The following is a 70690-nucleotide window of genomic DNA, read 5'->3' as shown; positions in this document are numbered from 1 at the left end:
CATTGTTTACATGTCTTTGTTCCGTTCAACCACGACAGACTGCGTGTGGAAGAATGACTACTGTCGACGCACACGGGCCAATCTATTCGACACCGCTCGGGGGAAGGAGATGGTCAGCGAGGGCGATGTGATGGGACGCATTCGTATGTATCTTGCAAAAGAGCGATGAGCGTAGTGCCATATCGTTATAAGAGGCGCGCCTCCATCACACGACCACGGCCTTGTTCATGTCAAAGCGAGGCGGCGACGCACATGAATCCACGATGGCTATGATTGGAGATGCTGCGCGCAACTTGCATAAAAGTGGACATCGTCATCCTCCCGATAATTATGAGTGGCCACTTCCATGTCGATCGTCCTTGACAATGAAAAAAACAAGAATATGGGGCATTATTCTTCATGCCAAAGCGAAGAATCATCGATAAAAACGCGCTAGAAATGGTAAGTGCTTTAATAATTTGTGTTTGTGTAATAGTGTTCGGTAAATAATCGGCATTCTAATATGAACTTGTATATCTCGACAGTGGAACCTATTCGACCTACTGTATCGACATGGAGTTAGGGCGAGTCGGCGACCGCATAAAGTACCCAGCTTGTTCACGACACTGAAGCCCCAGCGACGGAAAAAAAGGAAGTGTCGATTGCAGCGTCTATGTCATGCGGTTTATCGAGCGATTACTCGCGGTGAGAAGCTACGGGTACTGCAGACCGGCGTCCCTTATCTGCGATTAAGGTATGTTTCCGCATACTTAGGGAGGGGAGGGCGACGCATCACGAGCGGAGGAGTCTTCATAGCGGGTTCTTAGTCATTCTTTCTATATTTGTATACACGATTCTTTCTTTAATAATCCAGATTCATTGTTTTAACATACACTTTCGGTGTTTAAGTATATAGTTCATTGTGTAAATATCAATGTAATTGTTTAAACTCATTTCTTTACTGTAAAACGAACCGAGAGGGAGTGTCATAAGCGGGGTCATAGTCATTGTATAGGTGTAATAGTTTCAAATGTAAACCGAGTTTTAAATTCAATTCATTTTTTTCCGAAGAACATGACAAATTTTGTCAATGTAAATGTACATGTATCTAAATTCAATTAAATTCATTACTGTTTCGTTTTGAGGTTACGTTCTTGTTGGATGATATTGTAGTCCTGAGGGTACATTATCGGGTAGGGTTCCGTTTCATTTTTCATTTTCATTATTGGCTAATATCAACATTCATTTTAAGCGTATAATGATAACTTTTGCCCTTTTAACTTTCGTTTTCTCTGTTTAAGTTTAGGTTTCTCTGTTTAAATTTAATATTTTTCCGTTTAAAATATCCTTATTATTTAATAATATCAATGTAATTACAACAAAAAAATATACTTAATATTTTTCTGTTTAAAAATATCCTTATTACTTAATAATCTCTTATAGAGTGTAATGTAATGTTCCGATTTTTTTATGTGCGACGGGAGTGGAAACGCTTGGGGGAACCGGGCGTGTATTAGTGCAGCTAGGGGAACCGCTAGCACCATCCCGTTGTACATTTTAAGCGGATACAAATTTATTTTTAAACGATAAAAAAATAACGATTAAAGCAGAGAATAAAAATATTTAAAAGCGTAAGAGATATATTTAAATATAAAGTTCAATATTTAAACAATAATAAGAAGTATATACACAATGCCTAGTAGGCAACAGATTCATTCCACGATCTGCGATTGTGACCTGAAACGTGGCAATGGCTACAACACAACTTGCGGACCTCGGGACGCTCACGACTCGATCCTCTTTCGTCCCAGGGACACCCAGGTTGCCTTCTCGTCACAGCGGTCGCATAACGCAGTTCGCGATTTTTCATCCATCGACTCGTCATTGTCCGGGTATGGGGAATATAGCTTCCTTATACGCCATTTTTGAAGTCGAAGCTTCCTTCCACGATCACCCGGTGTTTCTCGTTCTTCGATAATTTGAAGTCAAAAATTCCTTTTGATTGCAAAAATTCCTAAGTGCGTCTCGAAATGTTCAACGCCTTCAAAACATTGTCCAATATCCAACGACAACACTTCGACTTGATCGGATGAGGAAGGAAGGCATGCCGCACCCTCAGGCTCGCCATGATGTGGAACAGAAGCGATGCCAGATTCTGAATTCCTGCCAACATTTTAGTTTAAAGCGAACACGATCAATATTTAAACGAGACACAAAATATTTAAACGATAAACATAAATCTTAAACGTTAAAAACAAAAAAAGTTAAATAATAAGTTAATAAGTTAATCGGAGACAATAGTGTTTAAATGGAAACTTGATAAATGTAAAGCAGTGATGGGGATAATAAACAATAATTAATTTCTACAACTATATAAACATAAACGAGAAGAAACTTACAACGAGAAGAACTCGTTTTCAGTAGGATACGATGCCACATCATCCGTCTCAACAACAAGATCAACAACGGAACATTTGAAGATGGAGTGCACGTGACACATGCTGCTGGAAAGTCAACCTCGTTTTATATGAGACATACTGTTTTTATGTCCATCGAGTGTGATAAACTTCACCCTGACACGGGAAATATCAAGACCCCATCGCTCACATATTTCAGCTAACACTGATTCCCAAGAAGTCAGCGCCGTGAACATTAGCACTCGTCCCTCCCCGTTGTATCTAGCAATAGCACAAAAACTCTCCATAATTTAATCGGAAGAGCTAAAATTGAATACACCAAATGAGAAGAAGAAAAAGAAGAAGAACAAGAACAAGAACAAGAACAAGAAGAACAAGATATGAGCCTTCTAAACTTTGTTTGAGAAAAAAAGCAAGCGGGAGGCAAAATTGAAAAAAACTATACATAAAGAAAGTTATGATTGTGCGCCATTTTTCCCACCTTTTGCAAGGGCAAAAAAAGAATTTTATATCGTGGACCCACTTCAACTTACCGGCGGGGGGTTAAAAGGAATGTAAAATATAACGGAGGGCTGTCCGGGGTGTGCAAAAGTTGGAGGGGGTTTTTGGGAAGTTTTGAAAATTACGAGGGGTGAACAGTAATTTTCCCTTTATTAAATGATATACAATATTAAAAAAATATATACACGGTAGTGATGAGATTTTGTTCCAACCCAATCTTAAAAGACTGATTGAGAGTTTTTTTTTTTTTGGATAAGCCACAGAGTTAAGTGCGTGCATAGGATGGGGGAGCGAACATCAAACCCTACACCCTCATTTTTAGTATTGGGGCTCAAGTTGCTTGTTTGGATCCCACATCAGGACTCATTATCACCACTTTGCTATCGAGAGGATTTGAATTCGGAGCAATAAAAGTCCACTGCCTCGATCTTAAGCAAGTGGGGTCGTACCATTGAGCTATGACCTCTTTGGCAAGTGCTTACTTTGCATAGAGTTTTTTTTTTCTTTAATTTCGATAAATATATATAAATCACATTAATTTCATTGAAATAGACCTTCTCTCTGAAAAATTGATTGCCCCAGGGAATTCATTCCTTATTGAAAATGACACTTATGCTGGTATGTTGGTTGAGACGATCCCTGACACTTCACAATCTATTAAGCAACCTGCCATCACTATCGCACAAAATCAGGTTCAGAAGCAAATCAGAAGAAGTGATCGACCTAAGAAACCTTACGGTCGATGGAATGAAAGATCTTTGGGTTTATTCCTCACCACTCAAGATCGTCCCAAGAAAAAAAGCACTGTTGATCCTCGGGGACTGATGCGTCTAATTCCTTTAATTCAGATGTATTTTCTTCTTGGACTGATACTCAATTCTTTAATTATAGCAATGCATGCGGTGTTAAATTCCAAGGTTCCCCCAATCATAAGTTCAAATGCTTAGAAAAAGTTCGTAGACTTGAATCTGCTAGAGTCGGAACTTCATTTTTTTCCCGTCTGGATCTCATTCGAGATCTAACACCTAGAGCTCCTTCAGTTGTTTAATGATTGTTTTCTGTTGGAACGTTCGTGGTCTTGGCAGACCCTCTAAACGCCACTTAGTTAAAGACATTATCTCTTCTTCACGTGCTGATATTGTTTGTTTACAAGAAACCAAACTTCATGATTGTCATTGTTCTATTTGGAGATCTATTGGTGGGTCGAGACTGAACTCTTTTGAGTTTCTCCCTGCCATAGGTACTGCTGGTGGTATCATTATTGCCTGGGATGGCTCCTAAGTAATTGGTACCCTTATATTCAAAGGACAATTCTCCATTACTTTGGAATTCACAAATCTTTTTAATAACATTAAATGGGTTTGCACTAGTGTTTATGGACCTAATGCAGCTCCCATCAGAGTTGAATTCTGGAATGAGATCCGCACAGTTAAAAACTTACATGATTTACCCTAGTTAATCTGTGGTGATTTCAATACTTTATTTACACTGCACGATAAAAATAAAGGAGACTCTAACCTTAGGGATATTGCTAATTCACAAAAGCACCTAAGTGATCTCAATCTTATTGATCCTCCTTTATCTGGCCGTAAATTCACTTGGACTAATGGTCAATCAGATCCAATTTGGGTCAGATTGGATAGATTCATTTATTCACATGACTGGCCACTGCTTTTTCCTAATACCTACCAAAGTACTTTACCTAGATTTGGCTCTGATCATTCTCCTATATACCTTGAATTTGGTAATCATTCACCTAGAGCCAGAATCTTCAGGTTAGAAAAATCTTGGTACACCAACGATCAATTAGAAAATTTAATTCATAATTGGTGGTCTGAACATAACTTTGAGGGTTGCGGAGCTTACATTATTTCTAAAAAACTTGCATTCCTGAAATTGAAGCTACGTCTGTGGGCCAAAGAAAACTTTGGAGCCTCCAATATTCTCAAAAAATGTTTGCTCTCTGAACTTAATACACTTGATTCCTTACATGAAAGAGGACCTCTCTCTGAGGAAGATTCCAATCGTTTATCTCTTATTCGTAATGATCTACACATCTTAATAAAACAAGAAGAGATTTATTGGAAACAACGTTCCCGTATTACTTGGCTCAAAGAGGGTGATGCAAACACAAAAGTTTTTCACCTTCTGGCTAATGGAAGAAGGAATAGAAACTTTATTCCACGCATCAGTAGTAATGGGAGTTGGATTGAAGGGAACCAAGAAATTGGGGAAGTTTTTACTGAACATTTTCAAACCCTACTTGGCACCCCAATGACTCATCACTTCATGTTCGATTGGTATTATCTATTCGATTACAAAGATAGTGTTGATCTTTCTTCTCTTGAAGTTCCGTTCTCCTCTGATGAGATTAAAAAGGCCGTGTTTGAGTTAAATGCAGATAAGTCCCCAGGCCCATATGGTTTCCCAATATTCTTTTTTCAAAAACACTGGAGCCTAATTCAGGAGGATCTCATCAAATTTTGTAGTGATTTTTATATTGGTTCCATTAACTTTGAACGTATTAATTGGGTACACATAGCTCTCATTGCTAAAACAAATGCCCCTTTTGAGGTCACAGATTTTAGACCCATCAGTCTCATCAATTCCATTTGCAAAATCATTTCCAAAATTCTTGCTTCAAGATTGAGTCAGAAAATTGGGGAATTAGTTGACATATCACAGTCCGGATTCATTAAGGGTAGATGCATTGCTGATAACATCATTGCTGCCCAGGAAGTGATCTTTAATCTTCAAAAAAAGAAATTACTTGCCTTTGCTTTAAAGGTTGATTTTGCTAAAGCTTTTGATTCATTAGACTGGAACTTTCTTCTTGATATTCTCAAAGCTAGAGGTTTTGGCAACCGTTGAATTTCTTGGATACACACCATTCTCAATACTGCCAAAACACAAATTCTCATTAATGGAACACCTCAGGGGTATATCCGATGCAAAAGAGGATTAAGACAAGGTGACCCTCTTTCTCCCCTCCTATTCGCCTTAGCGGCTGATACCCTCAGTGCTATGTTCTACCATGCTATTAATTCTAAAGTCTTGGTTGGAGTTCAGCTCGACCACTCTAACAGCATCTGTAAATTACAATATGCAGATGATTTAATTGTTTTTTCTGCTGGTGGACATGATGATCTCAAAATCATTAAATTATTACTTTATCTCTTTGAAGGTTGTTCTGGCCTTTCAATTAATTTTTCAAAGAGCTGTCTTTACTCCACAAATTTTGGTTACCAACCTCACTCATCTTCAGCTAGAATTCTCAATTGCAATAGGGATTGTCTACCCATTACATACCTGGGTGTTCCCCTCTCTGGTAGACGTCCTAGGCGACAAGATTGGACAAGATTAATTGATTCCGTCCGCGATAGACTTTCACACTGGAAAGCAATTTACCTTTCCCTGGGGGGTCGACTTACCCTTATCAATTTTGTACTTTCATCACTCCCAGTGTACTGGATGTCAGTATTCAAACTTCTTGCTTGGGTTATTCATGAAATTGATAAAATCAGAAGAGACTTCCTTTGGAAGGGCCCGGATCTTGGATCTAAGGGAATTAGATTAATTGCTTGGAAAAGAATCTGTCGACCTCGTAACATGGGTGGTTGGGGTATTTTGGATTTACAGGTCTTCAACAACGCGTTGCTGGGTAAGTGGTGGTGGAAAATTACAACAAAGCCAGTTTCCTGTTGGACCAAGATAATCAATGCCAACTACGCGATTAGAGAAACGCCTGGCATTTTATACCATCAACCACCTAGAAATAAGTCTTTCTTCTGGTCGGGAATTAATGCCATTCTACCCTCATTTCGATCATGTATTATCAAATCAATTGGGAGTGGTAACGATACACTTTTCTGGTTTGATAGATGGTTAGAGGATATATATATCTCCAAAAGATCGTTGGCCTTTACTCTTTTTGGACTGTTCTTTACCTTGGATTACAGTCAGACAATTTTTTCATATTCTTAATTCCCGTGGTAATACTTTCACAACAACCTCCACAGACGATTTTGACATAATTCAAAATTATATTCTGAATTATTCCAATGATCAAGAGGATTCCTTTCTCTGGTCATTGAATAGTAATGGAGCCTTCTCTGTCAAATCATACTACAACTTTCTTATTGATGGAGGAATCCGCAGTCAACTTCACTCCAAATTCTGGAAGATAAAATCACCTAGTAAAATAACAATATTCCATTTGGCTTGCATGGGACAATAAAAATTCGACTCTTGAGAATCTTTTTAAAAAAGGTTGTAATCCAAATGCCATTGACACATGTATACTATGTCATAACAACTCAGAATCAGTGGACCACCTTTTCATAAATTGTATTTTCTCAGAAAGAATCTGGTCTTACTTTAAATGTTTATTAGATATTGATACTCTTCATTCCTCTGTCTCTAATATCTGGACCACCTGGATCCCTTCTTTGAATCCTACTTCCAGGATTATCTAGGATCTCTGCTCTAGAGCCATCTTCTGGAATATCTGGCTGGAACGCAACAACCGTTTTTTTAATCAAATTCAGTCTCCCATTTTTTCTACTCTTTTACAAAAGCAGACTAATTTGCTTCTTTCTTGGATTTCTGCAGACGCGGAGGCCCATCGCCAGGAACCCTCGGGATCTTTGTTCGAGAGGATTAAAAGATCCCTTAATTTGCTGAGCTCTAGATCAACCGATCCCGCTGGGGATTTCGTGCATACCTCTAGTCAGGAGTAATCCGCTCTGGTTGTTGCTGGACAGGCCTGTGTCTCCTGATGGTTGACTTCGCCGGCCCGGCTTGTTTTCGTTTCTCTCCTTGTCTTTTCTGTTTTTTTTTCTTTATCTTCAGTTCTGATTTGTTTTCCTCATTCCTGGTGAGGAAAACAGTCTTTTATTTTATCTTTTGTCTGGTACTTTAATTTTTTTTTGTACTTGTTGTTCACTGTTACCTTCTTTCTTTTCTAATAAATCTGTGGTTTATCCACTTTATTTAAAAAAAGTGGTACATAACAAAAGAGATCGGATGAACATAAACTAATATAAAAACGATAACAACAACAACAAAACATGACAAATTAAGAAAATAAGCTTCCTCAAGGGGTGGAAGAGATAACAACAATAAAGACTAACACAAAGACAGATAAAAACTCTAAAATATAATCAAACATATATATATATACTTGTATAGCTGTATATGATAAGTATATATACTTTTGCACATCTCTTGCAAAAGTATAATCAAACATAAACTTTTTTTCCTTTTTGGTTTCATATCTCTTGCAAAAAATGTAATATGTACGTGATACTCTTATTGCACTCAAATATATGTATATATATACTTATATGTCAACATTAGTGTGACCTCTAACAAAGTGTAGATTAAGGACAACATATCTCCTGGGCCTTCTCCAAGTCCAACCATACCCGCGATTAAGTTCACATGAAGATGGCCGTTGTCCTTTGGATCAAGCCCACTAATCATACACGCAAGCAAGTTGAATCAAGATGGGCATTGTACTATGGATCAAATCCACCAACCATACCGACTAGTAAGTTGAAATCCATATGGGCCTTAATCCTTTGGATCAAGCCCACTAACCACACCACAGGCTTCTGTCAATTCAAATGGGTAATCTAATATCAGTTAGTTCACATGGCCTCAAAAGGACCAAAATTGTATTTATATAATATATGTACTATTTTAATACACTATGTTTCTTTATATTAGCGTTTTCCCTATCTCATATATATATATATATATACTGTTGCATATAATATATTACTGAAATGGTTTTTTTCTTGAATGGTTGGACTTGCAATCAAACTCATGTTAACCTTGAAGCCTACCAGAGAATTAAACATTCCCACAGCTTCATAAGTGCAAGACTTGCAGATCACTTCAGCAATACAATGCACATTTTAGATTGGGAGTAGTCATCTTTTTTTTTTTTGTAGCTTGGGCATGTCTGTGTCTCCAGTAGGTAGCTTTAGCCGCTCCAGCTTCTATCTTCTCCGTGTTGTCCTTTTTTTTAAACTTTGTATACCTCACCCTTGTGAGGTTTTTAGTCTATTTACTTTCTTTTGTGTGTTTTTTTCATATTTTTTTAAGTTTTTTTTCCAATAAAATTATGATTTATTCATTTTATTTTAAAAAAATAATAACTTTCAATGACACTAAAAATTTGGCTACTTATTTATTTTGCCTCTTTTATGTAGGACTCATGCAAATATGTCATGTATATGGCCAGAGCACCTGTTATATTATATTAAAAAAAACAACATTTAAGTTTATAAAGCTCAACAATCAAAATAAATATACTTTAATTTTTAAATAATAAAATTAATATATATATATATATATATCGGAAAAGTGGACAAGATATGTTACAAACGTACATGTATAGAAATAGAGTTAATATTTCAATATGTCTATATTCTCACTCTGCATGAGCTGAGGTTGAAAACGTTTTTTTAGCAAAAACACAAACACTCTACACACAAGATTCGGTGGCAAGTGTCAACTAATAATTAACCAAATACTTATATGTATATATGTATAATTCTAAAATTAGATAAAGCACTTGATGTCTAAATACCAATTAATGTTATATATATATGTATATAAATATTAAAAAAAAAAATCAAACAATAAACAGTACAACAAATCTTTGGATACCTCAATACCATTCACAACCCCCCAAAGTGTACATCTTGATAAGAAACTCATTTAAATCAAAGAGTCCAAATCACTTCAAATCACAGATCACACACACACATATATATATACATATGACAACACTATCTAGCTAGCTAGCTCTTTACCACACAAGTTGTTCTCTACGTAGATACAAACACACACAAAATAAAAATATAAAGAATTTAAAAATTAAAAATAAAAAGAACAAGTCATCTGACTTATGATTGTAATTTATGTCGGCATGTCATTCAAGATCATTTCCTGTGATTAAAATGTACCACCCGACAATACACTGTTTAAGCACATAACGTCAAACTTTGGATTTCCCTTTTTAAGATAATCTTACTTTGTGGTCAAGATCATGAGATCCATATCAAGAAAAGCATCCATGATTTAAGACATTCTTAATTATTATTGTTATTAAACTAATAAGATGTGTGTTTTTATTCTCAAGGCACTAAGCACTTGTATTGATCAGTGTGCATGGAATGGAAATTTAAAGCTTTTAATCACAATTAGATTAGTAGTGATGTCACTATAATTAAGTATTTAATTAATTAATGAAAAATGTTATTCACTAATGCAAGCCTTAATGAAGGTGTTTAACAGTGAAATGCAACACTAATTAGCATTAACCCTTTTGAATTAATATATATGGCTCTTTCCTTCAATTTATCATACTTAATTGCATCACCACCTCTTGAAAAGAAAGTCTTATAATTAAGTCATTGTGTGTTGATTAGTGAAACTATGACATTGAGACATTTGCCACTTGCAGTTGTACCAATATATATACTTCCTTACTTAATAAAGTAATACTATGAATACTATATATATCTAATGCTAATGAAATATATATATATATAGTTCATTGAGTTTACGTTTCATCAAGTAGAACAGATTTTGTGTATATGTATCTCATTTGATTTCATATATATATATATATATATTAAAAAGGTGGATAAACCACTTGCATTAACGAAAAGAACCAAAACGAGTATAGACTCCCTTCCACTAGATGTGGAAAAAGCAAAATAAGATAAAATAAAGGAGGAACAAAGGGTCTCCTCTTAACCCAAAGAACAAACACAGACTACTCCTCACTGGCCTCCTTGATCACCTCGACCGTGGAAGCATCTTCCATCCCCTCAGTCCGAGGTCCAATAAACTCTAAGTTGCGCCTGATAGAGGGGATAGAATCCTATAACTTCACTTTCGAACCCTCAAAAGCTGTAGAGAACCAAGAAAGGATCAAATGACCAGTCTTCACCACAACAGAAAGAGGAGTCACACATTTAGCAGTAAAGATATAATCATTTCTCGTAAGCCAAATAGATCACACAAAAGCTTTAATCATCCCATCCACAGAAACACGTTTCGAAGGGCCTAAAGCCGACCTCCAACCACCCCACAAGAGGGACATAGATAGGGGAAGCGCCGATAACTGCATGAACCTACCGAGATGTTCCCACACCTCCTGAGAGAACCGACATCGAAGGAATAGATGATCAACCGATTCGACATCAGAGTGGCATAGCACACATGTGTCAGTCGGAAGCTTATTACACCGATGCCTAGCCAGATTCTCAAGGGAAAGAATCTTGTTCTTCCAAGCTAGCCAGTTGAAAATGTTGAATTTCCACGGACAGGGACCTTTCTAGAAGACGTTAGCAAGAGGGCAGCGCAACCCTCCTTCATTCAGTAGACAGTACAAAGATTTGACAGAGAAAACCCCATTAGTGGTCAGACTCCAAGCCTTTACATCCTTGTCACTCCCAATAGTCGAAGTCAGCCTAGCAAGTACCTATGCCGCCACGGGATCAATAACAAACGGTAGTCTCACAAGAAGATGTGCCAGCTCTCTAACAGTATTATTCGGTCTGGAGGAGACCAACAATTCCTCTGGCCAGAGGTTCATAGGCGCAAGCTCCTTAAACCATCTATCCTTCCAAAAAAGTGACTTCGACCCAGATTTGACCTTAACCGAAACACATCCTCCAAAAGCCAAGAGACAGTGAGAGACCCTCGACCAGAAAAAGGAGACTTTACCTTTCGGCTGCTGAAACAAATCCCAACTAGGAACCTGGTAGTTGAAACTCAAGATCTTCGCTCCTTCCCGGTTCGAGTCAGTAAGAAATTTCCATCTCCATTTCCCCAATAAAGCCAGATTGAAAGCATGCAAGTCCAAGATGCCCCAACCACCCTGCTCCTTCGATCGACAAATGTTCTTCCAAGCCACAAGTCTACAGCCGGGGTGATCTATATCAGGTCCCGACCATAAAAAGTCCCTACGAATCCGGTCTATATCTTTAATGACCCATTTAGGGAGCCGGTACAACGACATCTAGTACGTCGGGACAGCCGATAAAACGGAGTTGACCAAGGTGAGCCGACCACCGATAGAAAGATAAGAAGATTTCCAAGAAGTCAGGCGCCCTCGAACTTTGGCAATCAACCTCTCCCAATCCAATTTATGAGGACGTCTACCCGAAACTGGGATACCCAGATAAGTAACCGAGAGAAGACCCACCTCACAATTAACAGTTTTAGCCGCCCTAATGTCAGGAAAATGGTTCAGATTGGTGGAGTAAAGACAAGTTTTGGCAAAATTTGCTTTCAAGCCAGAAAGTCCTTCAAATAGCAACAGAATTAGCTTAATCACTTGAAGATCTTCCGCCACACCCACCGTCAGCACCAGCAGATCATCTGCATAGTGCAAGTTACAAATGCTGCCATACTTCCCCAACGGCACACCAAATAGTACTTGGGAGAAATAAGAAAAAAACAAGACATATACTTAATGATAATAAGAAAAAAATAAAGTTAGAGAAATTAACAATTAATAAAAACATGCATGAGAAGGAAGAAATGAGCAAGATATTGTACTTGTTCAGTTGTTTGATTTGATGATAACACAAGCATTAATATTAATCATTTTCATTAAACCCTAAATCAACATACATCAAGATATGAATATATATCTGAATATATGTTTGATGTTGAATGCTTGATGCTCTTGGGACATAGCTTACATCATTATTCTCTTGGTTCCACTTGCATCATCGTCAAACCCTTCCCTACCAAATTAAACCCTTCTGATCTCTATTGTAAAACAAGTCACCATCTAGATAAAAAAGAAGAAATAAAAACTTTTTAAAAAGAAAACAAGACATATATGCATCAACTTAAGTTTACAATCTTTCATCTGTCATGCATGGAAGACCAACTTAGTACAATATCTTTTCCTTTTTAGTGACTACAGGGACAAGAATAAGCAATGGCTCTGACCTTGTCCTTAAAAAAGGATCCATACTTGAAACAATTCAGGCTAGGATCTATAAAAAAGTGAACCTGGCCAGACATAACCCTACCAAAATAATTCAAAAATGCCAGATCTCTATGTCGACAATAATATGTATAATTATCATCAATCTCAAGGCCAACCTAACAGAATTTCATATTCATATTCATCTAAATTCATGTTCATGTATATTGTGATATTTATTGAACATTTTAAGAATTGAATTGGTCTTCTCTAAACTTAATTCTTCTTCTGTTTAATGGTCTTTTGAAAAGCAACTTAACTAGTAGTGGATTACAGTCAATGGTGTTGGTGGAAAGGAATGCATGAAAACTACATCTCTTTTTTCTCTCTCTCTTTTTAACCTTTTTCTCTCTACTTTATCTCTTGTGTGTTCAAATCCTTAACTTTAATATATCCAACCTAAACTTCTAGACTTGAGAAAAAAAAAATCATGTTGCATTTCTGACCTTGAAAAAGAAGTGAACAACTAATTAATTAAGACTAGATGCATGGCATGGCAATTCGTGAATGGTTAAATGAATCTTTACATGAACAAGGATCAAGTCAAAAATGGTGAACAACTAGCATGCAAAACTCCTCTTTCTCCACTTAAATAATTTTCAGTGATTTGATTTTGTTCAAATGACTTTTTATAATGGTAATCATATCAAAAAAAGCCAACACACACACACACAATAGTCTTTGTTTGTGAAATTTCCTAGAAACTACTCTTTATATATATATACTTGATATATTTTCTACTAATGGTTTGCATGGATACATAAATATATTTTTTTCTGAAAGAGAAAACAAAAGAAAGGGAAATGGAATTATATTTGCATGACTTGAGAAGGAGGGCAATATCATGATAGACCTCAAAGCAAGACAAGTAATTCTTACTCTACCTAATTAATAAGAAGTATATAAGCTCTAATTAAATATATAAGAAGAAAAGTGCCCTTCATTTCCTTTTCCTTATCTTACTATTTCATTTCATTCAGTGTCTGGCTTGTAAGGTGAGCCAGCATGATGCTCTTTTTCCATAGAGACATATGTCAAGCTGATCACTTGGACAAATACAAGACCTTCATAGCCAAAAATTATTATTATTTTATTTTATTTTTGGAAAAAGGACTAGTACTCCTATAAAAGTTTTAGCTAATTTTAACCATGCATGCACAAGATCAAGTGGTCCAAATCAATGCAAGCATTGACATGAAAGCTTATATTATTCCAGATATGAGAAATTTGGCACTGAGCTATACTAAGTCAAGTGGATGGGGCATGATATGTTATCAAGTCATTCTCAAGTTTTATCATTTGAGAAGTTTATCTACTGTTTGGAGATCAGCAAAGAGTGTGACTTTTCTAGAGCTCTCTGGAATTAATAGTATATATATATGGTCATTTTTATTATATATATATTTTTCATATCAATGATTTTTTTCCTCTTTATCAAGTTCTTTACTTCATTGACTATTTCAGTGGGAAAACAAATAAAAATTTCAAGAGGTTAATGGTTTCTTGGATGTTTAAGGAGCTTAGAATGGTGGCAATGAAAGTTGGCAGATATGGACTTCCTACTAGCTCTTTTTTTGTTTTCTAATTAATTTTCTTTCTTTGAATGTTCATTGAAAAATCGGTCTCGTCTTCTTTTTTTTAAATCCTTAGTGTACATGCACCACAAACCCGCACTCTCTTTAGTTTGCTCTCTCGCTCTCTTTGAAAAAAAAATTAAATAAATCATAATTTATTAAAATTAAAAATAAAATAAAAATAAGAATATATATATATATAATTATATATAAGACAAAGAAAAAACGATAACCCACGGTAAGTGAAGAAAAAAACAATAGTAACACAAAAACAAGACAAGTTATGAAAAAAGTCAAATAGCGTTAAGATTGTGTAACTTGTGAGAATAAAAATTGTGCCACCCTAGCTACATTGGAGAATTGACCATCTTCTTCCACTATAGGGTTGAGAAGCTAGCCCATAAAATTGAGGCTATGTTTGATGTTTAAGATTGAGTTCTCCAGTTTGGCTCTTTTCGAATATGAAATTGTAAGAATCTTGGTAAAAATTAAATATGTGATTGATTTTAACAATTAACAGAAAAGTAAGCGCAACATTATCACTACAACTCTCTCTCTTCTCGCTTATTATAAATAATTACAAATATCAAATACCCACACCAAATTCTTCTCTTTTAAACCAGAATTATAATAAATAAATAAATAAATAAAATCTTGGTATTCTCTTCGAATGATATTTATCATTCTCAAAATTTTTTTAATTTTTTTAATTATTTTATCAGAATGAGTAAATCATATTAATTTAAATAAATTATGAATTTCTGTACATACGCAACAACAAAAAGTAAAATTGAAAAAATAAAATAAAATCAAGAGATCATATAACTATAAAATTCAAATAAGCAAAATTTCTTTGTTTTAAATAAAAATATAATAACATTTCTCCAGCAGTATTCATGTCATAGTTACGTTAATTTTATTCCCCTTTTTAATCAGAAGTAAGATATTTCACTTGTGACGTACGTCCATATTTTTGTAAAAAAATAAACCAATTACTCCAACACTCTCTTCCCCAAGTGATTATGTAAAGTTTTATGGAAAGAAAGGGTGAAGAGATTGTAGTAGTAGTAGTAAAAAAAGAAGAAGAAGGAGATGAAGATGATGATGATGATGAAGAAGAAGAAGAAGGAAGAGTGTGTTTAGTGATATAAAAATCATTGAACAACAACCAATAATGGGTTATCACATGGACGGAACCATTCCATCCAAGACATAAGTACAAATCTCTTGGAAACATTAACAAAATAAAGTAGACTTGTTGTTCAATGGCGAACTCACACATTCACTTCTTTTATAATTAAACTCATCTTATAAATTGCATGTTCTCCAACCATCAAGCATCATATCACAAATAGACAATTTGATGTTTCCTCTGGATGATTACTCCAGTCTAATCTATTCAAACACCAGAGAAAATAAAATTTAGAAACAACAAGGGAAAAGACTTCGCTTCTTTGTGTTCTATCTATTTTTATTTTCATTGTTCTAATTGCTTTAATTTTTTAATAAAATTAAATAATATATCAAGAATAATTTTTTTTTTGAAATAAATGGGGATAAACCACAACTTTATTTAAAAAAGAAAGACAGGGAACATAAGATAAAAGCTCTCACCAGAAGTGAGGAGAATAACTAAGAACGACAGGAAAATAAAATACAAGGAGAAAAGAAGCTGGGAAGGCGGAAGACACCGTCTGGTCCCTCAGGCCTGCCCAAACCATCGAAAGGAGCAACTACTCCTGCGCAAGATCAGGGTCCGATTCTCCAGCAAGATTTGAGGTTCTAGCGCTAAAGAAATTAAGGGAACGCTTAATTTTCTGAGAAGCTTCAGTAATAGCTGGCTGCTGACAATCAGCTGCAGTTGAGAACCAAGAGAGAAGCATATTAGCAGTTTTAATAAAAATATTGTAAAGCGGTAAAGCAGTCAAATGGAAAATACGAGTGTTTCGTTCAATCCAGATATTCCACAAGATTGCACGGGAGATTAGATCCCAGAGGATTCGGTGTTGAGGGGTAAGGGATGGAATCCAAGAAGTCCAAAGTGTGGGAATTGAATGTGGAAACAGATTGAACCCAAGGACCTGTGAAAAAAACCCCAAAGACGATTGGAGAATTCACATTCAAGAAAAAGATGGTTAAGCTTTTCAGAGGCTTTGTGACATAGGACACATGTATCTGTGGAGCTTTGAATGTTGCACCCTCTCTTGAAGAGATTTGTGAGAGTGAGGATTTTATCTTCCCCAGCGAGCCAGCAAAAAAGAGTTATTTTGCTAGGGCAGCGGATTTTCCAGAATTAGGAGTAATGTGGACTGCGCATTCCACCATCATTAAGGAAATTATAAAATGATTTGACTGTGAATTTCCCACTTTTTTTCAGTGTCCAGGAGTAGATATCATCCTGACTATGAGAGCAATCAGGTATGATCTCTAACAGATGGTTTAACATGGCCGAGGAAGTAGAGTGAAAGAGAATCTCTGGGCTATTAATAAGTTGGATGAATTGTCTAATATTTATCCAAGGAGATGTACAATCAGAGAAAAGTGTTGGCCAGAGATCTTTGAGCAATTGTCCAGCGTGCCAAAGGTCAAACCAAAGGGCAACTTATTTATCCCTTGGAAAGCAAAGCTCATCGGAATGGTTCGATCTAGGCTCAGTCCTTGGAAAGCAAATTATTTATCCCTTGGAGGCCGCCTAACTCTCATTAATTCCGTGCTTTCAACTGTCCCAGTTTATTGGATGTCGGTCTTCAAACTCCCCGCCTTGGTAATCAAAGATATTGATCAAATTCGCAGAGATTTTCTTTGGAAAGGTCCTGACATGGGCTCCAAAAGAATCAGATTGGTTGCATGGAATAGAATCACCAAGCCCCGCGAAATGGGAGGTTGGGGAATTCTCAACCTTCAGGAATTTAATAAAGCTTTACTTGGGAAGTGGTGGTGGAAATTATCTTGTAAACCAGACAGTGGTTGTGCTAAAATCATTCACTCTAATTACTCAATCTGTAGCCCAAACGGAATCCTTTTCCACAACCCACCTAGAAACAAATCTTTTTTTTGGGCATGAGTGAACTTTACTTCCCTTCCGATCTTGTATAATCAAGAATATTTGCATAAATTTTTTTTTTCTTTTGTTGAAATAAACTTGGTAATTCAAATACTGGAAAATGACTAAAAATATACTAAGAATATTAAATAAAAAGAGAAAAGGGCATTTTATAATATTGTTAATTAATTGTGGTATAGTCTAGCACACACAGTCAAAAAATAATAATAATAAAATTAATATATTCAATCGGCTCTAATATTAATTAGGATATTTCATTTATTTGAATGGTAAATTTTAATAAATATATGATCAATTTATGTCATAGTTTTAATCTTGACTTTAAAGTTAGAAACTCTAAAACACTTATGAAATAAAAGGTTGCATTGTTGTATTCTATAACGATATATATGACTCAATTCATACAACCAAATATCTATTTGATACACCCATGTAAATATATATTGTTTAGAATAAACCAAATATATTATATCAACTCAATTTTTTTTAAAAAATTAATTGATAAAATAAAACATGAAACTACTATTTACATAATCATATCTATTAACATGTAAATAACACACAATCCTCTCAAGTATATGCACACAATTCTATATATCAGACATATAATTCATGCTGCAACAACTCAACTCTCAAATTATGAAGCGGAAGTATTGTTATTTATTTATTTATTAACAAAGTCTGCAAGCTACGACTATCAGAACATATATAAAATATGGAGTTAATATCTTAACTTGTTTTATACCCTTATTTTGTAAGAATTAATTTTTGAACTAATTTCTTAGGTAAAAACGTAAACACTTTATATAAAAAAACTAGTGCCACTAAACTAAAAATGTGGTTGATGCGTATATATATATTATTTTTGTAATTTTTTATTTTCCTTGATACTATGCAAGTAGTGTGGCGTTTTGCTAAAAACGCTTGTAATTAATATATATATATATATATATTGATATACCACAACTTCATTAATGTTATAATTAATAAACACGTACGTACCTTGTTGGGAAAAAAAAGAGAAAAAAAAAAATTAGGAGGGAGAGAGGGAGTGGCCCCATGATAACATAGAGTTGGGCCGGCGGCACAACGAGATACATCGCATATATGTCGCCCAACGTGGATCTTGTCACCGTCATCTCCATATCTTTCATCCCACCCAATCATTGGCCTCCCATTAATTTTCGATCAACGTACCTTCCAATCTCCAATCCCAACCATTCAATCCCCATCCAACGGCCTTGATGTTCTCGGTCCGTACTATGGTTCCTTCATTCTTGTAACCTCCGGTGCACTTACCTCTCCCTTAGCCTACCATTTGAGTGGCGTCTACGATTTCCTTCATTCTTATATATTTACTTTTTTTTTCTTTTTTTTCTTTTCCTTTTTTTTGGTAACCATGAAAACAGAGACCCATATTTAATAATGCTAATCACTAAATACTACTAGTTTTTTTTAAATAAAGAAAAAAAATACTTAAATCTAATTGATTAAGTAGAGTGATTAAGATAAGTATAATTAAAAACGTGAAGTCATAGCTAGCTAGGCAGCAAATTAAAACAAGTTATAAACAAGTAGTGTTATATATATATATATGTTCTGGTACATTGGATTTAGTTTAAGTATGTATATATATAGAGAGAGAGGAGAGTATAATTATTGAGCTAATAATGATAATAATAATAATAATGTAAAGAAGAATCTTGAGCTTCTATTCTAAGTGTCATTTCTCCAACCAACCCATAAAGCATATGTCACTCCTCCCCTCTCTATTAGTTGTTAGCACACCCCTCTTTTTCCCTTAATTTTTCTATTCACTTTTCTCCTTATATTTGTTGAAGATATCTTAGAAATCAATCCATTATATTGCAAGAACATCAAGCTTAACACTTGCTTAAATCCCACTTAATTGCCTCACCCTCTTTCACTCTCTCTCTCTCTCTGTGAATACATCTCCTCTGCTTCTCTTATTCTATCTTCAAACTCAAGCATAATAATATTTGTATCTATCTAGCAAACTCCCTTTCAGTTTCAGTCAGTAGCCATATTTTCTTTTTCTTAAAGTCCTGTTCGACTTATACATATCAGAATAACAGAACTATTGCGTAATTCTCGGCAGTTTTCGTGTTCGAGAATGGGACGGCATTCTTGCTGTGTGAAGCAGAAGCTGAGAAAAGGTCTTTGGTCACCCGAAGAAGATGAGAAGCTCTTCAACCATATTATTAGATTTGGTGTTGGCTGCTGGAGTTCTGTTCCTAAACAAGCAGGCATGCATGCATTTTTTATTTTTTATTTTTTTCTCTCTATTAAATTTTAGTTCTTTGCTTCATTAAATTGCTAGCATTACTTATATATACTCTACATAGTATAACTTAATTAATTGCCAAGTGTTTTAATTTTGAGTTTCCCAAATTTGTTTTCTTTCAGGATTGCAGAGATGTGGCAAGAGTTGTAGATTGAGGTGGATTAATTACTTGAGGCCAGACCTCAAGAGAGGAACATTCTCTCAAGAAGAAGAGGATTTGATTGTTGGTCTGCATGAAATTCTAGGCAACAGGTATAATTTCCACTGATCATATATATATATATATATATATATGATCAGTGATCAATTATATTGGTTCATATGTATTAATTGCTAAGAATGAACCTTTTGCTGTTTTGGCATTTTGTAGATGGTCTCAGATTGCAGCTCAGTTGCCAGGAAGAACAGATAATGAGATCAAGAACTTCTGGAACTCAAGTCTGAAGAAGAAGCTCAAACAGAAGGGTATAGACCCAAGCACACACAAACCATTGAATGAGATTGAAGCACAACAAACAGAGAAATCGAATTCAACTCAGACTGTGGACCATTTTCCTGCAAACAAACCAGTCTTCAATCCATTCCCTTTGTTTGAATTCCAAACAGCAGCTATAGATTCTTTGGAAACTAACATGAACCTCTACAGCCAACTCCAGCACAACTTCAGGCCTTTGGAACAGAACCATGGATTGGCGACAAACACAGATTTCTTCGATCTTATTCAGCTGCCGAATTCTGGGTTTTGTGACTATAACAATGTTTTTGATGTCTCGGAGAGTTATGGCACTGGAGAAAGTTCAAGCAACAGCAGTAACTGGAATTGCAATGCAGGTGGAATCAATACTGAGGCACTGAATTGGGCTTCTGAGAGTAAACTTGAATCATTCATTCAGATGCAAATTGGAGGACATGAACATCATCATCATCAACATCAGCAGCAGCAGCAGCAACAACAACAACAACAACAACAGCAACAGCACCGGAATTCAGAACTCTCTGACGGATGTTTCGGTGTCGGTCGCAGAGAATTCAACACGGATTATCTTTGAGTTCATGACACTCAGCTTGCTTAATTCCTTCCTCTCTTTCTCTCCACCTCAGACATAGCCTTTGTTTGTTCATTTGTGGGAATATTAGATAGAGGCGGCTGTTTTGTCTCTATTTCTCTTCTTATATGATCATTAGGATTTCTTTTGAGGTATAGAGGAAGGCATGCATGAATAATGTTTTCAATGAGGTGTGTGCTTGTGATTACTGATTACAATACATTTCTGAATCTGAGTGGGTTTGCTCAAATTGCATCATCTCTTTCTTTGTTTTCAATGTCTTGTTCTTTTGCTGAAGTGAAGTAAAAGGCTGGATGGGAATGTGTATTATAATGTCATTGTTAGCATTATTGTGATGATAGCATAACATATTAATTTATATTTATATCTTTTTGTGGTGCAGTGTCATTTGGTTAGAAAACAGTAATCTCTATCCAAAAAATATATATAAACAATATGTATGTATAAGATATATGAACTATGTATATAAAACATATGAGAGACAAACTAAGAGTTTGGAGCTTCCTCTTTATTTTGATTTTTCTTTTGTTTGCTTTTTGCATGAGCACATGCAGTGGTAGATGAGTGGTTGAGGATGTATTCATTTATTGTTTATCCAAACAAGAAATTAAATCAATCAATCTCTTGTATATATATAAATCAAACTATTAATTAAGTTCAATGTAACATATAGATATATCTTCAGCGTCAATTAATTCGTTTTGTTACCATTTCACTGTCAATCTTTTTACTTCAATATTGTAACTTGTAAGTAACTATGTTATGGTCTCACTTTACAGTATATATACATATATATATCTCCATCAACATCAAAGTACATTTGTATTTATGTATGTTAATCATGTCTTAGTGTCGGCATTGAAAAGACATGCAGTGTTTCAACGGTGCTTCTTGTGAAGACTTTGTTATGATGTATTTGAGAATATGTTAAACTACAAAGATTCCAGGCCACTTGTCACTCACTATAAACAGCCTGTCATTCCACTCCCCTTGTCAAGCCACCACAATTGATTAACCATTTCCATAAATTAAAAAAATAAAGAAATTAGAAAACATAGTGATCATTTAAGTTATTAATTATATTTATTTATTTAATTATGTGGACACAAGCAGCAGCATATGCACCATTAAGTGGACATATTAATTTTTAATTGTTAATCTTCCTGCAATGCTTCCTAATCTCTCCCTTGGTTCCAGTGAGAGGAGTAATATTCCCCATCTTCACCATTGACTTTGAGAACTGCTTGAAAAAAGAGTCAACACTCTTAGCATACTTGTTGACCAGTTCCATGGTGGCTTTACTCTTGGTGAACAAGATCTCATCAGAGCTCAGCAAGCCCTTTCCAGCCACAATGTTCTTGAAGTACTGGTTATCAAACTTGGTTGGGCTAGCCAAGTCCAGAGGAAAGAGGTTCTGGTCTCCACCTGACCTTGGGCACCTGGACTTTAGCTGGTTAGCATAGACCATGTTCAGTGTGGTGTCTGGGAACCCTTTCCCAGTTTGGTTGTACAGCCTTTGTCTGAAACTAGTGCACCTTGCTTGCCCAATGGTGTGACTACCTGCATGCATGCAAGTACATACATATACATACACACGTAAGTACGTATAACTAGGAGTATGTCATGCAAATGTATTGTTTGTATAATAAACACACCTGAAAGAGTAACAAGATCAACAAGGTTGAGGCCCTTGAGCTTGAACTTGGTGATAATGGTGGGGAGGGTGTCATTGGGTGCTGGGATGTTGTGATTGGAGCCACTAATGCTTGCACCAAGAGAGTCTCTCCTTCCTAAGGGCACCTCCCAGCTTGGTCCACCGGCCTGTTCATATATATATTAATATATATTACAAGATCAGAGAACTCATCTTCTTGTCTATATTAAATATGTATTTATATATATGTATGCATGAAGGGAATATATTCATGGAGTTTAATTACAAGAACAGTGGAATCACGTGCAGCAATGGCAAGGATATCAGCACATGAAACAGTGTTAGGGCATTCCTTTTCCAAGGCTGATTTGATCTTGTCTATGACTTCAAAACCCCTGGCAGAGTTCCTGTTAGGGTTTGATCTCTTCTCACTAATGATTGTTCCACTGCTGTCTAGTAACACTGATGCATCACAGCCCTGACAACATTAATGCATTTTACAACCATTAATTAATATTTAGATTAGTGCAATTGCAAATATATGTACATATATGCATGAGAAGTATGGGTATAATATTATATGGAAATGTTGTATGAATGCATGTATGGACCTTGACAAAGCAGTCATGGAAATGAAGCCTGAGAAGAGAAGCAGCCATCCTAGCTTCCTTGGTGACTGCTTCTGCAACGATGGATTTGATGATCTTCTTTGCTTTCGGGCATGAGTGAACGTAAAACTTTGGGTCGAGCTTTCCGATGGTCGCTGCAATGCAGACTAGAGGACTAAGAAGGAGAGTTGTAAGAACAAAAAAAAAGGTGACTGAGAGAGCCATCTATGCTTTTCTGACAGGCAGTGTGGAGATAAAGAGAAGATGAACTTTGGTGGTTATTTATAGATTGAAGATAACCATTAGGATACTATTTTGGTAGTTTTCATATGATTAATTTTGTGAGCAAGTATATATTATGATCCTTTGCTTCATGTTCATGCATGCCAATACACAAGCAATTAATTAATTAAAAAAAAAAAAAAACTATTTCTTTCGCCTTCTCTAGTTAAACCAAGGAGGGAGAGAACAGGAATACTGCTAAGCTAATTAGGTTCACTAGCTAGGTCTTGTTACTAGGATTGGACTCTAAGCACGCAAAGCATGATTGTCTTAGGCTTCACTATATCTTAGCATACAAATAGGGTTAGAGTCTAAGAAGGTAAGGTATTTGTCTTTTGATTAGATTTGGACTCTTGAGGAATAGATGGATATGGCTTATATATATAAATATATCAGAACCAATAAAATGATTAATTAGTGGTAGTAGTTTCAACTTTTTCTCTAATACACACTGTATGCTTAACAAATATTCCTAGGATGTTAACACATCATCCAAAACTTTATCAAAAGACAAGATTCCTCAGAGTTTATATATTTAGTCTAGTAGTGTTTAGGATAAAAACAAATCATTAGAATTACTTTTATTAATTCAACTTTACATGGACACCTATGTGATAAGGCAAAGAGCAAATACATTCAATAATATGATATACTAGGTAGAACAAATGAAAGATATACTTAGGAGTGCAGTTTCATGAAAAGACTGGAAAGAGGTGACCAAAAGTGGAGCAGAAGTACCTGGTTATTGACTATGAAAAAACTCATCATTCTTATCTTTGCCTGCCATTTGTTGTTTCTTTAATTTCTTTCTCTTTTGCTTTTATATATATATATATATTCAACATGCATGAAAGGATATTGATGGGTCCTGGGACAAATAATAGAGAGAAAGAATGGGCGTTGAAGTAGCCATGCATGACTAGTCCCTATCTTTGATCTTTACTTTGAAGCCAGGTTGCAGGCTTATATACATATCAATCAGTGCTCATCTTTATGCCTGCATGTTACTATTGCAATGCATGACTTCAATGTTGAGGGCCATGCCTTCTTATATTGTCTAGGCTGTGTTAATTAACTAGCTTTATGTTGCTAACTGATCAATAATGGAGGTTAATTATTTTCTTCTTTACTTCGACATCAATCTTTTGGCATATATATATGTCACTGTTCTGATTACCTGATCCCTCATGAGTATTATAATGAGAACTAACTGATATCATTTGCATTCACATCTGATTAGCTAGTGTTTGGATCGAGTGCTATGCTTTGTAGGTCTGTCTGAAAAAAAAAATCACTTTCTAAGAGTCAGCAATCAGACGGGTTACACTCTCTCTCTCTCTCTCTCACACACACACACACATAAAAGAAATAAGATGAAAAGATTAAATGGATGAGAAATTGATATTGAAGGACCAGGAGAACCATATACATTTATGTGTGTATGCATATATATATATATATATATATGCATATGTAAAGCATGCCTCACATATTAGAAGGAAGCCTAACAAATCCGAAGAAAATTAAAGGTTGGCTAAAAGGTAACTAAATTATTAGAAGAATTAGCAAGGGTAGTCTCAATAATTAATGAGATGATCTTGTTTCTTTCTTTTCTTTTTCCCCCTTCTTTCTATAAAAAATATCATCTATTTCATGCAGAGTTTTGATACTAACATACGCTTGTTTTAAACTGAGTTTTTGAGGGTAACAGCTGCTAGTGAAACTTGACATAACTTTGAGAAAGGATGAGTTTCACATTGAGTTTTTCTTAAGGTAATGTTTGGCAGCGGTGGTAAGGTAATTAAGAATACGCGATTATTCTGATGAACAACTGCCAAAGGGTGAAGAATATGAGAGAATAGAATAAATTATGTTATTTTTGGAAGAAAAGACTTTATTCTTTTAAAATAACCTATCTATATATCTCTAAAAGAGCATTAGTTTATTTCCAGTACAAAAAATAATTTTTTCTACGTTGATAATAATATTTCTAACTTAACATAAATTTTGCTATATTCGGGTTCTTATCTATAATTTCGTAAATTTTTTTTTTTTAAAAGATGGATAAACCACCTCGATTGAAATAAAAGCATGAAACACGGACACTAAGAAAAGACCAACAAAAACGCTCTCACGACCAAAAATGATACAAAAGCTGAGGCACGAACACGGACACCAATAAAAGGCCAACACAAACGCTCACACCACCAGAAGTGAAACAAGAGCTGACAAAACAGACCACCTGAGGATAAAGGTCATCCTCCTGACCACAACCCTAATTTCGTAAATTTTAATAATAATAATTTTTATCTATTTTTCATTAAAAAAACAAAAAAACAATGAAAGATGATGTTAATTTAATAATAAATCTTTTTTTTTCTAAAGTCATTTTTTTACGTTAATTATTTTATATTTTTTTAATTCAATGTAGTCTTCAATAATGATTGAGCTAAATAAATAGAACCGGGCCTTTTGTCAAGAGTAATCATTAATTCTTTTGAAGGATCATAGTTCTATAAATCATGAGAGGGATAAATTTTTTTTTTATATATAATATTCAAATTTTTTTAAGATCCCTTACAGAGCTGTATGTATTTTTTTTCAGTTACTATTTTTTTATTTAAAAAATATAATTAATTCATTTTATAAAAAAATTAATGACCTCAATTTATAACTAGTCTCATTTATTTTGTATTTTTATGTTCTTATGTTTGAGTCCACAAGGTGCATGTAACCTCATATAGGCTCTTAATATCATTAAGGGTTTAGGGAGAGTTTTTGGTTTATCGTTTGCTATTAAGGATTTAAATTTAGGATTTAGATGATAAAGCGAAATTTATTATTTTTTTTAAAAAAGAAAAAATTACATAGATGCTGATATGGATGCCAACTTAAAAATATCATTACTCATATATTTATAGGCAACTCTTATTTGAAGTTATTTTAACATAAATTCATATCTTTGACAAATAATAATAATAATAATAATAATAATTTCGTATATATACACACAGTAATATAAGCATAACATTAATTCATTTCTATGAAAAAAATTTAAGTACTAAAAAAAAAAAAATCATATCCAACTAGAGGTTGACTTGTACTTGTTTTATATATGAACAAGTACAACTTAAGTAAATAAGTAAGGTGAGGTCAAATAAGCTTTGGTTCATTCAATAAAACTTAAGTAACATTTTTATAAATTGTTTTAATTGGGTAAAGTAGGGTTAGTCGTAGATTACTGTGGTTCTACAAATCATAAACTTTTCTTTAATGTTCAAATATGTTTATCTAAAGACCACTAAGTGTTGAATGTATTTTTCTATCAATTTTTTTTGGTACTAAATCTTTTTCAATTTTAATTTATACGAGTAATTTTTTTTTAAAATAAAAAAATTAATGATCTCAATTACTCTCTTTATGGACAGACTAAAAATTGATTATTCAATCGGTGTGCTTTTATCCGGTGACATAAAATTTTGGTTGCAAACCAATACCGATATTATATATGGACTTGTCACCACCACGTGCATATGCATCTAGTTCTTTAATCCATTTGTATCAGACTGACACGTGGCTCTTGACTTCTTCTAGTAGATATGAATTTAAATCAAGCAATCTATTCGAACACTTAATCGTCCAGCTCCGAACCAGTTAATATCCAGGTTAGGGGTGCAATCAAGCTAAGTTTTGAAGTGTTTGAGCTGGGGTTAATAAAATTAGCTACAGGTTCAAGCTTGCCTCGAGCTCAATTCGAGACCAAACTTGTAAACTCGAATTTGGCTTGAGATTATAAAAATTAAGTTTGAGCTCGCTTCGAGTTTGACTTAAAGGAAATTTTTAAAAAATAATAAATCATAATAACTATTATTAATAAATTATTTTTAATATATGAATCTATTCATAATTCAGAAAAAATGCACATTTAACAAGCTTGTTTAGCAAGTTTTGTGGTTAATAGGTTCATTATTAGGCATGTTTAACATACTTGTTAATTGGCTTGTGAGATCTCATTTAGTAGGCTCACAAGCAAGTTCATTGGTAGGTTTGCGAGTCTGCTCATGAGCTTGCTTATTTATCAAGCTTCTGAGCGGGCTCGCGAGCCTTAACGAGTCAAGCAACATGTGGCTTGAGCTCGGCTTGTTTAATAATTCAAGCTCAAAAGTAAGCTTAAGCTTGGCTCGAGCTCGGCTCATTTATTTAAGCTTTCTTCGAGTTGAGCTTTGAGTAGCCTGCGAGCAGCTTGTTTCATTTACAACCTTAATTTGAGTAGAGTTCAAGCCCGAACCCAATAATTGTTAACTGGTTCGGATCCTAATCCTATACATAGCACTGCATTTCTTTCATGGTTCGTGAATTGAAAGCAAAACCCTCTCTCCTCTTTCTTTCTCACTGCGATGTGTTCGAGAAGATGAGCGAAGCTCCCCAGCAGAGTGTCGCCGCTGATTATTGGATGAAGCTTCTTCATTACAAGGAACTCGATTTGAGAGTCCGCACAAGTGTTTACCTCCTTCCGTTCTTTCTCTCTTTTTCCTCTTGCTAACTAGATCTTTGTTTGATTAGATCAGGTGCTCTTTTTCGAAGGTTTTGTTGGATGTCACGGATGGATTTGGCAGATCAAAGGTGTTCTTTGGGTATTTTTTTTTATGGTTTGCTCTGTTTGATTAGGTTTTGAGATGGTCTAGGATTTAATTTTTGTGAGCTTGTTCGGATTGATCCTTGATTTTATTTCATCGTAAATGGTGGAGACGTATAAAGTTAGTGTCTTTGTCATGGTTCTATTATTTGATTAGGTGTTAGGTAGCTCGTAATAGTTTGGAATTGAAGAACTAATTGTTTTCTGTCTGGAAGCTCGAGATTATGCTTTTCTTAGATTGGCCTTATTTTTAGAAGAGATAAGTGTGGAAAGTCGTGATATTTATGGATGGTATTGATGAACTGAGAACGTTGTAACTTATGTAATGTTATTGTAAGTTGTAAGGTTCCTCTGTAGTGTTTTGAACGAAGTGGCTTAGTAGTTGGTGACGAAAGCTTTTTGTCTAGATAGTTATGGACTGAGAAATGCAAAAGGAATAGATTGCAAATACTGTAGATGATCTGAAACCCCTGAAAAAGTGCTGAACAAATTATAGGCGAAGTTCTCTGGCCACTTGACAATGAACGTTGTAAGTATTCTGTCTGTTCCTTAAAAGTGAATTGCTTGTCAAATTTGTTTTAGCTTATGCAAAGACAAATTGTTTAAAGAGGCCAGTTTCGGAGTTTTCATGGGAGACATGTTACTTCACATTGTACCAAACATTTTATAATAAATTTTCCTGACAGTTGTGGATTTTCCTTCATAGTTAACTTATTTGACATTACCATGTTTTTTGCAATCATAAATTTGATTTACCTAGAACTACAAATATAACTACAATTATTTCACCATGCAGTCTTTTTGCTTATCTGGTTTACATGTCAACTTGAATTAGCCAAGATCAAATTTTCAAACAGTTATTTCTCATGTCCAGTGATGGTCAAGGCTAGCAGTGGCCTGAGGTATGTTGTTGGTTGTCAAAGCAAGGTTGACAGCTGCTGGGACTTGTGTTGTGCTCGATATAACTCATGCGTGCTCTTTCTCGAGAGGTACATCAAGCATTTGATCAACAACCTTCTATAATAGCATTTTAATTTCTGATTCTTGGTTTATATATTTTGAATGTTCTGATACAGGTTGTTCCGGTTGTTTATAACATGTTCCATGAAGATCCGGGCAATGTTAGATACCCTGTTGGTGGTGGTTTGTCTGGTCAGATTTGAAAACTCAAGGCATCCATTGAGCTGCCACCGATGAATCCTGAACTCAGAGTAGTAATTAAACCCGCATGTGTCTTTAATTCTACATTTTTAAAGTCTGAATTGCTTGCTTAACATTATGTGTATAATTTCTAATAGAGGTTTAACAAATATCGATCATGAATTATGTGAAACTGGAGAACTTTTTGCACTGAATTGTTTTGGTAGAATACCCTATTTAGTCCCTCTAAAATTGTCAGTCTGTCCTTTTGGTCCCTCTAATATGATTTGGGACCTCTATTATTTGAGAAATGTAAGTCCCACTCTCTAATATAATTTGTCTCTAGAAAGTCCTTATGAGGACTTATATTTTTCAAATATTATAATAGAGAGACATTCTAGGGACAAATTATATTAGATGGACCAAAAAGCCAGACTGACTATATTAGAGGGACTAAATAGTATATTTTACCTAATTGTATTGGTATGCTAGTTATTACAGTTGAGTATCATTAACTGTTATCTCTGTGGTTGCTACCATTGTTGAAAGTATATATATATATATATATGCTCTCTCTTTGTGGATCCAAGAATAGCATTATGGTGAAGCATCGATCTGGGAACTCCAAGAACAACATCATGGGGAAGTTTCACTCCGATGAGGATCTCATGTATTGACTCTTTTTTTTTGTTTTTGTTTTCTTTTCTTTCTAGTCTTTTTAATTTTCAAGGTATGTATTGAATGCCCTGAAACATACTCGAAGGTTCAAAGAAATTGGCTGAAGGAATGGACGCGAACATGGTGTTCTTACTGCAACCAAACTTTTATATATTATTGAGGTGGTTCACTGGAAACATTTTACATGTAAATTCTGCAAGCAATGGATTAGAGGCTTCTTTAAAGAAGCATTTTCTTAAGGTATGGTTATTCTTTTTTGTCATTTCCTTTTGATATATGTTTATGAATATTGCTTTGTAGATTTGCATGTGCCTAGTGATAAAGTAGATAAAGCCAGAGAACTTGGTTTTTTTTATTGCTTAAAAGGTAACAATTGCTATTTTTCAAACATTGTTTGATCTTCTTATTCTTGATTTCATTCTTTATTCAACGTAAGTAGTTGTTTTTCATGTTTCTTTGATTTTTTTTAGGCTAATAGGTGCATCTTGACTTATTTCTTGTGCTAGAAATCTCATAGTTCTTCTTCAACCTCTCCTAGTACTAAAATCATAGATATTGGGGTAAAAAGTCATAGTTTATTTTTGGTAAAAATTCTCATTTTATTCCTTGATAAAGTACTTATCGAAATGTGCCATTTTCGTCTCTCTACTCTAATTTGTGTCTATCAAATCCCCCTACTTTTTTTATTTGAGCCAATGTAGTCCCTCAGGCTGACAGGTGTCAGATTTGCAGTCAAAATATGCTGCACAATAAGAATCCAGATTGCAACAAAACATTTCCATTATCCTGCACTATAAGAATCCAGCATTGAACAACAAAAATCCAGTTCCTGCACTTCAAACATCTAAAATTAATCTATTGAAGAATTTGTTCAACAAACATCCAGATTGCATAATGATATATAATTAAAATACAATTCCAATTTCATTGATATAGAAACAGAATTAACATCTTTGTCGAAGTCTGAACATAATCAAAATACAATTGCAATTCCAAAATACAATTCCATCTTCATTGACAAATAACATATGGAAATTTCAAGATTTTTTGCATACATTACTATTGAAGTCTGAACATTTCATTCACATTACAAAAAGTGTCTGTTTCCATACATGCTAAACAATTGGTATTTCAAACAAAGCTTGGCCATCTACCTTTCTCCAAAAATACATCCTGGCAAAAAGTTTCAAATCTTAACTTCAAGCTTGTTGTGAGTTGAGTCAACCGGTGTGAACTTCAATGGAAAAGATGAGAGCACCACCAGTGAGCTCAGTTTGTTAGAGGATTTCAGATCACAACCCACTTCCGGTTATAACTGGTTAGGATTAACACGACACCAGTCAGTCACCGGGAGGTAGGAGAATCCGAATCTGTGAAGGTTATATTAGTGACCATTAATTAGGATAAATGAATCCCATGTGTACCACTTCACCCAAAAAAAACCTTATAAAAATCCTTGTGTTGCCACGTGCGCATACTTTGACGGCAAATGTACAGGGATTAAAATGGAAATTTTACATTTATTTTTTAAATACCTGAAAATAAAAAAATATTAAAAAAAAAAAAGTGGAACTTAAAAGATTACGAGCTTTTTCTTCATCTTCTTCTTCTTCTTCTTCGTCGTCTTCTTCTTCTTTCCCAATGCTTACTACCCAATCCCGTCTTCTCATCACCCTCAATCCCCAACGCCGCCACCCGTCCCAATCTGTCGTCCAACATTGCAATCCATCCACTCATCTCTCCTTCAATCGGATTGCTCCCTGTCTTTCCACTCAGTGGAGAGCTTCGATCTCGGCATCAATGGCAGCTGTTGATTCCTTGGAGATGGACCGGTTCGTGGAGGTTGGGAAGAAGGTTGCTGATGCTTCCGGAGAGGTCATCCGCAAGTATTTTCGTCAGCCATTTGACATCATTGACAAGCCTGATCTCAGTTCGTGATCCCTTCCCTCCTTCATCACCCTTTTAAATTCTCCTCAAAATTATGTTTTTTTGGAGAAAAAATTATTCTATTTAAGATCAAAACTCTTCTTCTTTGTCAAAGGTGGCGTTTTGCAAATGAATGCTCTGCATCTTGGTTGTGTGTTATTGTGCTTGCGAGTTGAAGGTAAGTTGTTTGATGAATTGCTTCTGTAGGTCCTGTGACTATTGCTGATAGAGACGCGGAGGAGTCCATGGTTTCAATCATACTGGAGAATTTCCCTTCTCATGCGATGTATTTCTCTTTTCTTAAGTTTTCTTTTTTCTCTATCGATATGTTTCTTGGTATTAATATTGGATCATTTGGAGGTGCAGTTTCGGGGAGGAGAATGGATGGAGGTGTAAGGAGACGTCTGCAGACTTTGTCTGGGTTTTGGATCCCATTGATGGGACAAAGAGCTTCATTACTGGTATTTTTCTTGCTGAAATTAAGCAACAGATGATTTGGTTGATAAAGTGATGAATGTTTTGGTGATTTGGATAACAGGCAAACCTTTGTTCGGAACTCTCATTGCTCTTCTGTACAAGGGAAAACCAGTATGGTCATCTTGCATTAGCTTTGCTTTGTATTTCTTTCATCTTTCGCCAACATTCTTGATACTTGTCTTGGAAAATTGGCTCATTGAATATTCTTCATAACTGTTTATGTTTGTCAGATTTTATATTTTGGTACTAGCTATATATAAACCCATTATACTTCTATCACATAAATGATGTGGTACTATATTTCCAACAATGTTCTTTGCATTTTTTTTTCTTGTTTAGATTGTTTGCTTAAGATGGCAGACTTTATATTACATGTGTTTATCAAATTAAAAGCTGATGCCTGTTTTAGATCATTGGTACATTGAAGATGGCAGACTTTATATTACATGTGTTTATCAAATTAAAAACTGATGCCTGTTTTAGATCATTGGTATCATTGATCAACCTGTTCTTAGAGAAAGATGGATTGGGGCTGATGGAAGATGTACTACATTAAATGGACAAGAAGTTTCTACTCGTTCTTGCAGCAAACTGTCTGAAGCCTATCTGTATGTGTTCTCAGTGTTCATAATTTTGGTAATGGTAGCTATTATGCATGACTCATCCATTGTGATATCTTTATTATTTTCCAGTTACTCTCTTATAACTTGCGTCGGCCCCTTCCAAAACTAGAGATGCAATAACAAATCTTTTGTTTAAAATTTTATTGTTATCTGTTGCCTGCATGTACTGCTTTAGGTACTCTAGTATGCTCCTAGGCAAGAGGAGATATCTAATATGGATTATTATTTGATTAAAACTTTGGTAGATATGCACTCTGTTGATGAAAGTTCTCACAAACTTAATGGTACATCCAACAAAATGTGAGCTTGTTAGTACTTGCCATCTAAACTTGGAATAAAACAGTGTATCAAACTCATACATTTATACCAGGCTTGAGTTGTTATGATTTTATTTCATTCAATTAAACTCTCTCAAAGTCATCCTTAGCAATCTTGGAGTTGATTTAAGTCTGCTGGATAACATGGGGATCTATTTATGATCTCAGATACACGACAAGCCCTCATCTTTTCAGTGGGGATGCTGTAGAAGCTTTTGCGCGTGTAAGAAACAAGGTTGGTGTGCATCATGCTCTCAAAGAAAATGTGTACATGCTCCTTATTATACGTGCCACAACTACAAGATTACCAACTCATCTTTGTGTTTTCTCAGAGTAAGGATGCTGTCTATTAGTATTAGCCCTTCACTCTTTCTTGATCTTTTTTATTTATTGCCTGATTCCAGGTGAAAGTACCATTATATGGCTGTGATTGTTATGCTTATGCCCTTCTCGCATCTGGGTTTGTTGATCTTGTCATCGAATCTGGGCTTAAGGTCAGCCATTTTTAAATCATGGTTCGGAAGTCATCCACAATCTATATGCTTGTTGTTTATTCATACTGGCATTGTTATATGACTTTGGTCTTTATCATGAATAGTATCTCAGTTGAAAGTATCAGCACTTACATTTTGTTCACTGGAAAAGAGAGATCTCACTAAGATTAAACTTTTCTTTTCACAGCCCTATGATTTTCTTTCGTTGATACCCGTAATAGAAGGTGCTGGCGGGAGAATAACAAATTGGAATGGGACTAAACTTAACTGGGAGGCATCTCCAGATTCTCAAGTTAAAAGTAAGATTTCATCTTCATCACAGTAATTACTCTCAGTCTGCTCTCAATTTTCACACTTGTCTTCTCAATCAATGTTAGGTTTTAACGTTGCTGCTGCGGGAGATCCTAAGCTTCATCAACTTGCATTGGATGCCCTTCAATGGTGTGAAAGTTAATTTAATCTCATCTATTGCAAGTCTGTTAGCTCTTCCCTAACTTAAACAGCAGATTGGGGAACAACATCAATAAAATGCCATTTCTGTAACCATTCTTGAGACAGGTAATCTGTGGTAGTTTCAAGGTGTTATCTATTTTGAATACACTTAAGGACATTCATGAATAAATGAAACATAAACCAAGCATTAGTGTGGTGATGCTGAAACCTTGTCACTGCATTTAACATGAATTCTTGTAATCTGGTATATGGGGTTATTGAAGTTGGGAATGGTTGTCATACATCGAATTGAGAATGTTCTCCAGGCCGGATTTGTAGGAAGGATACAGAAGCCTAACACCGAGTTCTTTTTTAATGCGAGCATTTGAGACACGCTTCTCGCCTTCAATCTTTCTGCTCTTCTGGGAAAACTCTGCATCTTCGGCTTTATCTTGAGCTCGGAAAGCTATGGCTTTCTCTGGCCATCTTTTCTGAATCAAATGCCTTGCAAAATCAAACACTACTTCTCTGGGTGCGGGGTTATCATCCACAACATTGTAAACTCTCCTGAAATCATACGACAAAATTTAGCAGAGATAGAGAAGAAAAAAAAAAGAATAATCATTTTCCAAGCCATACCCAGAAGATGATGACAAGTTGAAGCTTGCACATAATGCTTGATAGATATCAGCAACATGAACTCGTGCCGTGTAAAGCTTCATCTCCCTCATCTTCTGCTCTATTGACAGGGATTTCTGTTGCAGTATGGTGTTTATCGCACTGGAATATGTACATATATAATCATTACTGATGAATCAGAGATTAGCACTCACTGTAATAATCAAAAACAAGTAAACCAACCTTCTTCCACAACCATATATTCCTCCTAATCTAAATATATTAACTGGCACATCAAGTTCACAACCTAATTGTTGCCATCCTTTCTCAGCTGCATACCTCGCTTTGGCAGTTTCTGTTGCAGGATTTACAGCAGAACTGCATGCAAAAGGATCAAATTATAAAATTTAGCACAAACAGCAACAGTTGTAATGAATGCCATGCCACGCTGAAATATAGATGATGCTTACTCCTCATCAACCCAAGCACCACCACAATCTCCATAAACACCTGCCCCACAAAAATACACTGTTTCATAGCTCTTGTTTCTGTTAGCCAAAAATATAGTTTTAAGAGGATAGATAACATATGAAATAACACATTGCACTAAGACATAGTAGCAGAGTTTAATTGATGAGAACCTACTTGTTGAAGAAAGGTAACATAAAGATTGAACATTTCCATGGTTCAATGTACTTTGCAAGTCTTTGTGATGCAAAGTTAACAACTGCATAAGAGATTACAAATTTGATATTTTCATTCAAGAAAACCAAATTCAAATAGAGATTAATCTGAATCTTTGATCTTACAGGATCACCAAGGCAACCTGACAGTGGTGGGATGGAGATGAGAACATGAGTTGCATCTTTCAATGTATGAAGGCTTTCCAACCTACAAATATGCAAACTTTTTTTTCAAGAAAAAAAAATTATATAAAAAAAAAGAGACAATGCTTGAAAACATACTCGTTTTTATTTGCATCAAAAAGAAAGGAATCATGCATTCCCATCATCTCAAGCTCTCTCTTTCTCACAGGACATGTACAGGTTCCAGAGACTCGCCTGGAATTCCAAATCCAACCCCAAAATCACTCCTTTTAGCCATTAAATTTCATGAATTTCAAGAATAAATCATAAAAATCAAAACTTTTGTTTTGTTTTTTTTGGGTGTGAATCAAGCAATACCATCCTTGTTTTAGGAGCCGATTTGAGACATAGCGACCAACAAATCCGACGCCAAAAACGAATAGCCGGTTCCCTTGTGATCCGATCCCACCACCCTTCGCCGGTGGTAGCGAGAACGGCGCCGGTGGCGGCGATGCGCAGTGAATTGCATTCATTGCTGAAGACGGTGCCTTATGGCGACCGCCAGATACGAACATAAACATGTGACTCATCCACGTGGCAGTCCATTATTGGATAAAATGGTAAAATAGTAAATTTAAAAAAAAATACAAAAAATTAATATTATGTGATTTAGTATTGTATATATACACTGATGAATGGATCATGTAAAAAAAAATGCTAAAAAGAAATAAAAATAATTAAATACATATATATAAGATCTTCTCAATAGTCAAACCAAACAGTAACTCTATCAATGCTTAATTAGGACAAAAGCACTTGGGTGTGAAGAAAAATGCTTTTAATTGACCATCATTTTCGATTTTTAATGTTTCTTCTTGCCAACTGCCAAGCATTTATTAATGCATTCTATGATCTCTTTTAATTATATCATAAACCTTCTTTTTTATTTGAATTAATAAAGTAACAAAATTTTATAGATCAGCTACTTCTTCTTTCCCTCCCTGCAAAAACACAGACACATGCAAAGAAACATACTGGGAGGTTTTTGTTGTAAATGAAAAAGGTGTTGCAAGTTCATTGGCATTGAGCAATAGAGGATGCACAGTGTGAGTTGGGAGGTCACTGTTGTGATTTTCTGGACAACCACTTTTCTAATAACTATGGACAAAGACAGTAGCTGCAATTAGTTAAGCTGAGATGTCTAGAAAGATCATTAAGGAAATTAGGTACAAAAACACAAGCCTAATTAGTTTGGCACTTGATTGCAAGTAATTCTCAAACCAAGTGTTTGTGCAGAATATAGGAATCTGGTGAAATTTGATTAGGTCCATATAATTTTTCCTTTGCTGCAGATTTTAATTGCAGCTATATCTTTTCATTTGCGAGGATGATTCGGATAACTCAACCTCATATATGCAATATGTTCTGCTGGTAATCTACTCATTATTAAGGTTAAACTTTGTTTGAATCATTTTAGCATTAATCTAGTTCATATTCTCTATTGTTAACCAGCTTGTGCGAGCATTATGGTTTTACCAAGATCGTCAAGACTGTTAGTTTTGGTGGGTGTATTGTGAATTAGAATTCACTCAATCTCTTGTGTAAAGACTCACACAATTACATATAATCCAAAGAGCAAGAGACATATAAAGTTGGTAATCCAATTCGGCACAATATTTGAGGGCAAGCCTAATAACTGTAATGAATGGTGACATGGATGACAGGAAAAGTTCAGTCACTGTACACAAAGAGAGAGAGAGAGAGAGAGAGAGAGGTGTATATCTACAACTGAATACTTTGATTACTTATTATAGTTGACACTGACAGGCTTTTAAGAAATGGGTATAGGTAGGTTTGGCTGATGGAAACATGAAAGCAGTATCCTTATGCAGAAGGAATTATCTTGTCTGAATTGTCAAAACATAAATCTAATATTGTTGTCTCAGTAAAAATAGCTAAATCTTTATTGTATCATTAAAAAATTTGAAAGTTATATGTATCTACACTCAAACAAGATACAGATATAATTACGGGCAAGAGTACAAAGACAAGTACAAAATATACATATATAGATATAAACAAGTTAACTACATGATCAGTTACTATCGAAGATCGGATATATAATTGCATAGAAGAAACCATTGCTTTTCACAAAAGTTCACCATGATTTACACATGGGAATTGCATTGATATTCAAGGACAGCTGGAGCGTTGAAGCATTCATTTTCCGTGAAATTTAAATTTACTTTATGGTGACATTGGTTATTTACTGATATCTGACAGAAAGAGAAATGAGCACTATTGCTTCTTGCTGCCGTTCTGTACATATAAGATATTGAATTTTCACTTAACTCAAAAATTTCTACAACCTACGTGAAGTGTTATTAATGTTCTAGTTGGGTTTTAATTAGGTGCAAGTTTAGTTGATGATGCATCTCTTTCCAATAGCTTTCAAGTGTCCTTTGGGCATCTTTATCAATCTTAACTATGAAAACTCATCACAATAAGTTTCTTATAATTATAAATTTAGTCATTTTGACATAGTTCGATCTCTTTGTAAGGATTCCAATAGTTGAACCACTAACCACCAAGAAAGATACAAAATTAAACGTTGGTTATTTCACTGACATATAGACCTGGTTTGTTGGCCATATTAAGAGATGAGAGAAAAGTAGTTGATAAAACTTTAAGAATTGAATACAAAGAGAAAGAAGAGAGAGAGATAGACAGAGGTTTATAAATGAGAAGTTGTTGAAGAGGGAGATCAAGTATTGAGAAATGGAGGATTATATTGTGAGATGGGTTTTTACTGGTGTGATTCTATGGATAACATGCTTTCTAGTAATCAAAAAAGTTTTTCAGGATCGATCGTTTGAGTTCTGCAACAGACTTGTGTCTACAATCCATGCTTGTCTTGCAGTTTGCTTGGCTTCTCTTTCTGTTCAAGATTGGGCTTGCCCTGTTTGTCCTCTGGCCTCTCACTCTTCTCCTTTCCAGGTAATCTTTCAGTAACTTTTAAATTCTTTTTTGTTTTATGTTTAATAAAATTTATATATATATGTGTGTGTTTAATTGCAGATGAAATTTAATTAACGTGGTTTATCCACTTTTTCAAAAAAAAAAAAAAAAATTGCAGATGAAAACATTGGCAGTGAGTGTTTCATATCTGATATATGATTTGGTTTGCTCTGCTTTGGACAAGAAAGTGAACGTTGATAATTCAGTTCATCACATTGTGTGCATAATTGGCCTTGGTGCAGGCCTTGCATATGAAAGAGTAAGAGAAGAAATATTTGTGTTGAAACTTCAAAGGCTTTGGGAATGATTTATATATATATATATATATATGTTACAATTTACTGTGTCTTTTGTTGCAGTGTGGTTCAGAGATGGTGGCTGCACTATGGATAACTGAGATGTCAAGTCCTTTCCTCCATGCAAGAGAGATGCTTAAAGAGCTTGGCTACAGAGACACAGACCTCAATTTAGCAGTTGATGTCAGTATCTTATCTTGCCAATTATTTAGTATAGTACTTAGTGTTATAAAAGTTACAAAGAGAATTAATTAATCTCATTTTTGCAGTGATAAAACTATCAACTATTTGCTGCAGATTTTGTTTGCAGGGATCTTTACATTTGCAAGGATGTTTGGGGGGCCATATCTCATGTATGTAACTTGCTCAGCTGATAACCCACTGATCATCAAGGTAAGGACTTTATTTTATTTTTTATGTTTTCATGTTAGTTGCAGTTAGTTGCAGTTAGTTGCAGTTAGTTGATCCTACACAGTTTGTACACAGTTTTTATAGTGATATGTGGAATGGCAGGCAATGGCAGTTGGGTTGCAGTTGGTGAGTGCATTCTGGTTCTACAAGATAGTCAGGATGGTTAATCATAAGATTGGAAGGAGGATGATGACACCCAGCAAACATTCATGATTCATGCACAAGAGAGATACAATCACAGCAATTGTGCTGATGATAAAATTGAACTAAATTCTCAATTATGAATTAAGACTAACACATGTAACATCATTGATGGGGTTGATGATTCTGTTATGCCTGCTCAATTTAGCAAGACTTATGACTTATATATATTATCAAAATTGATTGATTGATATATTGGCAAAACTAGTTTGCAACTGATGAGAAATTGATATCACTGATATTTTAAAATAAATAAATTATAAAAAAAATTAATAAAAATTATAAAGGCTTGAATGTAATTTTTTTTTTAATTTAAAAAACTATTGGATCCGCAGTTTTTAAAAATATAAAAATTTAATATTAAAAAACTAATGGTTCTTTGGTTTTATAAAAAATAAAATTTAAATATTAAAAACAGAAGTGGATATTTAATTTAAAAAATATTAAAAAAATAAAAATACGTCTTTCTGTAAATAATTACGGAAATGCATATTTTACCAAATAATTAAAAAATATATATTATTTTAATAAAAAAGCCCCAAAAAAAGAGATGCAGTGCTGTATATAATATTGGGATCCAAATCCGTTAACAATAATTGGGTTGGGGTTTGAACTCTGAACGCTTGAGTAAGTGCCCGAATATTTAGTTAGGTTCAAATCCGGATCCGCTAGAAGAAGTCGAGAGCCACGTGTATGTCTAATACAAATGGATTAGAAGATTAAAATTGCAAGCCATCAAATATATGATATGAAAATATATAATAAATGAGACCAAGGGTTCCTATCCTAGCCATATATATATATATATATATATATTTAGAAAGGAGCCCAGAGGGTTTTATTGAAGGAAAAACCAGACAGAAAAAAGACAAAAGGAAGACAAATACAAGAACTAAACTAAAACAAAAGACCTAACAAGAGAGAAAAAAAAAAAACAGAAAAGCTTTTTTTAAAAAAATCCAAAGAGTGTTAAACGAGCTTCATTATCCAATGTGGGAGATCATGGCGGCATGAAAAAGAGAGTTGATGAAGGTTGAGGCTATGGGAAGCCGACTTTGATAACAATGCTTAGGCTAGAACGAGGGATGACGCAGAGACGAGGGAGAGCCCAAATTCGGAGAAGACAGTTGATGCCATTGATCCAATGAAGAAATTGCCGAGAACAAGATTGATGAGTGGATCGGAGAGCATCCAAGACAAAGGTGTCTGGTGATGAAAAATAACTTTGAGGGTGAGTCATCGAGATTAGAAACATTCGAAGAACACCAATAAGATTTTTGCGGATCGGCGAAAGCGAGATTCAGAGGAATTGCGGTGTCTTCCTCGAGAAGAATTATAAAATTAGAATCGAGAAACATGAAAGCACCTCTCGAGATCCGAGTGGCACAATTCCAAATAGATGCGATAAATAGAAAGGGGCCATCAAATTCTGAAGTTATTAAGAATAAGGTTCTCGAGGAGAATTGCCAACAGATAAGAGAGATAAAGTTTGAGAAGAAGCCCACATGCGCTAATATTGATAAAGTTAGGCTTAATGTCCCTGAAAATGGCATCGCATCTTGCTTTCCAGGATATACCAGTCATCAAAGCAATAATTGATTTAGATTTAAAGGAAAAATTAGACTGAGACAACCAGTAACCCATACAAAAGCCATCAGGAAATGAGAAATTTTTAGAGGTTATTGAAGATAAGGCATTCCAAGTACTTTGAGATTTAGCACAATGATTAAACAAGTGTTCAGGGGTTTCATCACAAAGATTACAAAAAACACAGCTGCGTCTGGGACCCAAGTGAATAGAATGTAAAAAATCAGCAGTAGCAAGACGACCATTAAACAACAACCACAGAAAATGCTTAACACGAGGCATAACCTTTAAAGACCAAATTTTACCCCACCCAATCCAAGGTGAGGGAGAAGGAGTGTTACAATTTAAGGTATGATAAACATTGGGAGCAATCTTATGATTCACAGCTTTGGGAGCCCAAACCCACACATTCGGGGTGGAGTGGTCAATGTAGCCAAGTCTAGAGAAGAACTCACCAGCATGGGAGCCAAATATATTATATAGACTATCATAATCCCAGCTAGTATTATTACAAAAGTCAGAGCAAGAGATGTTTTCTAGATTGGTATGCATATTAATGTATGTGGGCATAAAAGCAATAGGAATATCTGAACACCAGGAATCATATAAGATAGAAGTATTTGAAGGATTAATAGAAAGAATCCTGCAGTAAGGCCTCATAATTTTAGCAGTGTGATATAAACCTTGAAAAAACCAGGAACAATTGCGAGGAATGGAATCCTTCCAGAAATTAACATGACCATATTTGAGCTGCACAATATTGACCCAAGTAATATCAACCTTGTTTAAGTAATTGAAAACATGTTTAGCTTTGAGGGAATGTTTAGCGATAGCTAAGTTCCGAAGAGCAAGATCCCCCTCAGAATTTGCCATGGTAACACGACTCCAAGAGACTGCATGGATGCCCATTCCATTGCCACTTTTATGCCAAAAAAAATTTCGAACAATTTTGGAAATCTCACAGAGAACAAAATCGGGAATAGGAAGAACAGACAGATAATATGTAGGGATCGCTAACAGAGAGGAATTAATCAAGGTGGACTTGGCTGCTAAAGAAAGTTTAGAATGTTTCCATCTGGCACAAGTGCGGGAAATCTTATCAACAATTGGTTTGAAAGAACTAGAGTAGAGTCTTTTAGGAGAAATCATGACACCAAGGTACATAAAGGGGAAGGAATCAGTAGAGAATTGGAGAATAGATCTAATACTTCTAGCCACTCTGTAGTTACTAACTGTGAATGGTGTGGTGTGAGACAACCACATATAATCTCCCGTATTTATGCTATTCAGAGAAAAATAAATAGCAAAAATCAAAGAAAAATAAGAGCTGTTAGATTTTGGGAACTAGACTCAAGAGTTACTTGAGTCAATTTGCCCTTGGTTCAAATTGGAGGAGTCTTTTCCAATCTTCTTCCTCTGAAGAGTTATCTCCCCTTCTAGAAGTTCTCTCTGACTGTTCTAGTGATCAGGATAACTCCCACACCTGGCCCTTGGAGAAAAGTGGATAATTTTCAGTTAAATCCTTCTACAAGTTCCTTATTGATGGCGGTACTCACTGCCCACTTTATAACCAATTCTGGAAGATAAGATGCTCTAACAAAATTACACTCTTTTGTTGGCTTGCTTGGGAGGATAAACTCCTCACTCTCACAAATTTCTTCAAAAAAGGCTGCAATTTTCAAAATGCCACAGACACTTGTGTCCTCTGTCATAGATCCTCTGAGACCGTTGACCATCTCTTCATTGATTGCATTTATTCATCACGCATATGGTCTTTCTTCTCACAAACTCTTGACGTTCAGCTCAATCCTCCTTCTTTATCTAAGATTTGGACCACGTGGATTCCCCCTCTCCAAACTCATTTCCAACAACTTTGGGAATATTTGGCTTGAGCGAAATAATCGCATTTTTCAGTCATTAGCATTACCTTCTTACATGATTATGATTAAAATTGCTAATATGATTATCTCTTGGTTTTCAGCAGAGGCAGGCAATCAACAACAAACCCTTTCTGAGGCCTCTCAAAAGATTAAACGCTCCCTTAATTTCATCAGTGCCAGGGTTTCTAATACTTCCGGCGATTCAGACCATAACCTTGCCTGAGAATAGCCCACGCTGTGAGCTTCTTACAGCTTAGTAGACCTGTATTCCCAGACGGCGAATTTCGTCTACTTGGCTGTTCTATCTTATTTGTGTATGTTCTCTTGCTTTCCTAGTTGTATTCGCCTCACTCCTGGTGAGAGAGCTTCTGTATTTTGTTCTTCTGGTATGCTAGTTTTATGTCTGTTTGAGTTGGTTTTTTTTCAATAAAGCAGTGGTTTATCCACTTTTTATCAAAAAAAATTGGAGGAGTCTATTTGGCTGAAGAAATTTCAAATACAATCCAAATCCTAACGAGAATCAAGCATAAAATCCTTAATTTGAAGATAATATATAATCCAAAAGGCCCATGTTTAAAAAAAGTTGATTTAAAGCTTAAAGGAATTTTAAATAACTAAATATTATTAAGAATGGTAATATTCAAAGATTAGGCTTAATAATATCAATATTTTTACAAAGATTTATAAACCAACCAAGAGCAATTGAGTGGAGGATTGAAATTCCAAGAATGAAAGACATCATACTTCGTTTTAAGAATATCATCACCTAAAAATAAAATAAAATCAAAATTCAGATATTTAATTTTTTTTTTCACAAAACTATATTTGAAAGTCTAATATTTTTAATATATGGTTGATATATATATATATATATAACTCAGCTATGATTTTTATATATCTTTTTCATATCATTATTCTTTTATTATTATTTTTTTATAAAAATAGATGAACTACATATTTATTTAAAAATCAAATGAAATTTTCCTCTTTTTTAACCCCGCGTTTTTCCAAAAATAATTTTTTTTAAATAAATATGGATAAATCACAAATTTATTGAAAATAAAGAACGACAGTACAAAATAGGGAACACCTCTCGTAAATAATTTTTTTTTCAAAAATAATTTGAATTTGATTTGGATACCAACCATATAATTCTATATAAACGGGAAACATCGTCATTACATTATATGTTCTCTTTTATTACTCTCATCCGGAATAGGATGGTGATCAGATACTAAATTTATCCAAATAAATTTTAAATTTAATTAAAAAATCACTCAATCTTGATATAATTCTATATAAACACTTGTTCCCGCTCTAAGAAACTCTACATGCATGGCAATGAAAGTTTTGGCAAAATTTGTGCCTTCACGCCTAACAAGTCTCCTCCCAATGACGGAAGACAAGGTCCTGTGGGCCCCAGCTTCCTTGTCCTCATTCATTTGTAAAAGCCATGAGAGCCCAAGATTCCTGGCCAAAATTATGCAAACTTTTGCATAATTTTATGAAACTTGTCTTAAACTTGCCCTTGTTGCCATCTTGTTATTGACAATGGAGCATGAGCCTTTAGCATCCTTTCTTCTATCCTTTTAGAGAGAGAGAGAGAGAGAGAGAGAGAGAGAGAGAGAGAGAGAGAGCTGTGATCTCATCCGGCGAACTTCCGGCAATCCTCCGGTGAACGTCCAATGATGAGTTTGTGGACTCAACAACATAGATTTCTTGTCCTGATTTTGTCAACCTTCCATGTAATCTCCTAGCCTTTCCTTCTATTTAATTATTAGATGTTGTAGTGCTTGAAAATACTTGGGTGATGATTGTCATGTGCCTTAGATAATAATGGTATTATTGAATGCATGATCTGCATGTTAAGGCCAAGGTTTTTACATCTATTTGGAGTTTTGATCTCACTCTATCCTTCCATCTTGCGAGTTTGTTGTAGCTGCATATTGATTTCAAATTGTTGACTGCATCCCTCATCCTTCTTTTGAAATTCTTTTTTTTTTATTTTATTTTATTTTCATATGTTGGATATGTATAAGTAGTTATATACATACCCTTATTCTATAGGTCTAGTTGTACATCATTTGTTAAGTTGGTGGAATGATATTGCAAAGCTAAAAGCAATGTATATTTCTTGTGATTAGTAATAGTGATAGTTTAAGAGTATGAAGGAAGCATTGTAGTGGAATGTGTTTAGATTGGATGGTGGAGATTTCTCATCAAGTTGAAATATTGGTTCAAGACAAATGTCAAATGATTGGAGGTTAAGCATTGGATCACTTTAATTTTAATCATGTTAATTGGTTAAGCCTTTGAGATGCATTTAATTTCCTAGGTGAGTTCATGCTAGAATACATGCAAGACACTTATTTTATTTAGTTTATTTATTTATTTGGTTTCTCTCTCTAGAGTATGTAAAAGAAATATTTGGTTAGTGTTTTAACTTGTGATTAGAGTGATTTTGTTCTAACTTTGGTAAATCATTGGGTTTTAGGATCATTTTAGGGAGTGGTCTTGGATCTCATTTTTGCACTTAGGAAATACCAGGTAAGTAATCCCCCGAGAACTCATGTTTTCATTATTTGAAGAATTTATTTTTCTCGGCAAAATTATTATATATTATTTTATTATGATATTCTTGCTTATTGTTATTAATTATAAAATTATCTATTGTCGAATAGGTATTTTCATGTATTTCTGATTTACGGCTTTAATTAGTTATGGACTTAGTATTTATGTTTTGGTATGTTATTTTTAGAATGGCTACTACTTATCTTGAAACGTTAATGCATCCTATATATTAGAATATTTGGTTGTAACCAGTTCCTTATTTATCTTTTTGTTCTTATACGATGGGGTTAAGATCATATTATGGTATGATGATAAGATCAAGTATCTTGAGTTAATGTATAGTGGATGCTTTTATGTTTTAAAGGGTGTATGTTAATTATTGATAATATTGAGTCGATGTACAAGTTTGATGGGCTTATATGTGTTTAGAGAAAATGTTAATGTGGGTGAATGCTAGATGTGAATACATCAAGAGAAATGTCGTACTACAACCCTGAGGCAAGGTTGAGTCTTGAATTTCAGGTTTTAACATACTATCTGTGGTGGAGATCATAGCCTTTCCTTAATGGTATCCTTACTAAAATTGAGGTTAGCACTTGGGAATTAAATTAAATGATTTGGTGGTTTAGAGTCAATATTTCAAGGTTTATTGGGCTGGATATTATTACAGATTAGAGACTTCGACATTCTATGTTCATGCATGAAATTGCTAGAATGAAGTTTTAAGTTATGATAATGAGTTGAATAGGAATTGGGGCCTAAATTCGGAGGTCATAGAAGCACAATTTTCATATGAGTAAAATTGAAAGGTTGTAATGGTTTCTTTGATCTCTCTACCTGCCAATTTCATACTTACTGGATATATATATATTCTCTAAGATATGATCAATTATAGTTGTCATGTCTTGGAGGTATTATTGTGCATACATGCAGATTTAGAGGCCAATTTCCGGATTTAATAAGTAAAATTAGGAAAAGTGCTCAGTATAGAAAATATTCCTTACTACCATGACCTTCAATTTGCAAAATTTCATGTTTATTGGATTTATAGATTATGAGTTATGACCCATTAAAAAGACTTGCACATGATGACATCTATATGCAGAATCTTCAGATTTAACATGATCTTTCTCATTCTCGGAGACTAAAATTGGGTCAAGTATTAAACAAGGAAAAGGTTCAGAATTTTCCTCAGTTACTTACTACAAAATATCTTTGCATTTGATGTTAAATTCTGGGAGTTATGCATTTTGAAATGAGACATATTAGAAGTATTGTTATGCAGAGCTTGTGAGATATAAATGTACATAGTGATTAGTTTTTAGTAATGATTTGGGAAATTATTTATTTAATTTTGTAAGTAATTTTCTGTATTTTCAGTTATTTTTCCTAAATTGGGATTATGAAATTGTGTATTTCTGTTTGTTTGAATATTTGGAAAATTCATGAATATTCTGCATTTCAACTTTGAGTTTTTGTTTGAATGCTTTGGTCTCCAAATGAGCGATATGCAACCCTGTTAGTGGGGGGTTAAACCCTGACCTTGTCGACAAGTAATTTTGGGAAAGTGAGACTGCAGTTTCGCACCGTGTCCGTTCGGTGAAATAATCAACGGCCACCTGGTATTCAATCTCGGTCACCGAGGGTAAATAAATGATTTCATTATTTTTGGCTCGGACCGTCCATCGAGGATAAACAAATGACCTTTGGCACGCGATGAATTTGGAGACACACACTTGAATCTGTACTTTTTGGCTTTGCCCTTTTTGATTTTGATTTTTCCGTATTTTTTTATATCGTATTTCTGGGTTTTGTATTCCGGTAAATCATATTTGTAAATATTCTTTATTAGAATATTTCACTTTGTATTTTGTATTTGTTTAAACTATGTTTAAACTTTGAATTATTCTTAATCTTTGGATTCAAGATTCGTAAACCCAATTGTTTTAAAACAATTTCTGGATTACTTACTGGGCTAGTAAGCTCATGGATTTTCTTTTAATTCTTTTCAGATCATGAGTGATAGACCGGCGTGGATCTCGACAGTTTGTCTGTAGATGTTGTCTTATCCTGTTGTAAATTTTGAGTTCTTGTTATTGTCTATCCATGTATTCCCGTATTTTGTATTTTTAAACTTCTATATCCCGATATTGTGTACTTTGTAGAGTTTGTAATCCTGTAACTCAGTTGGGTTGTTATAGATTCGTCTGCTTTGTATCAGATTCTGAGGCCTTGCAGGCCTATGGGGCTCACACCTTGTGGATTTGCGGCCGTTTGTCTGCGCATTGGGTCCGGTGAGCCGGTTCGAGGCGTGACAGGTCCGGTTTGTTCCCTCCAAGGATTTCCACTCCATTTTGGAAGAGAAGGTCCAGACCATGGTGAAAAATTTAAAGACTGAAAGCCTTCCCAAAATCAGAGCCATCAAAGAAGTATCTGAGATACGTTCTGGAGTGCATAACTTGTCGTTGAGGATTACCCTGAGGTTGATAGATAATGTTATCTGCGAAGCTGAGGATGTTCTTGATGAGTACAAGTACAAACATCTGGAACAACAAGTGCTGCGCAAACAACATGCATGTGTGTGTTGCTTTTATTCCTATAAATTTCTTGTTCATCACTCATCAAGGTTGGAAGAAGTTGTCAAGCAGTTGGAGCAGATTTCTTACTCTGCAGATAATTGTATCTCCCGTCTCAATGATATCGGTGAAGACAGGTTTGATGCTCGTGTCGATACGACCTCTTATTTATATGAGGAAGTGTTTGGCAGAGATAAAGAGATTAAACATGTAACAAAGCTTCTAACCACGCATCCAATGCTGGCTAGTAATCGAAGGCCAATCAGTGATGCTGATGAGGATGAGCATAACTATGAAACCCTTCCTATTATTGGTGTCGAAGGAGTTGGCAAGACTGTTCTTGCCAAATCTGTGTATCATCACTCAGAAATCAGTCAGCATTTTGATCTGAGGGTGTGGATTCATGCACTTGAGGATTTCGATGAGGTCAGTATAACCACTAGCATGATACAATTAGTTTCCAAGCAATCCCGCCCTGACACCAAGAACTTGGACGAGCTCCAAAAACTACTCAGCGAACATATTAGAGGGAAAAAGTTTTTGCTTGTCTTGGATGATGTCTGGTATGATGAGAAATCCACAGAATTGGAAAACAAAGTTAGATGGATGAGGGTCCGTGCCCCTTTAAGACATGGCCAACCTGGGAGCAGGATTTTGGTCACAAGCACCATGAAATTGGTGGCCAAGATGTTTACATGTACTATAGATCCTGTTGTTCTTGGGGGTTTGCAAGATGCAGTCCATGATGGAAGCGCGCAACCACTGCCCTTAAGTATCACGCAGCTCCACCTCGGCAGCTGCTTTGTGGATGATAGTGAGCTGCTCAATTGCATCAGCAAGCTGACCTCGCTCACTCACCTTGTTCTTGCTGCTTGTCACTGCATAACAACACTCCCCTCAGAAGAGGTACTAAGAAAACTCACACAGCTTCAGGAGCTTCGAATTGAGGACTGCGTATTGCTCACATCACTCGGGGGCCTTCGGGCACTCCCTTCACTCCGAGTGCTCAACATCCGCTCATGCCCCAACTTGTTGGCATTGATCCCATCTGAAGGTAGCAGTAGTGTTGCTAGTGCACTCCTACCAGAGTCTCTGATCGATCTAGAAATCACAGATTGTGAGCTCATGACCAATGACCTTATCAATAGGTGCTTGAGAGGTCTCACCAGGCTCAAACATTTGTCATTGCAACAGCTTAAGCACATAACTTCTTTCCCATCAGATGATAAACTCTCACACTTGACATCCATTGAAAGTTTGACACTAAAAGATTATGATAAGCTGGTTTCAATGGGCGGGTTGCATGTGCTCAGTTCCATAAGTTCGCTACATGTTAACGGCTGCCCAGGCCTCCTAGAATCAGATATTGGTGATGGTATACTACATGTTCCTAACATCACTGTAGACAACCTTTCACTGCTGCAAGCGTTGTTCTCTAGAAAAGGACTTGCCTCACTTCAAGTTTTGACTGTCGTTGGTCAGGAAGTCCCATTCACACCCAAACAGGAGGACTGTCTTGAGCTCCTCACCTCTCTTTAGACGCTTTCATTCAAGAATTGCGAGAGCCTTACCTCCTTGCCTTCGAACCTCGAATGCCTCACCTCCCTCGAACAACTGTACGTAGAGAATTATCCTCATATCAACTCACATGCCATTTTTTCTAACTTTATTCTCGATAACTCTCTTATTGATCTCGGTTTCAGTGGCCCCCGCTTCACTTGGTGCAATGGGCAAGATGGCCTGCCCTGTCGCTGGGCCAGGCTTGACCGCTTCCTTGCCAACCCTTCCTGGATTTCCGCTTCTCAAAACTTTTCTAACAAGCACCTTGCGAAAACCAATTCTGACCACTCCCCCCTTCTCCTTACTATTTATGATTCTGATTTCAAAAAACCTAAAATCTTTCGTTTTGAAAATTTTTGGCTCGATTATGTGGGTTGCCATAACAGTGTGTTAAATTCTTGGAACTTGAATACCTCTTCTTCTCCCCTTCACTCCTTCTCTCACTCCATTTCTCGCACTAAGCATAACCTTCTTAAGTGGAGAAATGCAAGTCTTTGCCCCATTGATTCATAAATTCAAAATATTGAGAAGGAAATTGCTGCCATCGAAGATAACCTGATTAACAATAATGACGGGAACCACTGGAATCACACCTGGCTTCGAGCACTATACAACCGGCACAAGGCTCTCCTGCGCCAAAACTCTATATTCTGGTCCCAACGTGCCAAACTGCAATGGCTGCAGCATGGTGATCTCAATACCAGGTTTTTTCACACTTCTGTCAAAATTAGAAGACATAAAAACAATATTAAGCACATCAACGACTCTTCAGGTACTCTCTTCTCTGACCATGTTGGGATTGAGACTTGCTTTCTAAATTTTTTTAAAAATCTCTGGACCTCCTCCTCAACCTCCTCGATTGATTTCATTTTCAATGCTTTGCCAGACGATTTTGCCACGCTTTCTGATGATGATAGGGTAAATTTGATCAAACCTCTCACGAAGAGGGAGGTCTTCCTTACCCTTAAATCTATGTCTCGTGGTAAAAGTCCTGGCCATGATGGTTTAACTGTGGAGTTTTATATTTTTTACTGGAATATTCTCGGGGACCATCTCTTTAGAGCTATCTCGCATTTCTTTCTTACTTCTAAGCTCCCTCCTTCTTGGGTAAAAACCTTCGTGGTTCTCATCCCCAAGAAGGACAACCCGACCTTTGTCTCTGACTTTAGGCCTATCTCCTTGTGCAACGTTTGCTACAAAATTATTACAAAAATTCTCACAAACCGTCTTAATTTGGTGATTGATAAGTTAGTTGGTGTGGAGCAATGTGGGTTCCTCTCCTGTCACAAGGCTTTTGACAATGTCATTGCTGTCCAGGAGATTGCTCATTCGTTAGATTGTGATTCTGATAAGCCCCCGAGGATGATTGCTAAAGTAGACATTGAGAAAGCCTTTGATACTATTGAATGGCCAGCAATTCTCGCAACCCTCCAGAGAATGCATTTTCCTGCTTCTTGGGTTTCCTGGATCAATTCTTGTCTCTCCTCAACTTCGTTCTCCCTCCTAATTAATGGCAGACCCTCCCCTTGGTTCTCTAGTAGTCACGGAGTGAGACAGGGGGATCCCATCTCCCCCCTCCTCTTCCTCCTTGTTAACCAAACCTTTTTTGCCATCCTCAACAAAGCCCTTTCTTCAAATTTTATCCCTGTCTTTGATGTCAACCTCAGACGAAAATTTAACCACCTTATGTTCGCTGACGACCTTATTATTATTACCAAAGCGTCCAGACTTATTGCCCGTAACATCCTTTTCTGCTTAAACATTTACTAAAATCTTACGGGTCAAAAACCTAACCTCAACAAATTTGAAATCTATTTTCCCTCCTGGTGTAATCGCAAGCTCTCTTGCTCAATCGCCGGAATCCTTGGTATTGGGATTGGAAGCTTCCCTTTTACCTACCTTGGTATCCCCATCTCCCCCAAACGCCTTCCTGTTAATCATTTTAACTTCCTCTGTGATAAAGTCAAAAAATCCATACACTCCTGGAACCACACCAACATCTCCACTGCTGGGAGGGTTGTTCTCATCAACAGCAACATTTTCTCGGTCCCAAACCATTACCTTTCTGTCATGCATCTCCCTGCTTCTATTATCCAGGACATCTCTAAGTTAGCTAGAAACTTTCTCTAGGGTAGGAATGGCAATCGAAATGGCTTCCATTCTGTTGGTTGGTCTGTTACAACCCTTAGCAAATCTGATGGGGGCCTCAGTATTCGCAATCTAAACCATGTCACGCGCTCTCTAATGGCTAAAAACATTCTTACTCTCTTGAATTCGGAGAATAAAATCTGGGTAGACATCTTTCAATCTAAGTATGGTCAATGGAATGTTTGGTCCCCAAATTTCCCTCCCCGTACTTCCTGGTTTTTCAAATCCTTATGCAAAACTGCTTTGATGTTACGGGTCAATCTTAAAATTGCGGCTGGCAACCCCTATTCAATTGATTTATGGAATGACCCCTGTCTCTTGGACCTTCCTATTAATCTGAAGCCAACATTCCTCAACATGACTGCTCACCATGAAAATCTTTCCTTCGCTGATTTGATTCATCATAATTCCTGGGACACAAACTTATTGGTTGCTTTGCTCGGCCCCAATATTGATTGGAAGTGGATTAATTCCATTGATCTTAATTCTCCCCAGAACTTTTGGGTCTGGGGCCCTAGCACTATTAAGACCACTCTGGCCTCTGCCATTTACAACCACCTGAATTCCTTTTCTGGTGATCGGTGGGATGGTTGGCATCATGTGTGGAGACTGAGGGTTATTCCCCGCATTAAAGTGTTCATTTGGAAATTGGCGCATGGGAGATTACCTACGGGTGCCTATCTCTATGATCTCAACATCGGTCCGTTCACTCCCTGCTATTTCTGTGACTTGGAAGCTGAAACCTCAAGCCATGTCATCTGGACTTGCTCTAAGCTTAGCTCCTGTTGGTCCAGGATCCTTGGTTTCCTTGGTTTATCTCATTTAAACCAAGCCTTCCTTTGTTCTGCACTTTGGCTAACCAGCACTGTCAAACATCCTCACAAAATTCAATTCGCCAAGGCTCTTATTGCCACTGCTGCTTGGCTGATCTAGAAGGAATGTTGCAATCTTATTTTTAAGAAGTGGCGTCCAAATTTTAATTCCATTCTCGATCGTGCTCTATCTTATTGCTCGATGTTTGATCAGAATACCAAGAACCACTCAAGGGAGTTTTCTCTTCCCAGAGTTCCTCATAACTCCATCTCTGTCCACACTGATGCCTCTTTTTCTCAGAACTCTTTGCAGTGTGGACTGGGTTTTGTGATCACCTCTAACTTCAAAAAAATTTTGCTTGCAGGGTCCTGTGGCGCCTCTGTTGATTCCCCAATCCAAGCTGAAATTGAAGCCATTAACCTTGCCCTGGAGCTTTGCATTGAGAATAATTGGACTCCTTCCAGACTCTTCTGTGATTACCCTGGAGTCTTTCTGATGACCAAATCTTTTCACAAATCGGTTGCTTGGCGCCTCGAGCCAACCTTCAAGAAGATGCTGCATCTTTTGAGCTACTTCCCCAGCATTTCTTTGGAAACCATCGACCGCGACTCAAATATCCTGGCGGATGCCCTAGCGAATTTCGGCCACTCAAATCCTGAAATCTCTCTCTTTCTTCAGGGCCGTGATCGTCCCCGTTGGCTGGATGACCTGTGCTCCCATCTAAAGCTCTGTTTCTAGTTTTTTGTCTTTTTCTTTTTTCTTCTTTATCTTTTTGCCCTCCTTTGCAAAAAAAAAAAAACTCACAGGCCACGCTGCAAACATCCCTCCAAATCATATTAGATGGTAGTAATTAAGGCAGACTCATAAGAAGTTCTATGGGTACCTTCTACTCCTATGTTCATATTTTTGTGATCTATGGTGTGTAATAAGCATGTGCAAGAACTCAAATGCACATTATTTTGTGTGTTTTCCCTAGTTGCTTTAAGAATTCCTCCACTATTTCCAATAACTCATACATTATGTTATGTGTTTTCCTTGGTTTCTCTAAGAACTCCTAGGCATTGTTCTTATTATGTAATCTAAATTTTATCATGATGGTAAAATTTGTATGTAGCTAAGATGTGGCAGACATAGTTGAGCTTTTGCCAAGCCACTTAAAATTTCAATCCGTTCTGTGCTCTTAGATGAAAATCATTTGGTATAATTATTTGATTGAGGCATCTCTCAATATTGTGCATGTGAGCATGCATGAGTCCTAGACCAATTACAGGAGTTTGAAATAGCAGGGGCCTGGCAGTCAGCATTGCCATGTTCCTAGGCACAGGCAAGCCATGTGTGAAACAAGTTTTAAACAGACGGTGTCTAGACAAACAGAGAACTCCATGGCCAAGAAGTGGGAATCGAGCTGACTGTGGAACTCCAGAAGTCATGCATGGAGCTACTCTTTAATTTGAAACAGTTGACTGTTAGAGCTTTAGGGCAACAATAAACCATCCTTCTACAACAACAATACTTACCCTCCTTTTGAAAACTCTGAAGTTGTTGGATTAGATCCCATCCAACAACAATAAACCAAACAGAGTTTTCATTGCAGCAATAAGCCATTTTTTTTTTCATCAAAAAGGGAAAAAAGAGCATTTCTCAGGATTATGAATTTTCACAGAATCCTAGAAAGTAAATCTCTAGTTTTTGGTTAGATGCAGCAATGAATTATTCAGAGCTTGGCCCTTTAGGCTCTAAGAGGAAGGTCAATGACGAGAGTTATGAAGGCACTAATCTTATAATAGGAAATTGGAGTAAAGTTTGCATCATGGATCAATTAGACTGATACCATCTAAACATTTGAATGTAGAATTGTAGTTAGTGAAATTCTCCTGATGCTAAGTTATATCATTTCCACACTGCTCTTAAGCAAATATAGAGTAGCAATTGAGTTCTAGTTCCGTGTCGTAGAGTATCGTACCATATACCTGCCTAATTATGATGTTTCCATACAGATTATACATGGGGAGATTGAAAATATAAGATTTTATCATATTCCAAAAATAAAAGAAGTGGATGGATAACCAGGAGCTCAGATTTCCTTATAAAACAACTGCAAAGATATTGATGCTGACTTTCAAGCAGACAGCAATAAAGAGGAAGAAAAGGAAATGCCTGAGAGTGCAAATATAAATCCAATTGCTTCTGATGAAGGTTCCAAAGAGGATGGACCAGCTTCTGATAAAGGGAAAGAACATAGAACAGTGTATGAGTACTCAGCAAAATCCTCACAAGATGTGTATGTAGTAAAAGATGAAAACAATGAAGGAATGACTGAATAAGAAATCACAGAGAAGGAAACATTGGAAACAGAACTTCAAAAACTCATAAGTTAACACCTGCTTCAATTGAAGAAAGACTGGGAGGAGAAGACAAACAGAAAGAATCATTTCAATACAACATTATAAGAACCAGGAATTGAGACAGAAGATGCAAATGAAGAACAAGAAATAACAACTGAAGGAGACATTTCTGCGAAGAGGTCTCCTGCTGAGCTACAGCACTTGCAGTTGCCATTAGAAAAATCCCCAGTGCAATCAACAACTGGAACACCAGACTCAACTGAAGCACAAGATCAAGAAATAGAGGAAGGAGAGGGGTCAGGTCAGAGGCCTGCTAATGCGCTACACAAAATTGCAATCATCAATTGAAAAACCCCCAGTTTAAATTAGTACACCAATCTGTGAACAGGTTATCCACAATGATTCCGGCATGTCTGTAGCTGTTATATCTGAGGAAAGAGTGGGAGAAGATGAGAACTGAGATGCTTAAAAAAATTTTCTAATTCAGAAACAGGGGAACCAGGTACAGAAACAAAAGATGCAACTGAAAAATAACAAGACGTAACAATTGAGGTAGGTGATGCCTCTGCTCAGTTGCCGTTGAATAAGTGACACCATTTGCTAACAAAAAATCTCCAGTGCCATTAAAAACTGAAGATCAGATCGACACAGATGGTAAAATGGAGTAAGCACCTGACTATACTTAGAATCAAGTGATGGAAGAAGAGAGGCTTGAAGAATCCTCTAATCTAGAATCAGCGGAACCACGTCCTAAAAAACAATATTCAACTGGTGAGAGTTATATCGCATGTGAGAGAAAAGAATCCTCTAATGCAGAAACAGGGAACCAAGTACTGAAGCACAAGACTCAACTGAAAACCAATATTAAGAAACAGAGGAAGGAGATGCCTTCGGTGAAACATCTGCACTAGAGCTACCCCATTTGCAATTTAGCAATAAAAAATCCTCGAGTAGGCATCAGTACATCAACAACTGAAGATCAATTGACAGAAGATGATGTAAAAGAGTTAGTACCTGCTTCAACTAGAAACAGAATGGGAAAGATGAGAAACTTACAGAATCCTCTAGCGTGGCATCAGGAGAATCAGTAGCTGAAAAGAATGGCACATGGGATACATACATACATACATGCATATATATACATATGTCTAATGTAATTGCATTCATTGTAATAACTTTGACAACTACCATGCATAATTGATTCATTGGATAAACTCTAGAATTTATGTATATATATATACATATATATATATATATATATATGTATACACCTAAAGAATTGGGTTAAGTGTACTCAACAGTTTACTCATTAAAAAAGATAAATCAAATTGATCGCAATTGAAAGATTATAGAGCACACAAGACATACCAACATGAAATAAAGAAACACACTAACCAAAGTTCAGTACATTCGAGATCAATCAGAAGCAATGGAAGTTCATGGAGCAGCAGACAGAACACACCAAACATGAAATAAAGAAACCACAAAACATAAGTTCATGGAGCAGCAGACAGAACACACCAAACATGAAATAAAGAAACCACAAAACAAAGCTCTTTGCATACAAGACAGACCAAGCAAGTGGGCTAATTTGCTTGCATGAGACGTTCGAGATTATCATGCAAAGGTCGTTGAAGTCTGCCGTAATTCTGGATTGAAAGCCTCCGAAGAGGCCCAGAGCCATCAGTTGGTGCTAGGACCTGTAAACCTCCAACAGACTGCAGATTAACACAGCTATGAATATTCACACATTCAAGTGATGTCAAGTGCCTCATCACCTCCTCTAAAGGTAGTGTGGTGACACTAGCACACTGGTGCAGTTCAAGGCTGATGAGTTTATTGAGACCCATCAAACAGCTGCTGAGATAATTGTCAGAAATCCCACAATCTGTGATTTTAAGATCAAGAAGAGACTTAGGCAAGACAGCAACAGCACCTACAGCATGACCCTGCAGGTTGATGCCTCTATCATTAGGTTGGATCACAGCCAGCAAGGCCGGGCACAAGCTGATATTGAATTCCTGAAGAAATGGGAGTGCCAGTATACCACCTAGTGAAGTGAGCAACTGGCAATCCATGACTTGGAGCACCTTAAGCTTTACAAGCGTGCCAAAGACCTCCACGGAGGGGAGGGATGTTATGTGTGAGCATGTTGATAACTTCAAGCAAGATAGGGAGGTGAGGTTGTTGAGACATAAGGCCAGAGTGGCGTCATCTATACAGCAGCCAGACAACACCAGTTTCTTGAGATAAGTATAAATGTTCCCAAGTGCTGGAAGAGTACCCCAATTGGGGCAGTTGTCAAGATGAAGGGCTTCCAGTTTGGAGTTTTGGTTTATCATCCAATCAGGAGGTCTGTTACCAGTATAACCTCTGACTGTCAGGCTAGTAATGTCATCATGAGGTTGCAGTATGTCAAGTACTTGCTCAGGCAAAAGAATGGCATCAGCCGTTTCAGGCATAGACCATTCAGAAACAAATTCTTTGAGCGGAGTTTCTCTATTCAACATTGCTTCATCAGCATCAGTGGCATCGCCCACAGCCTCCAGATTTATGATACGAAGTGTGCCTAGAAGATTGTCCATGCCATTAAGCTGTCCTCTCTCGTTCTTCACATGAAACTCCTTCAGTTCTCGAAGTAAGGTGAGTCTATCGATATGAGGAATCAAAGAGCGGGTTGGACCATTGAACACTAGATACTGCAGTTTGATCAGCTTCTTGAGATATTTAGGAACAGTATTCAGATTGCAGTTACTCAAATTCAAATACCACAAGAGATAGATACGGCATACGGATTCTGGAAGCTGATTGAAAGAAGAGTTGGAGAGGTCCAGGAAACGTAAGTGTTTTGACCTACCAACTGAATCAGGTAGCTTATTTATGCTGCAACAAGCTATACGCAATACTCGTAGCCTCTTCATATTCTTTAATATGCGCTCAAGAACAGCATGATAACCACCTTGAACAGAACATGAGTTTGCATTGTTGCAATTGAGGAATAGAGTGCGAAGCTTATCCAATTTGGAGATTTCATTCTCATATCGGTCCAGGCTGTTCACCTCGATGCTAAGGTGTTTTATGGTTGATGGAATCTCTTGCCTTTCATTGCCTGCGATTCTGATGCATTCTCCCTTAGTTATAATGTCTAAGAAAGCATGCAATGCACGATGCAGGACGAACAATCCATCTTCCTTTTCTTGCAAGAAAGATCTATCCACCAAGGCATCAAAGAATTTACGTCCCAAGCGCTCCAGATCGTTTTGGCTTCTTTGTTGGTGAGTAATAACTCCAGCTGCAATCCATGACAAAACCAAGAAATTATGATTAAACTTAAAACCTTGTGGGTATAAAGTAAAGTGTCGAATGCATTGTTGAAGGTGACAGGGTAGCATTTTGTAGCTCCACATCAACGATTTCTCGGTATCTTCTTGAATGATGTTACTCTTGATTCCATTCCAGACTTCTAGACAATACTTATTTCTCAACTTTTCTCCGGCTTCTGTTGCTGCTAAAGGTATGCCTTCTAGATTATTGATTATTTTAGTTATTATCTCACTCGCAATCATTGGTAGATTTGCATTTAAAGCTCTTTGATCTGGACCAGCATCACCAAATGCCTGCTTGTTGAAGATAGCCAAGCAGTGTTGATGTTCCAAACCCTCAAGTAAGTGACATGTCAGCTCTCCACTGACGCGACTGAATGATTTCGCCACTATTTGCATGCGGGTTGTGATCAAAATCATGCTACCACGAGCACACTTTTGCAGAGGAGCACAGAGTCTACTCCATCTCTCCCGGTTTTCAAAGAGGCCCAGCTCCTCATCATACCAAATACCATCCAATACAAGCAAAAACTTCTTCCTAAATACATTTGTCCTGAGCATGTTTCCAGCCACTTCCAAGGCTTTACTGATAAGGCCACCATCCTCACCCAAGCCCGCCATGCATCTGGTCATCTCAACTTCATCAAACTTTCCTCGTGAGAAGGAAAGCCACTTTTTATGCCTAACATTGATGAGGTTATATATGGACTTGGCAAGCTCGGTTTTGCCAACTCCTCCAACACCGACGATGACAACAACTTTCAAATTGTTTGGCATTGCAGTTCCGATTAGATTCCTGACTATGCTTTCAATGTCAGTGTCTCTCCCCAAAAATCCTTCAGCAGGTTGTAGTTGTGTGTCGGACAAGTTGGTGATGGAAGTAGCATCCCTGCCATTTGGAGCACGTTGAGGAAGCCTTTGATAGAAATCATATATGCTAGAAACTTTTTCCTCTAGTTTCGTCAGAGTATTGCTCATCTTCCACTTAGAAAATAAGCGGGGGTTAACTGAGCTCACCCATTTCCACACTTTCCCTTTTGATTGTTTCTTCAGATCTTTATATTCATCTTTGTCTACAACGTCTTCAATTTCATATGCCACATCCACGAATTCCTTCAGCAACTGGGACAGTCTATCGTTATCATTATCGGTCATCTGCTCAGTCTGTATCATTAGTTCAAGTCTTGGAAGCATCACGGTCTGCAGTTTTGTCAACTTATCCTTGGTATTTTCAGTGAGTTTATCGAAGACCTCCTTGACGAGCTGATTGAGGTGAGGAGCAAAAAACGAGCTTATCAGAGTTAGAGCTATGGTTGCAGCAGCAGCCACCATGATGAGAGTAGAGGTATTTTCTTATCTGTTTTAGATGAGAGCGAGACCCAAAGGTGATAGAAAAGAGAGCAGAGCAGGGCTGAGGAGGAGAGTGCCTGCTGTGGTTCTTGTTTTGACCACTCAATGAGTACACATCACTATTTTATCTTTTCTTCTTAAAATGTCCTCATGCTGGCTCCAGTATTATACTCATCAGTAATTTGGTTAATGGCCTCCCCAGGCATTGTTTCCAAAGTGCTACTATATATCTATATATAATTTTTATAGTGGTTATTTCCGCATCTAATGGTTGTTGCTCTTTGTTTTATTATTATTATTATTATTATTATTATTATTATTATTATTATTATTATTAGTTGATAAAGTGGACAAGCAACGAGTAAAGGGCATGCATATCACCAGAAATTAATCATTTGACTCATATATATTCACCCGGTGAATGTGGAGATTGGGTTGCAAGCCCACTCCTACAGCCGAGGATTTGTCTAATATGTTTTTAATCTTGGATAATAAAAATCCACGTAAACAATTTTACTTAGTGGGGCCAGTATAACTAAACCAAAGACTTTTTGGTACTTATAGATTGTTTTGATTCTGAATAAGAGAGAGTGTTATATTTATTGCCATTGAATGTATTTTTTTTAATTATTATTATTTTTTCTTAACAAAAGAGAGCTTAAAGCTAAAGAAAAGAAAAGAAAAACCAGATTAAAAGCTAAAGTTTTTTCTTGTGCAAATTTTTTTGAGCCAATTTGGACAATCCATCCCCAGAAAAAAGAGGGGTGGCTAAGGATTCAGTTTCCAAAATTTGCGAGAGCATTAGCCATGTCATTGTCCTCACGGGGGATGGTTTCAATGGAAACATTAGGAAATAGGTTTAGGTTATGCTTCAATCTCTGGTAGTCAGTATTGACATGCCAAGCAATGTAGGCGTCGTAGTGCTTCACCAGCTAAGCAATACCCCTATAGTCGCAGAAAATTCGATCCGGTTTCCATCCTTAAAAGAAAATGATAGTTATAACACAAGATTAAATAATTATATTAACAGCAATCCCAAGCAATCGTAGAAAATCTTGCCAATGACTGTATCATGACAGTTATAACACAGCATTAAAAGAAAATGACTATTAACAAACTATTAATAAAAAACCAAACAACTAATTTATTGAAAAAACTGATTATAAAAAAGAATAATAAAAACAACCAAAGGGACTTTGGTATAATGGTACTGATTTTATTGTGAAAGATGTCTTATGAGGGCTTTCTTCATCTAGGGTTCAAAACGTACCAGATATAGTGGTGCCAAAAAACCTATATATGGGACTGGGCTTGCAACCCAATCCTTAATTACAGTCGTTAAGTGAGTGCGCTCGAATCAGCAATTAATTTTAGATGGTGTGTAAATCTCTAACACGTGATTTGTCCATTTTATCTAAAAAAAACCACCAAGCGAAAAATATTAAATTATCAATAATGTATTAATTTTGTATTATACATTTTTTGTGGTAAATATTCTTTTGCCACTTCTTACATATGCAAGTGTAATATTTCAATTTCCCATCATCATCCGACCTTGTACTCGTTTTGGTAATACCAAACTTTTTGAAAAGGTGGATAAACCACTTCAATTAAAAAGAAACAGAAACAAAATACAAAAAACAGCACCCCACAGCGTCACACATACAACCGCAGGACAAAAGCGAAACCGAACAAACCACAAGAAGTGGCACAAGAAACCAACATAGGACAGAACCAAAAGAGAAAAAGGACAACACAACGAAAAAACAGGCCGACACAACGCGCCTAGAGAGAGCAACCAACTAGCCCGTGGATTGCATCTGTGTCTCCTCAGAAGGAATATCTCCTCCATCCTCTTTAGGGGGAAGAACCCCGCTAGCCACCGAGGCCCGGGGCCCAGCAAAGTCCAGACTGCGACGGATGGCATCACAAGACTCCACCAACTTCGCTCTAGGTCCCTCCATAACTGTAGAGAACCACGCCAATAGCATACGATCAATTTTAAGCATAAGAGCATGTGCAGACAAGCAAGTAGCATTAAAAATGCAATCATTTCTAGCAATCCAAATATTCCACACAACAGCCTTAACCACAAGATCCCCCATATCCCTACATGCAGTTCTAACTGAATATCTCCAAGAACCCCAGACCAAACTCATGGAACTGGGGGGTTCCGGGAGTCGCAGAATCTCCACATAATGACTCCACACCTGCTTTGTAAAATCACAATGCAGGAAGAGATGATCAACCGTTTCCACGCCAGCATGACATAAAACGCAAGTAGCCGTAGGGAGTTTGTTGCATCTATGCTTTTCTAAATTCTCAAGGGTGAGAATTCGATCATTCCACGCTAGCCAGTTGAAGACATTAATCTTTTTGGGACAGAGATTACGCTAGAAGAATCTCGTGACAGGACACCGGACCCTCCCCCATCAATCAGGAAATAATAAAAGGATTTCACAGTAAATGTTCAATTTCCTGTGAGTCTCCACCATTTTCTGTCCCCCACCCGACCAACAGACCCCCTAATACATGCACTAATTGCCTGAATATCAAGATCAGCCGATAAGGGGGCAGTATCAAAGAAGCTCGAGAGCTTACTAATAGTACCATTGGGCGCCCGTGTCCTACTGAATTCATCCGGCCAGATGTACATAGGTGCCTTGCCATTAACCCACCGATCTTTCCAGAACAGGGTCTCCGTCCCAGAATTAACTCCATGCAAAACACAACCTCTAAGAGCCGGAAGACAGCTCATCACCCATTTCCAAAAGAAAGACACTCAACCCGACTGCCTAGGATACATGTTCCAACATTGCATACCATAGTTGAATTGAATCACTTTCGCACCACCCCAAGACGAGTCCGTCATGAATTTCCACCACCATTTACCAAGGAAAGCTTGATTGAAGCAGTGTAAGTCTAAAATGCCCCATCCCCCTTGCTCGCGAGGGCGACAAATAATTTTCCACGCAACCAATCTGCATTTGGGATGGTCAATGTCCGGACCCATCCACAAAAAATCCCTACGAATCCTATCAATCCTTTTTATGACCCAATAGGGGATCCTTAAACAAGGACAACCAATACGTCGGGATAGCAGAGAGAACCGCATTAACCAAGGTAAGCCGTCCCCCTAGCGACAAGTGTTTCACTTTCCACGAACCAAGCCTTTTTCTGACTTTAGAAATAAGATCTTCCCAATCTTGCCTCCGTGGCCTACTCCCCGAAATCGGGATGCCCAAGTATGTCACCGGAAGAACTCCCCTAGCGCAACACAAAGTTTCCGCCGCTGCCGTATCAGGAAGAACGTCCCGAGACGCTGCATATAAGCAAGTTTTTGAGAAATTCGTAGCCAACCCTGTTATCCCCTCAAAGACATACAGCAAAAGCTTAACCAGACGCAAATCCTCAAGACCACCTGCGGTCAGTACCAGAAGATCATCAGCATAGTGAAGATTGCATCTCGACCCCAAGTCCCCAAGGGGTACTCCAACCAACACCTTAGAGCTAAGGGCGTGGGAGAACATAGAGCAAAGGGTATCCATCACCAGCACAAATAGCATGGGAGATAAAGGATCTCCCTGCCTAAGCCCCCTTTGATAACGAACATACCCGTTTGGAGCACCATTGACCAAGATCGAGGCCTTAGACGAAGATAAAATGCTTTTAATCCATCCAATCCACCGAACCCTGAAACCCCTGGCTTCCAACAGCTCAAAAAGGAAATTCCAGTCCACCATATCAAAGGCTTTAGAAAAATCAACTTTCAGTATGTGACCCGGAATCCTGTGTTTATGCAAACTGAAGATCAGTTCATCCGCAGTAGCAATATTATCAAGGATGCAGCGTCCCTGCAAGAAAGCCGCCTGTTCCGGTTCCACCAGCTCAAGAAGCACCTTCCGAAGCCTAGAGGCCAACAGCTTTGACAAGATTTTCAGTGACGAATTAATCAGACTAATTGGCCTGTAGTCTCCTGGGGAATCAAGCGCCTCAACCTTAGGGATTAGGGCAATACTGGCCCAATTGATCTTTTCAAGATTAGCATTACCAGAGTAGAAGTCGTTACAAAGCCGAAAGAGATCAAAGCTAACTGTGTCCCAGTTATGTTTGAAAAAATGAATGGGGAAACCATCCGGGCCAGGGGCCTTATCACCCACAGGTCAAAAACAGCTCTTTTGATTTCCTCCAACGTGAAAGGCCTTTCCAACTCCCCCAGATTCACCGATCCCTTATGCGCAAATAGTTTCTGTAGATCAATACGAAGCCTAACAGATTGCCTACAACCAAAATGCGGTTTAAAATGATCCGCAAAAACTCTACCAAACCTTTCCCGCCGATATACTCAATATAGAAATTATAAATTTCTTCTTCAGAATTAAGCACCATACCGGCCTCTAGGACAATTTTTTCAGATAAAAAAACCCAAACTTTGATTTTTCCATATTTTCCTCGATTTGCAACCATATTGATAGATAAAAAAAATAAGTACAATAAATTAATAAAAATTACATTATAGTTTTATTTGATAAAGCTATGTATAAGAACTCCTACTTCATGCTATCATTTTACAGCTCATTTTTTTAGCTTTTAAACAAATCAAATAGTATACCTTTCCTCTAAAACATAATATTGTATATATGTATGATCTAGAAACATTTGTATAACAAGACACTTATACAGGGAAGTATAGTTTCATCTGTTGAACTTCTTCTCAGTTTCAATAATCAAGGCTTGGTAAGATACCCTATTTAGTCCCTGTATTTTACTCGATTTGGACTTAATATACTCAATATATTTCAATTTCCCATCATCATCTAACCCTGTACTCTTTTTGGTAATACCAAACCTTTCCCGCCGATATACTCAATATAGAAATTATAAATTTCTTCTTCAGAATTAAGCACCATACCGGCCTCTAGGACAATTTTTTCAGATAAAAAAACCCAACCTTTGATTTTTTTCATATTTTCCTCGATTTGCAACTATATTGATAGATAAAAAAAAATAAGTACAATAAATTAATAAAAATTACACTATAGTTTTATTTGATAAAGCTATGTATAAGAACTCCTACTTCATGCTATCATTTTACAGCTCATTTTTTTAGCTTTTAAACAAATCAAATAGTATACCTTTCCTCTAAAACATAATATTGTATATAAGTATGATCTAGAAACATTTGTATAACAAGACACTTTTACAGGGAAGTATAGTTTCATCTTTTGAACTTCTTCTCAGTTTTAATAATCAAGGCTTGGTAAAATACCCTATTTAGTCCCTGTATTTTACTCAACCTGTCCCTTTAATTCTTATATTTTAATTTATCCTCAATAGATACCTATATTGTCAAAATTGAACAAATTAAGTCCAAATCAAGTAAAATACAACGACTAAATAGGGGAACGACCGTGAGAGGAATGTACCTAATTTGCCCAATTTTGACAATAGAGGGACCTATTAAAGACAATTTAAAAGATAAGGACTAAAGGGGCAAATTGTGTAAAATACAGAGATTAAATAGGGTATTCTACCTCAAGGCTTCAACAATCAAGCTTTTGTAGAAAACATTGATTCTAGCTAATTAACATGTTATTAATTGCCATTATTACTATTGTGCCAATAATAATAACAATCAGTACCAATGATAGCTTATTGATTAGCGAAAAAATTAGTTAAAATATCATCTCTAACCATCAAACACAGAAGATATATATATATATATATATATATAAAGAGAGAGAGAATAACAGTATGTTACCAAACGGCATGCCGAGGTTCAATTGCAGGCAAATGGCACAGGTTGGCCTAGTTAGGCAACTTTGTTAGTGAAAGAGATAGAAAGAGTGAGTATATTTAGAGAGAGAGAGAGAGAGAGAGAGAGAGAGAGAGGGCAAAAAGGGTGAGTGTTACCAAATGGTGCGACAAAGTTCAGCCAATGGCGACAACCATGGAGTGGCAAGATTCAGCTACACGAGTTGATGGAGGAGTGACAGTATCTATGGAGATGTTAATTGATGTAAGTGGTGGTAGTGATGGCTAGAAACGAGTGACGACCTTAGTGGCGCACTGGTGATGGATTTAGATGGCGTCAGAGAGGAAAGGTTCAAAGACGAAGGGTAACGGGTGATGGGTTTGTTGGTGTTGATGGCGGTAGTGATGGCAAGCGACAAGATTGGTGGCGCGCTAGTGATGGACTTTGGATGACGCAGGAGAAGAGAGGTTCGGAGATGATGAAGGGTATCGGCGTCAGCGTCGGTGATGGGGTTCGTCGAAAACGAAGAGAGAAAAAGGAATTAAGGCCAAATTTCGGACAAGAGAGGAATGGGTGATATTTTCTCTCTTTTTTTTAAGGTGGTTGATTAGGAGAGAGAAAATAGGATACAAGTCAGTAGTGCAACCATTTCGAACAAGAATTTTGCTTTATATAGCATTACTCTTAAATAAAAACTACTTTGAAGATTTAAATTAAAAATTTTAAAATAATAAAAAGATTTCTTCCATCATGCTACGTTATTCACCCCCACTTGCAAGAAACTTGACCTCGAGTTTTGATCTAGGCAATTAAACTTGTGATTGAATATTTTATTAAACCATCACCATTCCAAAATTTGAATTTTTTGGTCTTCAAATCTTTCCATTATTAGTTTTTTCCTTCTCTTCTTTGAAAACAACAACCTTAGCTTGGATTCTTTGCGAAGCTTAGAGAAATCCTTTTCATTATTCTTCTTTCTTTCATCAACACTCTTACTAATCAATATTTTTATCTTTTCCCTCAATTTTAGAAGCTTCTCTAATTACATTTTCACAACTTTCATCATCAGTAATAGTATTGAATACTTTTTAAGCAACTAATGGCTCTGATACCACTTGACACAGCGGATACCCAATTCTAATACAAGAGCTCACACTCAAAATAGAGTAAACAAGAACATAAAACTTCAATTGATGGATTTTTTCCCCATAAACCTTAAAACAAGTATTTATAGAGATTTAAACTAAAAACAAAATAGTAAATAATGACAAATTATTAGATCAATAAATAAAACTAAGATACCTAATAGGGGAAATTATTTATTAGTCCGTATAACTTTTCAAATTTCCACTGCAGCCCCTCAGACATTTCAATTTTCCCAACAGTCCCTCTGTTTTCAGTTTACTTATTTCTCAATCCTTGCATCAATTTATTTTATTTAAAAATCTAATTTTGCCCCGCTTAAAAAATGTACTTTCCATTTATTAAGTATATTTTTTATTTAACATTGTGTGTTTATATGTAACTACATAAATTTTCATTTAATATATAACGTTTCTGTTTAGTATTTGTTTTTGATATTTAATATCTTAATTTATTGTTTAGTATTTTGTGTTTCTTTTTAAATCACTAAAGAACATTTTTGATAAAAAAATACTGAAAAGTAAGTTGTTAGAGATTGTCAGAAAAAGGAAGGGCTTTTTGATGATATGAAATAGTCAAAGAATTTTTTTATCAAGTGAGAAAGTTAGAAAGATGATATAAATAATTTTCTCTAACTAATAAAGTTAAAATAAATATTAAATATTAAATAAAAACTATTTTCAAAATTTAAATTAAAAATTTTAAAATAATAAAGAGATTTTTTTTCCTTTCACATTGTATTGTCTACTAAAGGATTTTTTTAATCAATGTGACATGATTGGCCAACACCTCCCCAGAGGACTAGAACAACTATAATAGACTGGCAAAATAATTAAAACTTTTCTTTTATATAAAAAACAAATTGGCTACTCTAATTGTTTACTAAAATTGGTGTGACATGATAGCAGTTTAAAAAAAAAAAAAAAAATTCCTAGACATGATTTGTCTAAAATCGGTGTTAATGATTTCACACTAAAATCATTCACTACATTATTTGTTTGGAGGACCTTCAGAACCTTTGTTCCACTCATCACCCAGAAATAAATCTTTTTTTTCTGGACAGTAATTACCCCGATCCTACCTTCTTTCCGTATTTGTATTTCTAAAATGGTACATAATGGTGGCTCTACATTTCTTTGGCATGATAACTACCTGGAAGGTCGAACTCCTAAAGACATTTGGCCAAATCTCTTCAGTGACTACAATTTCCCTTAGGTTGAAGTTAAACAATTTACGCAAGGATTTCTTTCTCACAAGATTTTCTATCATATGACCATCCTCTTAGAAAGATTACATTTTCTCTTTTCCATTCCATATTGTTCTAGTAATTAGGAAGATTTAAGGCTCTAGAAATTAGAGAACAACAGAATCTTCTCAGTTGGTTCTTTCTATAAGTTTCTAATAGATGGTGTTTTGCGTAGTGCTCTATGACCTCAGTTTTGGAAAACTGAATGTTCTAGTAAAATAACTCTCTTCTGCTTGCTAGCCAATGAGGATAGAATCATCACCCTTGCCAAACTAGCAAAAAAAGGTTGCAATATTCAAAATGCGACGGATACCTATATATGTCTTATGCCACAAAGACTCAAAGACAGCTGATCAACTTCTGCTTAGGTGTAAATTCTTTGAAAGAATATGGGTGTTCTTTGAATAAAACTTAAATATACACCAACACGCTCGTTCCTTCTCAGAGATCTGGACTTCTTGGATACCATCCTTAGATGAGCAGCAGCAAGAATTATGGGCAATAATTTCTAAAGCAATTAGCTCGAATATTTGGCTTAAGAGAAATAACCGCATATTTAATTCTCTTGTTCAAACTTGTTTCTCTATAATTACTATTAAAATAATTCATATGCTTCTTGCCTGGATTTCTACAGCTCGGGACCCGCATCTTCAACATCTTCCTTCGGACTCAGCGCAAAAACTCGAATGCTCTCTAGACTTCCTAAGTACTCGATCGGCTGAGAATAGTACTACCACCACAGACCCTTCGACTCGGGAGTGATCCACCTCTTCCCTCCCCCTCAACAACTAAAGAAGATCTTCGTCACCTTATGGCAATCTTCGTCTTCTCAGTTGCAGCACTTTCTTAGTTCATTTTTGTGTTCAGTCAGCAAGTTTCTGATGGTTCTTCACTCCTGGTGATGGCCATCTTACTTAGCTAGTTTGGGTTGTATTTCTTTTCTTTTTCTGTTGCTTTTTTTCTATGCTTTGTAGCAATTTTGTTTCTTTTCAATAAAGTTGTAGTTTATTCACTTTTATAAATAAATAAAAAAAAAGACAAAAACATCAAGCTAATTTAAACTAAAACACTAACTCAAAACAAAGACTAAACAAACAACACCTACCAAACATAATAATGAACAGAGAATAAACAATCCACTAGCTTTGGAAGATAATGAGATAATTTATCCGAACATATGAAGAAAAAAAAGAAAGAAAACCCCTAAGATCAAATAAGATGATCCTCTTTTAGAGTAAGCACCGAAGAGTTCAATGTAACTACTCACTAGAGGATGATAGTTCTGAGGGGGCTCCTACGTTAGTAGCTCCTACATCATCATCATTGAGTCTCAAGAATTCAATAATGCTCCTCGCCATCCAATATGGCTCTTAAATTTCTAACGTTAAACCTCAAGGATTGCAAACATTCAAAGTAAATACACATGAATAATCTTAGTAATGATAAAATTTGGCTAATGAGACTTGAAATTAAAGGTGCGATCATTTCACTCTTGCCAAATGCTTCATATATTCACTTTGGATAAAATATCTCAAGATTCCTTAAAAAAGGGCTCGAAAGTTGAGTCTCCACGAGGTCCACAAAACCCCAAGACTGCAAGAGGAAGGGTATGTGATAGTCCAAAAAGGCTACCGAAGTGATTCCAAAAAGACACTTCGAAGGGGCAGGTAAGAACATGTGATCTACCGTTTCCATAACCGCATGACAGAGGATATATGTGGTTGTGAGAAGTTTGTTACATCATTGGAAAGGATTATCCAACATGATAATCTTATTATCTTATGCCAGCCAGCTAAACATATTTTATTTGGATAGAAACTATTCTAGTGAATAGAAGTCAGCTGACACCTGTACCCACCATAAATAAGGAAGCCACAAGACCAAGGATTTAAAAACCGGACCGGTCGACGAACCGGTTGGCCAACCGGTTCGCGGTTCAACCGGTCCAACCAGTTCGACCGGCCGGTTCAATGCTTTCTATTTTTAAATTTTTTTAAAATAAATAAATTTTAAAAAATAATAATAAAATTTCATAAAATTATGAAAAAAATCCAGAAAAAATCAGAAAAATGGGGAAAAATAGAAATTTAATAAATATAACTATGAAATTAAAATTTTATTTCTTTTACTAGCTCACAAGTCACAAATCACAAGTCCATGAATTTTATTTTTAAAATATAAGCATATAACTACAAGTCTACACTCTATAAGACTCAAGACAAGACTACATTAAAAAACAAGACCAACAAGTAACAAACAAGCCCACCACTACCACAAGGCACAAGCTTGAAGAATTCACAACTTTCACTTCTATATAAAATTTAATTTCTCAACATGAACATACATAGTTATATACAAAAATACTATAAATCTACAAAGTACAAATAACAAAGCACCAAACAAGTCCACAAGTATCAATTGATTCAATTCACAACTTCAACATAATAAAATTCAAATTTTCCAATATTAATACAACAAATTTTCCAATATTAATACAACATGAACCACCAAATAAATTCAAAGTTCAATTTTAAAAAAAAAAAAACGGTCGGTCCGGTTGAACCGGTTCACCGGTTCCCGGTCCGACAACGGTTCATAGCCGGTTCAATTAGAACCCGGTTCAATATATACAAATGAACCGGACTGGTGGCCGGTTTCCGGTTCAACCGGCGGTCCGGTCCGGTTTTTAAATCATTGCACAAGACATTACGGTGAAAATACTGTTGGGGGTGAGGCTCTAGAGTTAAACATCTTTGGTAGTTTATTGGGACCCATGAATCCTATTTGGCATATTTGTGACCACAGGATCGTGGGCCAATATCACTATCATCTCAGATGATAGGAT

At 36.2% G+C, this 70690-nt stretch overlaps 8 protein-coding genes and 1 long non-coding RNA gene across 14 annotated transcripts; 6 read left to right on the top strand and 3 right to left on the bottom strand.

The window, feature by feature from the left end:
* The first annotated feature begins 19395 nt into the window (after window positions 1-19395).
* LOC120280768 (myb-related protein Hv33-like) lies at window positions 19396-21234 on the top strand. Of its 2 annotated transcripts, none has more exons than XM_039287714.1 (4): window positions 19396-19561; window positions 19679-19826; window positions 19987-20116; window positions 20235-21234. In XM_039287714.1, exons 2-4 carry the CDS (start codon window positions 19694-19696, stop codon window positions 20911-20913), a joined length of 942 nt encoding a protein of 313 aa, XP_039143648.1. In that variant the 5' UTR covers window positions 19396-19561; window positions 19679-19693; the 3' UTR covers window positions 20914-21234. The 2 variants fall into 2 exon arrangements, with proteins under 2 accessions (XP_039143648.1, XP_039143647.1); XM_039287713.1 differs by having other exon boundaries at window positions 19396-19593.
* Window positions 21235-21995: 761 nt separating this feature from the next.
* On the bottom strand, window positions 21996-23468 carry LOC120280767 (peroxidase 72-like). 2 transcript variants are annotated; one of them, XM_039287712.1, is made up of 4 exons: window positions 23197-23468; window positions 22938-23063; window positions 22587-22752; window positions 21996-22491 (listed from the first exon to the last, which is right to left on the bottom strand). In XM_039287712.1, the coding sequence occupies exons 1-4, from the start codon at window positions 23416-23418 to the stop codon at window positions 22079-22081; spliced, it is 927 nt and encodes a 308-aa protein (XP_039143646.1). In that variant the 5' UTR covers window positions 23419-23468; the 3' UTR covers window positions 21996-22078. The 2 variants fall into 2 exon arrangements, with proteins under 2 accessions (XP_039143646.1, XP_039143645.1); XM_039287711.1 differs by having other exon boundaries at window positions 22872-23063; window positions 23197-23460.
* An 8041-nt stretch (window positions 23469-31509) lies between these two features.
* Window positions 31510-34418, top strand: LOC120280332 (bifunctional phosphatase IMPL2, chloroplastic). The gene is made up of 9 exons (XM_039287130.1): window positions 31510-31859; window positions 32063-32141; window positions 32222-32316; window positions 32394-32443; window positions 32816-32940; window positions 33441-33507; window positions 33677-33766; window positions 33954-34065; window positions 34144-34418. Exons 1-9 carry the CDS (start codon window positions 31571-31573, stop codon window positions 34218-34220), a joined length of 984 nt encoding a protein of 327 aa, XP_039143064.1. The 5' UTR covers window positions 31510-31570; the 3' UTR covers window positions 34221-34418.
* On the bottom strand, window positions 34336-36163 carry LOC120280331. Of its 3 annotated transcripts, none has more exons than XM_039287127.1 (8): window positions 36001-36163; window positions 35782-35877; window positions 35626-35707; window positions 35462-35543; window positions 35287-35344; window positions 35060-35194; window positions 34838-34978; window positions 34336-34765 (listed from the first exon to the last, which is right to left on the bottom strand). In XM_039287127.1, exons 1-8 carry the CDS (start codon window positions 36153-36155, stop codon window positions 34474-34476), a joined length of 1041 nt encoding a protein of 346 aa, XP_039143061.1. In that variant the 5' UTR covers window positions 36156-36163; the 3' UTR covers window positions 34336-34473. The 3 variants fall into 3 exon arrangements, with proteins under 3 accessions (XP_039143061.1, XP_039143063.1, XP_039143062.1); XM_039287129.1 differs by having other exon boundaries at window positions 35156-35194; XM_039287128.1 differs by having other exon boundaries at window positions 35287-35326.
* A 2025-nt stretch (window positions 36164-38188) lies between these two features.
* Window positions 38189-39714, top strand: LOC120280699 (TLC domain-containing protein 5-like). The gene is made up of 5 exons (XM_039287626.1): window positions 38189-38619; window positions 38759-38899; window positions 39000-39119; window positions 39234-39329; window positions 39450-39714. The coding sequence occupies exons 1-5, from the start codon at window positions 38401-38403 to the stop codon at window positions 39558-39560; spliced, it is 687 nt and encodes a 228-aa protein (XP_039143560.1). The 5' UTR covers window positions 38189-38400; the 3' UTR covers window positions 39561-39714.
* A 4928-nt stretch (window positions 39715-44642) lies between these two features.
* Window positions 44643-47870, top strand: LOC120280955. The gene is made up of 3 exons (XR_005542459.1): window positions 44643-44760; window positions 45510-45562; window positions 47599-47870. It is a non-coding gene; the product is annotated as an uncharacterized LOC120280955 (long non-coding RNA).
* Window positions 47871-47961: 91 nt separating this feature from the next.
* On the top strand, window positions 47962-49701 carry LOC120280422. The gene has a single exon (XM_039287268.1). The coding sequence runs from the start codon at window positions 47962-47964 to the stop codon at window positions 49699-49701; it is 1740 nt and encodes a 579-aa protein (XP_039143202.1).
* Window positions 49702-49821: 120 nt separating this feature from the next.
* Window positions 49822-53736, top strand: LOC120280144. 2 transcript variants are annotated; one of them, XM_039286885.1, is made up of 2 exons: window positions 49822-50426; window positions 53048-53736. In XM_039286885.1, the coding sequence occupies exons 1-2, from the start codon at window positions 50291-50293 to the stop codon at window positions 53419-53421; spliced, it is 510 nt and encodes a 169-aa protein (XP_039142819.1). In that variant the 5' UTR covers window positions 49822-50290; the 3' UTR covers window positions 53422-53736. The 2 variants fall into 2 exon arrangements, 1 of the variants encoding a protein (XP_039142819.1); XR_005542256.1 differs by having other exon boundaries at window positions 50421-50494.
* Window positions 53737-56347: 2611 nt separating this feature from the next.
* Window positions 56348-59909, bottom strand: LOC120280311 (putative disease resistance RPP13-like protein 1). The gene has a single exon (XM_039287100.1). The coding sequence runs from the start codon at window positions 59681-59683 to the stop codon at window positions 56615-56617; it is 3069 nt and encodes a 1022-aa protein (XP_039143034.1). The 5' UTR covers window positions 59684-59909; the 3' UTR covers window positions 56348-56614.
* Between the last annotated feature and the right edge of the window lie 10781 nt (window positions 59910-70690).

This window comes from Dioscorea cayenensis, chromosome 17 (genome assembly GCF_009730915.1).
Source record: "Dioscorea cayenensis subsp. rotundata cultivar TDr96_F1 chromosome 17, TDr96_F1_v2_PseudoChromosome.rev07_lg8_w22 25.fasta, whole genome shotgun sequence".
NCBI lineage: Eukaryota > Viridiplantae > Streptophyta > Magnoliopsida > Dioscoreales > Dioscoreaceae > Dioscorea > Dioscorea cayenensis.
The sequence above is the reverse complement of the archived record's forward strand: the minus strand, read 5'-3'. Positions and strand labels throughout refer to the sequence as shown.

Coding starts and splice junctions, on each gene's coding strand:
- LOC120280768 (XM_039287714.1), top strand. CDS start 19,694: ATGGGACGGCATTCTTGCTGTGTGAAGCAGAAGCTGAGAAAAGGTCTT. Junction 19,827..19,986: donor TTCTGTTCCTAAACAAGCAG/GCATGCATGCAT, acceptor GTTTTCTTTCAG/GATTGCAGAGATGTGGCAAG. Junction 20,117..20,234: donor CATGAAATTCTAGGCAACAG/GTATAATTTCCA, acceptor GGCATTTTGTAG/ATGGTCTCAGATTGCAGCTC.
- LOC120280767 (XM_039287711.1), bottom strand. CDS start 23,418: ATGGCTCTCTCAGTCACCTTTTTTTTTGTTCTTACAACTCTCCTTCTT. Junction 23,064..23,196: donor TCCATGACTGCTTTGTCAAG/GTCCATACATGC, acceptor TAATGTTGTCAG/GGCTGTGATGCATCAGTGTT. Junction 22,492..22,586: donor TGATCTTGTTACTCTTTCAG/GTGTGTTTATTA, acceptor GCATGCATGCAG/GTAGTCACACCATTGGGCAA.
- LOC120280332 (XM_039287130.1), top strand. CDS start 31,571: ATGCTTACTACCCAATCCCGTCTTCTCATCACCCTCAATCCCCAACGC. Junction 32,444..32,815: donor TTCTGTACAAGGGAAAACCA/GTATGGTCATCT, acceptor TGCCTGTTTTAG/ATCATTGGTATCATTGATCA. Junction 32,941..33,440: donor AAACTGTCTGAAGCCTATCT/GTATGTGTTCTC, acceptor TTATGATCTCAG/ATACACGACAAGCCCTCATC.
- LOC120280331 (XM_039287127.1), bottom strand. CDS start 36,155: ATGAATGCAATTCACTGCGCATCGCCGCCACCGGCGCCGTTCTCGCTA. Junction 35,708..35,781: donor TTTGATGCAAATAAAAACGA/GTATGTTTTCAA, acceptor GCATATTTGTAG/GTTGGAAAGCCTTCATACAT. Junction 35,544..35,625: donor CAGGTTGCCTTGGTGATCCT/GTAAGATCAAAG, acceptor TCTCTTATGCAG/TTGTTAACTTTGCATCACAA.
- LOC120280699 (XM_039287626.1), top strand. CDS start 38,401: ATGGAGGATTATATTGTGAGATGGGTTTTTACTGGTGTGATTCTATGG. Junction 38,620..38,758: donor CTCACTCTTCTCCTTTCCAG/GTAATCTTTCAG, acceptor AAAAAATTGCAG/ATGAAAACATTGGCAGTGAG. Junction 39,330..39,449: donor ATAACCCACTGATCATCAAG/GTAAGGACTTTA, acceptor GTGGAATGGCAG/GCAATGGCAGTTGGGTTGCA.
- LOC120280422 (XM_039287268.1), top strand. CDS start 47,962: ATGGTGAAAAATTTAAAGACTGAAAGCCTTCCCAAAATCAGAGCCATC.
- LOC120280144 (XM_039286885.1), top strand. CDS start 50,291: ATGACGGGAACCACTGGAATCACACCTGGCTTCGAGCACTATACAACC. Junction 50,427..53,047: donor CATGGTGATCTCAATACCAG/GTTTTTTCACAC, acceptor TTTTGCTTGCAG/GGTCCTGTGGCGCCTCTGTT.
- LOC120280311 (XM_039287100.1), bottom strand. CDS start 59,683: ATGGTGGCTGCTGCTGCAACCATAGCTCTAACTCTGATAAGCTCGTTT.